Source organism: Triticum urartu, chromosome 3A, assembly GCF_056163025.1.
Source record: "Triticum urartu cultivar PI428250 chromosome 3A, HENAU_Tu73, whole genome shotgun sequence".
In the NCBI taxonomy this organism is placed as follows: Eukaryota; Viridiplantae; Streptophyta; class Magnoliopsida; order Poales; family Poaceae; genus Triticum; species Triticum urartu.
The window spans coordinates 542,749,720-542,821,808 of record NC_141875.1 but is presented as its reverse complement, the minus strand read 5'-3'; the positions used below and the strand labels follow the sequence as shown (position 1 = coordinate 542,821,808).

The window sequence follows — 72,089 nt, the reverse complement described above, 5'->3', positions numbered from 1 at the left end:
AAGACAGCTCAGAGCCGACAAAATAGTTATTACGATCGAAAATATCGTGAAGTCAGCTTTGAACCCAGTGAATATGTGTATCTACGAGTATCTCCTATGAGGGGCCTGCAACGGTTCAAAGTTAAAGGAAAGCTAGCACCAAGATTTATTGGACCCTTCTGTGCGGTCGCACGAAGAGGCACAGTAGCCTACCAGCTAGACCTCCCCAAAGAGCTGTCAGACGTCCATGACATGTTCCACGTCTGACAGTTGAGGAAATGCGTAAGCAACCCAGAAAAGCATGTATCACATGAGAGCATTGACGTGCAACCAGACCTCACCTACAGGGAACGTCCAATAAAAATATTAGAGCAGTCTGAAAGGAGGACACGTCAGAAGACAATCAAGTTTTTCAAGGTTCAGTGGAGTAATCACACCGAGGATGAAGCAACATGGGAAAGGGAGGACTTTCTTCAGGCAGAGTACCCACACCTATTTGAGGATCAGCTAAAATCTCGGGGACGAGATTGTTCCTAAGGGGGTAGGTGTTGTGACAATCCAAAAATTTTGATTTAGTTTTATCAAATATTTTGTTCTCTAAATTGGAAGGGGGTTATTTAATTTTTTCTTAAAACCTCTCCTTCTCAAAAATTTTATGGCAAATATTTTGGTGTTCTTCTCAACCTTGATTTTTGGTCTTGAAGGATTTTTCATCTTGTGTTGGCTCAACACCAATAACATTGGAAGGTTTTTGCAATACTTTTTATTAAAAATAATTCCATTAAAACTTTTGGATTTATTCTTCCTCTTTCAAAAAAATGTCCTCTTGCCATGGCCTTTGAAGAAAATTTTCTTACAAACTCATCTCCTTACTTTGAGTCAAGCCTAGCACCCTATTCCAGCAAGTCTCAACCTCTTTTAAATTTTGTTTCTATTTATTTTTCCCTCAAAATCATTTTCTGTCATTTATTTGGGCTAGGGTGGTTTACAAAGGAACTACCAATTTTCCTTTGAATCTTGATCCCAATTAAATTTCTCTGGATAGTCCTTAGCACCCTCAACAAAGATCCATCAAGGTCCACTGATCCATAGTTCAAATTTTTCAAAATTTTCCCACTGCAAGTTTGGACCAGATTTGCCATTTTTGGTGAAATTCATTTGTTTTCTCTTCCTAAAAATCTGAGATAATTCAGGCAGCCTTCAGATACATCAAGAGACCACCTCACCAAAGATCAGCCCCAGAAAAATTTTCCACATGCCAAAATCATTTCATCGAACAGTTGGCATGCACTGTTGCTGTTCAAATTCAGAAAAATTCAGAGTTTCAGTGTTGGGTTCAGTCGACAGCGTCGCTTTCTTCAGAGCACGGCGTCGATCTCGCCAGTAACTACAGTGGCGCCTTGCTCCCTGTTCCCCCTCCTTATCCAGAGTGCCGCACGGTCGTTTGGACGGGCACAAGCGTCGGTGGCGACGTGTCCCGCCAACGCCGGCGTCATCCGAAGTGGCAGAGCCACCCGTGGAGGCCAACAGGGGCCAGCCCTGCAGAACAGCGCCGTCCGGCACCGCCCACACCACCAGAGGCCTCCGCGTGGACGTCTCCTTCCCTGTGCACCCTGCAGCACCATCGCCGTGGTCAGAGAAGCGCAGAGCGCGCTCTCTGCCGCTGACGTGGCCGTGAGTCGTTCCGTCGAGGGCTTGGAGTGTTGCCCAAGTCTTGCCCAGTTTAGCCTCTGGATGGAACCAGTAGACCAAAACGTTGATGCCCAATCGCCTAAAACCCCCGTTCGGCCACTGCTTTGCCGTAATCGCCACTGAAGTTATCCCGTTCACAGCAACCGCCTCAGATCTTATATAAAAGGAGCCCTCGAGCTCACCTTCGACGCTGCACCACACCTCCAGCACACCAGAGCCCCGCCTAGCTACTAGGAGGACCTCAAGGAGGTCTTCTTCCCCGACTCTGGCCGCCCCGATCCGCTTCGGGCTCCGGCACGATTCCCTCTGGTGAGACCACCCCGCCTCTCAGACCGTGCCAGTCGCCTCCTAGTGCACCCACTCCTCTAACCTGAGCTTAAATTTGACAGCTGCAGCCCTCCCCAACGAGATCCACCACTGCCCGAACCACCGTCCGCCGAAGTAGAAGCCGCCGTCGACGTGGTGCTCGCCGTCGACCAACTCCACCACCCTCGGGTGCGGAAGAGCCCCCTGAACCCGTAGGTACCCTCCTTTCCCCCTACCTCGCCGTGGATCGACGCCGGCGACTACCGCGGCCTTCGGACGCCGGCGGGCTCTATTTCAAAATTTAAACCTGACAGGTGGGACCCCCTCGTCAGCCTCTCTTTTTTCTATTCGAACCGTTTTCCTGGAAAAATGCCTTCGGGCAAAGTACGCTTTCCCGTTGGGTTGGCGTATTGCTAACCGAAACGTTTTCTGTTTTTATAAACTAACCCCTGGAAACTTTCTGTTTCATTACAGATGAGTCCTGGAATAAAACCCTTTATAACTTTTTAACAAAAGATGATTTTTAATTGATTCTTTTTTTGTCATCTTTATCTTTCTGTCTAGTTTTTTATCATATTTATTTGAAAAAAATGGAACAATTTTTATGCACACACGGTATTTACGTTAGTATGCGATTTCTTTATACCGTAGATACCGGAGGAGGTGACGGAACCACGAACTTTGCCGAGCTAGACTCCGACTACTCCGAACCAGGCAAGCATGTTTGAACCTTTGATATGATGAGTGTTTTGCATGTTTGCTTGAGTAGTTTTCTCATGGCATGTTTATATAAGCATATTGTGAATGTTATATTGCATGCAAGGCAAGCTACAGGTGAGCTTCGAAGTTGATATGTTCATATAATGATAAGATAACCTGATCATGTGGTGGCATGATAGGTTGTAAGCTGGTATTGTTGAAGCTTTCCAGTCTTATGTCAACCGCCTAACTCCGGTGTTAACGTGGAACAAGTTCTGTTCCCGTCCGTGCTACCACATGCCTTCTGTAAAGAATGCGGTTTAGTAAGTTGCAAACCTCTCTCCTTGTACACACCAAATAGAGGGGCCGTGATGAGGGTTCCATGGCCCTGGATTAAAGTCCGTCATCCGATCAAGGGGCATGGGTGTTTCCGGTTGGGACCAAGAGGGGGGCACCCCTTAGACCGCACGAATATAATTTTGATCCCATGCTATTCGAGGTTGTAGCCTCCCTGTCTCAAAGTTTTTCTTGAACGTTGCCTAGGGTGACCCCTGGTAGCAGAATGTGGAATGGGTCTGTACTGGTCAGATGTGTTTCTTATAAAATACTGTAAATGGAACTAGTCCTTCGTGACTACTGAAATCCGTTGGCTGTGGAATAACAGTGCAAACTCTGCAGAGTCATAACCATCCGAGTAACCGTGTCCATGGTCAAGGACTTTGATCAACATATCAGTGTCAGTCTCCGTGTCTGTCTCAGTATCCATCTCAGTGACAGTCTCCGGAGAATAAGCATGAAACTGAGAGTGGTAAAATCGGCTGAATGTTGTTCCTGTGAACGGACTAACCAGTTTATTATTATGAGCTGAATATTTCCTTGTGATGGTTTAAATTCATGAACTACTTGAATTCGAATGATGAACTATAAGCCCTTTATGTGATGTCGCTCAGACGTCCGACTGTGGCATTCTTGTTATTTACTTTTGATATAAGCCCTTTATGTGATGTCGCTCAGACGTCCGACTGTGGCATTCTTGTTATTTACTTTTGATATAAGCCCTTTATGTGATGTCGCTCAGACGTCCGACTGGCATTATTGTTATTTACTTTCGATATAAGCCCTTTATGTGATGTCGCCTACACATCCGACTGTGGCATTCTTGTTGTTTACTTTCGATATAAGCCCTTTATGTGATGTCGCTCAGACGTCCAACTGTGGCACCCTTGTTATTTACTTTCATTATAAGCCCTTTTCGAGATGTCGCTTAGACGTCCGACTATGGCACGCACTGTTATTTACTATTCAATATAAGCCCTTTATGTGGTGTCGCCCCGACGCCCGACTGCGGCATGATAATTTATTTTTACCTTTCGAGGCGTCATTTCAGACACCCGATCGGTCTTCAGTTATTTTATTGGGATTTTGGGAGGACTACCGCCTGACTTCCTTTTATTTATTGTGTAGTGCAAATTTATTATCAGAACTTGCATTACTAATCTGCTCATGTGCATCATGTTTGCATTTGTTATATCTTATGTCCAAACTGTCTTGCAAGTACATTCAAAGTACTCACCTGGCTTGTTGATTTGGCCAGATGTTGACGAAGGCGATCTTATGGATGAAGAGTTTGATAGCGAGTCCGACGCCTAGAGGAGTCCTAGTCAGTCCCGTGCGATCCTGGAGTTGCTCACTTGTATTATATACGCTTCCGCTACCCAAATAAAATCATCGAGCCTCACTCCGACTCTTGATGAGCTGTAAGATTTTGGAGTCATGTCACCCACTTCACTGTGACATATCCACCACCACTTTTATTACGAGTCAGTAGCTATGCCACCATACCTTTGTGTCATATCTGCCTTTATATGTAATATCGGCGTACTTGTAATAAATTGTTGAGCAGCCTCAGCTCAACCTTGTATAATATTTAGTACTTCTGGATTTCTGTATCAAGGATTTGTCTACCGGTAAGAAGGATTCTTTTGTAGAGGTCAATACAAGGGTCGGCTTTTCAATAAATGTTTTATTGGAAAACCGGTCGTGACATTATATGTGACATAACTATGTCAGATCTAGATGTGTCCTAGACAAACCCTTAAAAAATTGTCCGCCAGTTTTCATTTCTTTTTTCCGGGAACGCGCGTATTCTATTTAAAACCACTGCTATGGAGAGATTTTTTACTCCATTATAGTCTCTTGTTTGATAGAGTTTCTCGCGTCTCGCTCTCTCACCCTCTCCATATCAAAACAAGATGATAGTGTCCACTCTATCTCTCTCCTCACCGGTGGTCACAGATCCTGCCGAATCCCGTCCGCTGCGGGAGGTGAGGAGGTGCAACGTTGACGTTCTCGCCGTCGTCGATGGAGGAAGCCGATGCGCACCGTCCTCTCGGAGCCGGTGCTGGCACGGACGAAGATCCTCCGCGCCCTTGTTCACTGCTGTCGTGTGGGCAGATCCCGCCCGCCCACCTAAACGACATCTCGCCCACCTGAGGTATAACTTCTTGTACTGGTCCAGCTCCCCAGGTCGCTGCATGCGGGTTTTCTTCTATGCGACTACTCCCCAGCTCCCCATGCATAGTAGCTAGGGTTCGTCGGCTGGTCCAACATCACCTGCTAGTCCTATTATAGAGGAAATGCCACTCAAAAAGTTGTCCTGGTTTATGCCTCGGTGGACGTATACATGTTGTTTCGACAAAAAGTACATGGTGGTTGTGCGGTCATTGTCCATATGGTGGTAGTACTATCATTGGTTAAATGAAGAAATGCTTTTTTTCTCGGGTATCCTGGTTTAGTTCCCATCAAGATAATTATGATGCTTCTGTTTGTTGGTGTACTTTTCATTAATTCTTATTGACAATTGAGATGTCGTTGCTAACCCTTTTTTATATTTTTGGAAACAGCGATGCGTGTCTCCATACTCGGGCATGTCTTCCTCAATTTTAGTGGAACTGCACAAAATTGGATGGCCATTGTTGTTCCGCCTCACTGTCCTCTGCCACGTGGTTCTTCCTTCCTCGAGCTTGATTACTGACAAGAAACAGACCACAGTGAGAATTTATCGAACTTCATAGGTGCCTCACCCAAACTTGATGCCAAATGGATGATGCATCACCACGATGACCTATCGATGCTCATGGTTGCGCCGGCTGGTGAAGCTGATCGATTTTTGACGAAAAACAGGCTTTCTTCCATCAGTGCTCTTTTCCTGTTACGCACAAAGATGATATCCTTCATCAGTTCACCTTGGTTGCGTTGGAGACGCAGTCGTCTTTCACGTTGGTGCAATTTTCGCTAGGGTTTTACGACAGGTGGGCCCAAAATGTGGCTGGCTCACCTGTCATACAGCCAAAAGCAGGTGCAGTGAAGGCACCGGAACTTAGTCCGTACTACAGTAGTATATATATAAGCGGGAGCCTCAGCGCTTGTTTGCTAGGGTTTGCACTCTCCGCACGCTCGCCGCACTACATATATGTTACACGCTGGAGGCTCAGCGTTCATTTGCTAGGGTTTGCTATATTCACAGTCTCACACCCTCTCTTCACCAGATCTAAACAAGACTGCGTTGGCCTCTTGTCTCTCTCTCCCCCTCACAGCTGGTGAAGGAGGTGTCCGTATCCCGTCGCACCGGGAAGGGGAGGAGGTGCAACGTTCACTCTATCGCCTTCGTGAGGGAGGCAATCCACTACCGGCTGCGCTGTTCTCTTTCACCCAGCACCTGTGCGGGAGGGCCACCGACCCCTTCTTCCTCACTGTCGTACGTAGTTTGGGCAGATCCGGCCTCCCGCCGCACGCCTTGCCACATCCCAACGACCCTAAGGTATAAGTTTCTTTGAAACCGTCGTTGCTCTAGCCGCATGTGGATCTTTTTCAATCTGTAGTCGAATCTAGGTCTTGGTTCAAAGAGGAAAGAAGGGTGCGGTGGGATGGAGCAAGAATCTAGGACGTGGTTCAATGAGGAAAGGAGGGGCGGAAAGTAGTATAGACTGGCTATCCAGCCGCTTTATAGATCGAAAAGGGAAAAAGGGGGTAACCCAGTACACACATCTGTAAGGAACCGATCTCTTTGTTGAAAAGGGAAAGAAACTGGGGGGTCAGGTAGTTTGTGCACGACTAGATTTGCTGCCCTCACATAGGAAGAGGGTTCAAAGAGAACAAATATGGGACCAGCGCATATATGCTGCTTGGCTACATACTCTGCATCACCCATTTATACGTGTGGACGCACATGGTGCTGGCATGTCCCATGCAGCTATTTTGTTGTTGTTAATCTCAGAATTAACTACTGATCTGTTTTAGAAGAATTTCTCTGTTAATATGAATCAATGCAACCGTTTTAGAAATGCTACTATCCTATACTTTGTTTTCCATCAAGATAAGGTAGATGCTTCTTTTTGTGGCCGCATGTTTCATCCTCCTTTATTGGCCAGTAATTGTTTTATTTTTTGCCTCTTAAAACAGGGATATCTATTCAACTTGTTGCTATAGAAAACTTAAATGTCACACCGGCAACTTTGCTTGATTTCAGTGCAACTACACAAAACTTGATTGGATTTCCTATTCGTGTTGGTAGATTCGTATTTTATGTTGGTCGTCTCATGAAAGGTCAGTACAGGCCTTCATCCACATGATTGTGTAGTGTGCTTTGAGATGCTGTGCTACTTGTATTGGTACTATTTTAAATAAATGATGAATTGAAGCTATTGTATTGCTGTCTTTTGCCATTAAGTGGTGAATTGATGCCAGTAATTGATGCCAGTATTGGTGCAACAAATTCAGCATCACCCCCTTTATAAGCCAGTAATTGATGCCACTCTTAGAATTAACTACTGAATCTTATTTCAAAACTGCAACACTTGTTAGGGATTGGCGGGATTACCATTTTTGTGGCCGCATGTTTCATCCTCCTTTATTAGCCAGTAATTGATTCCTTTTTTGCCTCTGTTTATATAGGAATGTCTATTCAACTTGTTTCTATCGTGACATTTTGCTTCGCTACACGAAACACTTTGCTTGATTTCAGTGCAACTGCACAAAACGAGATTGGATTTCCTATTCGTGTTGGCAGATTCGTATGTGATCTTGTGTGCGTCATGACAGGTTGGTACTTGCCTTCATCCACATGATCGTGCAGTGTGTTTTGAGATGTTGTGCTACTTGTATTGGTACTGCTTTAAATAAATGATGAATTGAAGCTATTGTATTGCTGTCTTTTGCCATTAAGTAGTGAACAAAAATGGGACCAACCCAGACATGATGCTTGTTGCTTTGTTACAACAAATTCAGCATCACCCCCTTTATAAGCTTTGTCGTTCTTTATACATGTTGAAACAAGGCATTGTTATGATAATGTCTCAGTCAATATGAATGAATCACACTGATGGATAATTGCTACTCTCCTGCTTTGTTTCCCATTAAGATAAAGTAGAAAAGTAGATGCTTTTCTTCTTGGAGTACAAGTCATCAACCGTTATTTCTTAGTAATTGTTTCCCTTATACCTATTGTTGCTTACAGGGATATCAAAATTAAAGCTCGGTTTTATTCCGACTTCGATTTTAGTTGAACTGCACAAAAGGAGACAATGTGTAAGGCAAACTGCTGCATTACTGGGTCTAGTTGGTCGTTCCACTTTGCAGAAAGAAGCAGTCACTGTTTGCGCTACATTACAGAAGGAATGACCGAGAAGCTTTACAGAGTATTATTAGACACCGGTGACATGACTAGTCTGCAGAGACCATTGGCAATTTAACAACACGTGGAGTGCCCTGGGCAAAAAGTGCCCAAACAAGTACAAAAGCTACGACAGGACTCCACGATCATAGGCATTACATATTTTGAATGGGAAAAGCTTGTCATAGTTTAATCATTGATGTTAGCAAGAAGACATTAGTTTAATATATTGGAATTGGAAAACCTTGTCAAAATTTGCTCATTGATGTTAGCCAAAAGACATGCATTTGATATTTTTGAGTGGGACGCCCTTGCTGTGAGTAGCGTCGAGTGTTTTTTCCTATTCCTGTGTTCAGTTTAGAAGTAAATAGTTACTCTGCTGAGATATTCCTGTGTTAAGAGTTTGTTCTGAATATTGTCTATGTAATGCCAGGCCTTGTGTTTGATTGCAAAGTTGAGCTTGGAATGTTGTGGCATGCGGCATCACGAGCTGTTCATCGTGCCTCCTGAGAATAATGCTTCGTATTGTTTTGCATGTCGATCTAATGCCAGTGATTTGCTTGTTAAGAAGATCATCCTCTTTTGTTGTTTCTGTGCTTAAGAAGTTCATCGTCTGATGTTTCATTCATAGCCTATGGGACAAGTCGGGTAGGTTAGATGTGAAACCATATGATCTTCCGACCAACTCATGATATTAGGCCGTGATTGGATCGTCGTTTTCCAACCAAAACCGCTTGTAAAACCGATGCTTGTAAATTAAATCAGATGGTCTCGGGCGAAGGCTATTAGTTGGTCGATTTCGACTAGTAAAATATCGAAAGTACTTGACACACGATAAAAATGTTGAATGACACTCAGACGATTGCTAATCCAGCCGTTAGCTGCTGTTTCAGCCTTGCCCATGGATGGCATGATACGCACGTCGTGCATGTATCGTCTGGTAATGTCGTCCATATAGTAGTGCTCGTAAAATATACACTGGTCTCTCAAATTACACGCGTAACCCGCCGGTTTTACTTACAGACCTCGGGCCCTCGGTTTCATTACGCCTGTATTTTACGCATTGTTTTCGATGATGAGTAAATTACACTTGTATGTTAATACAGGTTTGAAATAAACCAGAGCTCCAAAGCGCGGCCTTACCGTTTCATGCCGTCTCAGTTTCTCGAAGGTGCTCATAGGTGTCCGATGATCCTGGCTTCCTGAATGAGTAGCGGGCGCTATATCAGACCATCTGTAGGCCCGCGAGGCTCTCTCCGTTGTCCTTCGAGTTGTTGCGCTCGCCATGGCGCCGAGCATTGTTAACATCGTCAATGAACATGAGGATTCAGGGGATGACTTTATTTTGATTGGATGACACTAGGGACCTACTAGGGCCATAGCCGTACGTACGCAAGTGCCTCCTTATTATGTACAACTATATTTTTTTTGCTTTCTCCTGGTTTCCTGACATCACGGTCCCACACCATTGTCAACCTATGTAGTCAATATAAACGAGAGAATTGCACAAGGTGCGGCCGACAGCTGGGACCAAGCAGCTCGAGCAGTATTTGTGTTTTTGAGGCGTGAGCACTGCAGAGTTTTTCTTGGCGATGATTTTGTTGTTGTTTAGAGGAGAGCAGGGTATTAACTGGGCGGGCTGTGGCCCATCTAGCCCAGGCCAGATATCCAGCCCAGATACTAATTTTTTCAAGATGAAAATGGCTAGCCCAGCTATACGTCATTTTGAGGAATACCCAGGCAAGGTCAACTTGTTATTCTCCGCCCCACTGGGCTGCAAATCTTTCCTAGGAGGGATGCATTAGGCTTAACAGGAAAATGGGCTTTAAAAAATAATAAATGGGATGTAATTATTAAAACTGGGCAGTAACTATAAAAAATGCACCAAACACAAAATTAGTTTATAAAATATTATTTATGGATTTTGAAAATCTTAAATTTTCATTGTTGCGCGCGCAATGTTTCGTTGGATTTTTACGTAATACAAATTTATATTTAATCTGACTAGAAATTTTGGGATAAAAATATTTCGGAGCCCATCAAAATGTGGGAAATTTTATTGAATTCTGTCTTCAACGGTTGGTTGAAATTATTTATCATTGTCCTAGCTAGAAAATGGGTTGTACTTTTAACAAAGTGTAAATGGGCTGTTGTAAATTCCTTTAGAATTCCAAAATGGGTTGTACATTCTTACAAAACGCAAATGGGCTATAAGTTCTTTGCCACACACTTGTGGGCCTACTAAGTGACGCGTCCCCTAAAAAAATAAGTTGACGCGTATGCAAGGCTTTGCCAACTTATTATAGTCAACACACGGTTCTCGCAGCAGTGGCCGTTGGATGTCTATCCAACAGATGTCGTGCTTCTTCTTCAATCTCGGATATTCTTAGCTTCGACCGCCCAAAAAATGATTCCTCCCCCTGACATCTGGGGCGCACCGTTTCGGAGGCTGACCTGTGGGCCTACTAAGTTGGAGCATACCAAGGGCTTTGTCAACTTAGTCAATAATAAACGTTTCTAGCTTCAGTGACCGTATGATGTCCATCCAACGGCCGTAGTGCTTCTTCAACCTCTGGTCTTCTTGGTCCAGCCACCCAAAGCAGTGCTGGTCGTGCCGCCTGCTCCTGCCTCCCGTGGCCGGCTGTGCTACCGCGGAGGCCTCACCGCCCCCATACTACTCCCACCGCTGGCCAGGCCATCCCTCCACTCACCCACACCCCCTGTTATTCTGCAGCGACGGTAGCCTCATACCGCAGCCGAACCAGTGAACCCTCGTACTCCTCTCCGCGCGGGCTTCCACTGCTGCGTCTTCCCCGGCTCTGCGTCGTCCCCTTCCTAGGCCATGCCGTCGTCCAGACCACCGCCCTGGTGCCCTCGGCGCGGCGTGGTCAACGTGGTCAACGACCGACTTCCATCGGAAGAGTAATGTACGTGGAGAGGCTGACAGTTGGGTCCAGGCGGCCGCAAGGAAGTGCCTCCTTATTACGCGCAAAATAATTATTCCTCCACCTTATAGTAGGGACCCACCGGACGGGCCACCTTATTTTGCGAAAAAATGTTTCCCCCCTGACTGCTCGGACCCACCGGACGGGCCAGCGTATTTCGCAAAAAAAAACGTTCCCCCCGCTGTCAGCTCGGACCCACCGGAAGTGCCTCCTTATTACGCAGAAAAATGAATACTCCCCCTGCTAGCTGGGACCCACCATGGTGGGAGGCTGACTTGTGGGCCTACTAAGTTGACTGGGACGGGGGCCTTTGTCAACTTTAGTCAATATGAACGATTCTAGCTCCAGTGACTGTACGATGTCCATCCAACGGCCGTAGTGCTTCTTCAACCTCTGGTCTTCTTGCTCCAGCCGCCCAAAACAGCGCCGGTCGTGCCGCATGCTCCTGCCTCCCATGGCCGGCTGTGCTGCCGCGGAGGCCTCACCGCCCCCTACTATTCCCACTGCTGGCCAGGCCCTGCGGCGACGGCAGCCTCACACCGTAGCCAAATCACTAAACCCTCATACTCCTCTCCACGCAGGCTTCCACTGCCGCGTCTTCCCCGGCTCCCCGCCATCCCCTTCCTAGGCCTCGCCGTCGTCCACTGCCCTGGTGCTCTCAGCGTGGCATGGTCAACGTGGTCAAGGAACAACTTCCGTCGGACGTGGACTGTACGTGGAGAGGCTGGCAGCTGGGTCCACGGCCGCGGCAAGGAAGTGCCTCCTTATTACGTGCAAAATAATTATTCCTCCACCTGACAGTGGGGACCCACCGGACGGGCCACCGTATTTCGTGAAAAACATTTTCCCCCTGACTGCTGGGACCCACCAGCTACACCTTCGCATGCAAGGAAGTGCGTCTGGGCAAAAAAAAACGATTCGCCCCCCTGACTGCTGGGACCCACCAGCTACATCTTCGCACGCAAGGAAGTGCCTGACAGTCGGGACCCACCTTGTCGAAGCATACGTAGCGTTGTCATTCTGGTCGCGAACATGTACATACATATATACTGGTCGATGTAGAGGCGCGCATGTGTCGTAGTAGAGGCGCGCACGTAGCATGTACACATACGTACAACGGTCAGGGTGCAAGAAAGAAAATATGGCCACGTATGTGTACATACGGGCGGGGTCTCGAACGCCTACTCGCGCATACGTACGGCGAGGGCTCGTGTACATGGCTGGGTCGGAACGGAGAAACATCATCGTCTTCATGTTCATGGGGAGGCAACGGAATGCGTCATGTTCATGGGGAGGCAACGGAATGCGTTGTGTTCATCGGGAGGGATTGGACGGAACAGGCGATGGAAACAAGGCCTGGCGTATCGCAGAACGGAGGAAACGGCCTTGTGTTCGACCGGCCACGTTCGAAACAGGATCTTGTTCATCAGGAGGGGTGTGGCGTACCGCAAAACGGAGGAAACGGACCTCCTATGGTCGAAATGGGGGTCATGTTGATCGGGAGGGGTGTGGCGTACCGCAAAACGGACGAAACGGATCTCCTACAGTCGAAATGGGGGTCCTGTTGATCGGGAGGGGTGTGGCGTACCGCAAAATGGAGGAAACGGACTTGTGTTGGAGCGCTATGGTAGAAACGGGGGTCCTGTTCATCGGGAGGGGTGTGGCGTACCGCAAAACGGGACTCCACGGGATACTGTTCATCTCCACCGTCGACCTCCTCCAGCCTCCACGGGCTCCTGTTCATCCAGCCTCCACCGCGCGCTACTCCACCGGCTACTGTTCAACCACCCCTCCACCGTCTACTGTTCATCTAGCCCTCCACACCACGGGGTCCTGTTCAACCACCCCTCCACGGGCACCCCTCCACCATCTACTGTTCATCCAGCCCTCCACACCATGGGGGCCTGTTCAACCACCCCTCCACCGTCTACTGTTCATCCAGCCCTCCACACCACGGGCTCCTGTTCATCGACCCCTCCACGGGCACCCCTCCACCGTCTACTGTTCATCCAGCCCTCCACCACACCATGGGGTCATGTTCATCCAGAGGCAACGCTGAAGGAAATATGCCCTAGAGGCAATAATAAAGTTATTATTTATTTCCTTATATCATGATAAATGTTTATTATTCATGCTAGAATTGTATTAACCGGAAACATAATACATGTGTGAATACATAGACAAACAGAGTGTCACTAGTATGCCTCTACTTGACTAGCTCGTTGATCAAAGATGGTTATGTTTCCTAACCATAGACATGAGTTGTCATTTGATTAACGGGATCACATCATTAGGAGAATGATGTGATTGACTTGACCCATTCCATTAGCTTAGCACTTGATCGTTTAGTTTGTTGCTATTGCTTTCTTCATAACTTATACATGTTCCTATGACTATGAGATTATGCAACTCCCGTTTACCGGAGGAACACTTTGTGTGCTACCAAACGTCACAACATAACTGGGTGATTATTAAGGTGCTCTACAGGTGTCTCCGAAGGTACTTGTTGGGTTTGCGTATTTCGAGATTAGGATTTGTCACTCCGATTGTCGGAGAGGTATCTCTGGGCCCTCTCGGTAATGCACATCACTTAAGCCTTGCAAGCATTGCAACTAATAAGTTAGTTGCAGGATGATGTATTACGGAACGAGTAAAGAGACTTGCCGGTAACGAGATTGAACTACGTATTGAGAAACCAACGATCGAATCTCGGGCAAGTAACATACCGATGACAAAGGGAACAAATGTATGTTGTTATGCGGTCTAACCGATAAAGATCTTCATAGAATATGTGGGAGCCAATATGAGCATCCAGGTTCCGCTATTGGTTATTGACCGGAGACATGTCTCGGTCATGTCTACATAGTTCTCGAACCCGTAGGGTCCGCACGCTTAAAGTTCGATGACGGTTATATTATGAGTTTATGTGTTTTGATGTACCGAAGGAGTTCGAAGTCCCGGATGAGATCGGGGACATGAAGAGGAGTCTCGAAAAGGTCGAGACGTAAAGATCGATATATTGGACGACTATATTCGGACGTCGGAAAGGTTCTGAGTGATTCAGGTATTTTCGGGAGTGCCGGGGAGTTACGGGAATTCGTATTGGGCCATACAGGAAAGGAGAGAAAAGCCTCAAAGGGTGGCCGCACCCCTCCCCATGGGCTGGTCCAAATTGGACTAGGGAGGGGGGCGCCCCTTCCTTCTCCTTTTCCCTTCCCTTTCCTTCCCTCCTACTCCTACTACTTGGAAGGGCTCCTAGTTCTACTAGGAAAGGGGGAATCCTACTCCCGGTGGGAGTAGGACTCCCCTAGGGCGCGCCATAGAGAGGGCCGGCCCTCCCCTCCTCCACTCCTTTATATACGTGGCCAGGGGCACCCCATAGACACACAAGTTGATCAGTTGATCTCTCCCAGCCGTGTGCGGTGCCCCCCTCGACCATATTCCACCTCGGTTATATCATAGCGGCACCGTCACCACGCCGTCGTGCTGACGGAACTCTCCCGTGAAGCTCTGCTGGATCGGAGTTCGCAGGATGTCATCAAGCTGAAAGTGTGCTGAACTCGGAGGTGTCGTGCGTTCGGTACTTGGATCGGTCGGATCGTGAAGACGTACGACTACATCAACCGCGTTGTGCTAACGCTTCTGCTTTCGGTTTACGAGGGTAAGTGGACCACACTCTCCCCTCTCGTTGCTATGCATCACCATGATCTTGCGTGTGCGTAGGAATTTTTTTGAAATTACTACGTTCCCCAACAAACGCCACCGCTCACTGTTCTTCCAACCCCCCCCCCCCCCACAATGCTCACTGTTCATCCGATCGATCGGCTTCAGTTAGCAGCAGTAGCGAAGGAATCGCTCGATCGGGTTCAGTTAACAGCCATCGATCGATCGCTCGGGTTCAGTAATGCGTAGCCTGCAGTGCAATCGCTCGGGTTCAGTTAGAGCCCAACGCCTCGCTCGGGTTCAGTTAGAGCCAACGCCTCGCACACACGCGCGTACGTGTACGAGAGAAACGCGCATCGCTCGGCCCCCGACCTCCCACCGTAACCGGGAACTCCCCGAAATTTTCCTCCCCCTCGCTTCTACCACGGTTTTTCCCGTCACGGACGGCCCAATGAATGTCATGCAGCTGCGTCTCCGGCCCGCCCAGGACGAAAAGCCCATTTTCTGTCATGATTTTTTGTCATAGAAGTAGGAGCCCACCACATATATGATGATACCGGGTTTTGTCACAATTATCATCATAGAAGTGTCATATGTATGACAGAAAAAAAATTCGTTCGGCCCAAAATGTCACGGATGTGTCTTTTTTTGTAGTGTTATAATGATCCTATTGTTCCTAATTTTTATGTTGAGAAACCACCTTTCCCTGTTAGGATAAAGGATCATGCTAAATCTTCAACTGTGGTTCGTAAAGGCAATATTAAAACATATACACCTCCTGAGCAAGTTAAAGTTGAACCTAATATTGCTATTGTTAAAGATCTCTTGTCTGATAATATAGATGGGCATGTTATTTATTTCTGTGATGAAACTGCTAGAATTGCTAAACCTCGTGATAAAGATAAACCTAGACCTGTGGTAGGCATGCCTGTTATTTCTGTTAAAATAGGAGATCATTGTTATCATGGCTTATGTGATGTGGGTGCTAGTGCTAGTGCAATACCTATTAGCCTTTATAGAGAAATTATGCATGATATTGCACCTCTTGAGTTAGAAGAAATTGATGTTACAATTAAACTTGCCAATAGAGATACTATTTCACCGATGGCAATTGTTAGAGATGATGAAGTCTTGTGTGGGAAAACTAAATATCCTGCTGATTTTCTTGTTCTTGGTTCCCCACAAGATAGCTTTTGTCCCATTATATTTGGTAGACCCTTCTTGAACACTGTTAATGCTACCATAGATTGCAAAAGAGATGTTGTTACTATCAGTTTAGATGATATGTCTCATGAATTTAATTTTTCTAAATTTAGTAGACAACACCGTGAAGAAGAATTACCTAGTAAGGATGAAATTATTGGTCTTGCTTCTATTGTCGTACCTCCTAGTGATCCTTTAGAACAATACTTGCTAGACCATGAAAATGATATGTTTATGAATGAAAGAAGGGAATTAGATGAAGTATTCTTTAAACAGGAACCTATTCTGAAAAACAATTTACCTGTTGAAATCCTAGGGGATCCTCCTCCACCCAAGGGTGATCCCATGTTTGAGCTTAAACCGTTACATGATACTCTTAAATATGCTTATCTTGATGAGAAAAAGATATATCCTATTATTATTAGTACTAACCTTTCAGAGCATGAGGAAGAGAGATTATTGAAAACTCTGAAGAAGCACCGTGCTGCTATTGGGTATACTCTTGATGATCTTAAGGGCATTAGTCCCACTCTATGTTAACATAAAATTAATTTGGAAGAAGATGCTAAACCAGTTCGTGATCATCAACACCGGCTGAATCCTAAAATGAAAGAAGTGGTAAGAAAGGAGATACTAAAGCTCCTTGAGGCAGGTATAATTTATCCCATTGCTGATAGTCAATGGGTAAGCCCCGTCCATTGTGTCCCTAAGAAGGGAGGTATTACTGTTGTTCCTAATGATAAATATGAATTGATTCCTCAAAGAATTATTACAGGTTATAGGATGGTAATTGATTTCCGCAAATTAAATAAGGCTACTAAAAAATATCATTACCCCTTACCTTTTATCGATTAAATGCTAGAAAGATTATCTAAACATACACATTTTTGCTTTCTAGATGGTTATTATGGTTTCTCTCAAATACCTGTGTCGGCCAAAGATCAATCAAAGACTACTTTTACATGCCCTTTTTGGTACTTTTGCTTATAGACGTATGCCTTTTGGTTTATGTAATGCACCTGCTACCTTTCAAAGATGCATGATGGCTATATTCTCTGACTTTTGTGAAAAGATTTGTGAGGTTTCATGGACGACTTTTCCGTCTATGGATCTTCTTTTGATAATTGCTTGAGCAACCTTGATCGAGTTTTGTAGAAATGTGAAGAAACTAATCTTGTCTTGAATTGGGAAAAGTGCCACTTTATGGTTAATGAAGGTATTGTCTTGGGGCATAAAGTTTCTGAAAGAGGTATTGAAGTTGATAAAGCCAAGGTTGATGCTATTGAAAAGATGCCATGTCCCAAGGACATCAAAGGTATAAGAAGTTTCCTTGGTCATGCCAGTTTTTATAGGAGGTTCATTAAGGATTTCTCAAAAATCTCTCGGCCTCTGACTAATTTGTTACAGAAAGATATACCATTTGTTTTTTATGATGATTGTGTAGAAGCATTTGAAATACTTAAGAAAGCATTGATCTCTGCACCCATTGTTCAGCCACCTGATTGGAATTTACCCTTTGAAATTATGTGTGATGCTAGTGATTATGTTGTTGGTGCTGTTTTAGGACAAAGAGTTGATAAGAAACTAAATGTTATTCAATACGCTAGTAAAACTCTAGACAATGCTCAAAGAAATTATGCTACTACTGAAAAAGAATTCTTAGCAGTTGTATTTGCTTGTGATAAGTTTAGACCTTATATTGTTGATTCTAAAGTAACTATTCACACTAATCATGCTGCTATTAAATATCTTATGGAAAAGAAAGATGCTAAACCTAGACTTATTATATGGGTTCTCTTGCTACAAGAATTTGATTTGCATATTGTTGCTAGAAAAGGAGCTGAGAACCCCGTTGCAGACAACTTGTCTAGGTTAGAAAATGTGCTTGATGACCCACTACCTATTGATGATAGCTTTCCTGATGAGCAATTAAATGTCATAAATGCTTCTCATACTACTCCATGGTATGCTGATAATGCTAATTACATTGTTGCTAAGTTTATACCACCTAGTTTCACATACCAGCAAAAGAAAAAGTTCTTCTATATTTGAGGCATTACTTTTGGGATGACCCACATCTTTATAAAGAAGGAGTGGATGGTGTTATTATACGTTGTGTACCTGAGCATGAACAGGAACAGATCCTACGCAAGTATCACTCCGAAGCTTATGGAGGACACCATGCTGGAGATAGAACTGCACATAAGGTACTGCAATCTGGTTTTTATTGGCCTACTCTCTTCAAGGATGCCCGTAAGTTTGTCTTATCGTGTGATGAATGTCAAAGAATTGGTAATATTAGTAGACGTCAAGAAATGCCTATGAATTATTCACTTGTTATTGAACCATTTGATGTTTGGGGCTTTGACTATATGGGACCATTTCCTTCCTCTAATGGTTATACACATATTTTAGTTGCTGTTGATTACGTTACTAAGTGGGTAGAAGCTATTCCAACTAGTAGTGTTGATCATAACACTTCTATTAAAATGCTTAAAGAACTTATTTTTCCAAGATTTGGAGTCCCTAGATATTTAATGACTGATGGTGGTTCACATTTTATTCATGGTGCTTTCCGTAAAATGCTTGCTAAATATGATGTTAATAATAGAATTGCATCTCCTTATCACCCTCAGTCTAGTGGTCAAGTAGAATTGAGTAATAGAGAACTAAAAATTAATTTTGCAAAAGACTGTTAATAGGTCTAGAAAGAATTGGTCCAAGAAACTTGATGACGCATTATGGGCCTATAGAACTGCATATAAAAATCATATGGGTATGTCTCCGTATAAAATGGTCTATGGAAAAGCATGTCACTTACCTTTCGAACTAGAACACAAAGCTTATTGGGCTATTAAAGAACTTAATTATGATTTTAAACTTGCTGGTGAGAAGAGGTTATTTGATATTAGCTCACTTGATGAATGGAGAACCCAAGCCTACGAAAATGCCAAGTTGTTTAAAGAAAAAGTTAAAAAATGGCATGACAAAAGGATACAAAAGCATGAGTTTAATGTAGGTGATTATGTATTGCTATACAACTCTCGTTTAAGTTTTTTTGCAGGAAAACTTCTCTCTAAATGGGAAGGTCCTTACATTATCGAGGAGGTCTACCGTTCCGGTGCCATAAAAATCAACAACTTCGAAGGCACAAATCAGAAGGTGGTGAATGGTCAAAGAATCAAACACTATATCTCAGGTAATCCCATAAATATTGAAACCAATGTTATTGAAACTGTAACCCCGGAGGAATACATAAGGGACACTTTCCGGAACGTTTCAGACTCCGAAAAGGAATAGGTATGTGGTACGGTAAGTAAACCGACTCCAAAACAGTTCTTAAGGCAATATTTCTTCGTTTTGGAATATTTAGAAAAATAGAAAATAAGCAGCAGTCCGGGAAGGACACGAGGGCTCTACGAGGGTGGAGGGCGCGCCCTACCCTACTGGGCGTGCCCCCTACCTTGTCGGCACCTCGTGTGCTCTCCGGACTCCGTTTTCGTACACGACACGTATTTTGGTCGGTAAAAATTTCATTATATAATCTCCCAGAGGTTTTGACTCCCGTATCACACAATTATCTCATGTTTGTGTTTTGAGTTGTTGCTGCTGCAGATTAGAGCAGGATGTCTTCGCAAGAGTCGGTGGAGAGCCAGGGGTCTCATCTGGCACCGAGATCAACGTCAAACAATCATGTTGACCCCTTTGGGCCAGCAACGGAGGAAGAGATGGAGGCTGGTTTGAAGAGGATAGATGCTATGGAAGAGGATCAAGAAGTCACTTCCCGCCTCCAAGCTGGATTCACAATGGGAGAACTGCAGAGCTCAGCTATTCCAAACTCGATTATCCCTTCCAATGTTAAATTTCTTTCTTATGAGAATATAAAAAAGAGTGTCACTGGTTCCCCTGCAGCTATGCAGCACCCTTGGGTGCAGGGAGCTTTGGCTGTTACAGGAAAACTCCGAAAGGAAATAATGGACCTCAAGCAGCAAGTCAACAAGCTTGAGGAGGAGAACCGTATCTTGAGGGGCATCATCGCCAAGAATATCACATCACCATCCCCGAAAAGAGAGACATAATCACATGGGTATGGGCACTCCACTTGGCAACCGCCAAGCTTGGGGGAGTGCCCCGGTATCATATCACCATCACTTTATCTTTACCATTTTTCTTAGTTTGATCCTTTTGGTAATATCTTGATCTAGTAGAAAAAAAGTTCTTAGTATGATCTAGTCGTGAGTTTTGCTTTATTATCCTTCTATGTAATCGAGTCCGTGAGCTATATAATAAAGATTAGTGTTGAGTCAAGGGCTTGATTATTTTGCCATGATCCTAAGTGAATAAAAGAAAAGAGAAAGAAATAAAAGAAACAAAGAGATCATGTGAATATGATGGAGAGTAATGAGCTCACATAGAAAGAGTATGATGAATAAAAGTTGTTGAGGGTTGACAAACATAGTTTTGGTCATCGTTGCAATTAATAGGAAATAATAAAGAAAGAGAGGTCTTCACATATAAATATACTATCTTGGACATCTTTTATGATTGTGAGCACTCATTAAAATATGACATGCTAAAGAGTTGACATCGGACAAGAAAGATAACGTAATGAGATATGTTTTCTTACATCTGAGATGAATTATATTGTCTTGGATCTTCCAACATGATGAGCTTGCCTTTCCCCCTCATGCTAGCCAAATTCATTGCACCAAGTAGAGATACTACTAGTGCTTTCAAATACCCTCAAACCAGTCTTACCATAAGAGTCCACCATATCTACCTATGGATTGAATAAGATCCATCAAGTTGTCATCGGTGCAAGCAATAAAAATTGCTCTCTAAATATGTATGATTGATTGGTGTGGAGGAAATAAGCTTTATATGATCGTGTGATATTGAAGTAATAAAAGCGACAGACTTCATAATAAAGGTCCATATCACAAGTGGCAATATAAAGTGACGTTCTTTCGCATTAAGATTTTGTGCATCCAACCATAAAAGCGCATGTCAACCTCTTCTTCCCTCTGCGAAGGGCCTATCTTTTACTTTTATCTCCTACATTGCATAAGAGTCATGGTGATTTTCACCCTTCCTTTTTACACTTTATCCTTTGGCAAGCACAATATGTTGGAAAGATCCTGGTATATATGGCTAATTGGATGTGAGTTTTCATGAACTATTACTGTTGACATTACCCTTTAGGTAAAACGCTGGGAGGCAAAACTATAAGCCCCTATCTTTCTCTGTGTTCGATTAAAACTCCATACCCATAAGTATTGCGCGAGTGTCAGCAATTGTGAAAGATTATATGATAGTTGAGTATGTGGACTTGCTGAAAAGCTCTCATACATTAACTCTTTCCTATGTTATGATAAATTGCAATTGCTTCAATGACTGAGATTGTAGTTTGTTAGTTTTCAATGAAGTTTATGATTCATACTTGATATTGTGATTGAATTATTACTCTAGCATTAGAGATCATATGACAAGAATTATATAAGTTGTTGTTCTAAGAATGATCATGATGCCCTCATGTCCGTATTTTATTTTTGTCGACACCTCTATCTCTAAACATGTGGACATATTTTTCGATTTCGGCTTTTCGCTTGAGGACAAGCGAGGTCTAAGCTTGGGGGAGTTGATACATCCATTTTGCATCATGCTTTTATATCAATATTTATTGCATTATGGGCTGTTATTACACATTATGTCACAATACTTATGCCTATTCTCTCTTATTTTACAAGGTTTACATAAAGAGGGAGAATGCCGGCAGCTGGGATTCTGGGCTGGAAAAGGAGCAAATATTAGAGACCTATTCTGCACAACTCCAAAAGTCCTGAAACTTCACGGAAGATGTTTTCCAAATATAGAAAAAATATTGAGAGCAAGAACTTCACCAGGGGGGCACACCCTGCGCACGAGGGTGGGGGCGCGCCCTACCCCCCTAGGCGCGCCCCCCTACCTCGTGGGCCCCCTGGTGGCCCTCCGGTGGCCATCTTCTGCTATATGGAGTCTTTCGATGGGAAAAAATCATAAGCCATCTTCTCGGACGAAACTCCGCCGCCACGAGGCGGAACCTTGGCGGAACCAATCTAGGGCTCTGGCGGAGCTGTTCTGCCGGGGAAACTTCCCTCCCGGAGGGGGAAATCATCGCCATCGTCATCACCAATGCTCCTCTCATCGGGAGAGGGCAATCTCCATCAACATCTTCATCAGCACCACCTCATCTTAAAACCCTAGTTCATCTCTTGTATCCAATTCTTGTCTCCAAGTCCGGGATTGGTGCTAGTAGGTTTGTAGTAGTGTTAATTACTCCTTGTAGTTGATGCTAGTTGGTTTAATTGGTGGAAGATCATATGTTCAGATCCTATATGCATATTAATACCCCTCTGATTATGAACATGTTTATGCTTTGTGAATAGTTACTTTTGTTCCCGAGGACATGGGAGAAGTCTTGCTATTAGTAGTCATGTGAATTTGGTATTCGTTCATATTTTGATGAGATGTATGTTGTCTCTCCTCTAGTGGTGTTATGTGAACATCGACTACATGACACTTCACCATTACTTGGGCCTAGAGGAAGGCATTAGGAAGTAATAAGTAGATGATGGGTTGCTAGAGTGACAGAAGCTTAAACCCTAGTTTATGCCTTGCTTCATAAGGGGCTGATTTGGATCCATATGTTTCATGATATGGTTAGGTTTACCTTAATACTTTTGTTGTAGTTGCGGATGCTTGCAATAGAGGTTAATCATAAGTGGGATGCTTGTCCAAGTAAGGGCAGCACCCAAGCACCGGTCCACCCACATACCAAATTATCAAAGTACCGAACGTGAATCATATGAACGTGATGAAAACTAGCTTGACGATATTCCCATGTGTCCTTGGGAGCGCTTTATATCTTATAAGAGTTTGTCCAGGCTTGTCCTTTGCTACAAAAAGGATTGAGCCACCTTGCTGCACCTCATTTACTTTTGTTACTTGTTGCTCGTTACAAATTATCTTATCACAAAACTACCTATTACCACTTATTTCAGTACTTGCAGAGAATACCTTGCTGGAAACCGCTTATCATTTCCTTCTGGTCCTCGTTGGGTTCGACACTCGTACTTATTGAAAGGACTACGATAGATCCCCTATACGTGTGGGTCATCACATCACATAATCTCAGATTCATCTATTCAACCAACACAAAGAACTTCAAAGAGTGCCCCAAAGTTTCTACCGGAGAGTCAAGACGAAAACGTGTGCCAACTCCTATGCATAAGTTCACGAGGTCACGAAACACTCAAGTTGATCACCAAAACATACATCAAGTGGATCATGTGATATCCCATTGTCACCACAGATAAGCACACGCAAGACATACATCAAGTGTTCTCAAATCCTTAAAGACTCAATCCGATAAGATAACTTCAAAGGGAAAACTCAATCCATTACAAGAGAGTAGAGGGGGAGAAACATCATAAGATCCAACTATAATAGAAAAGCTCACGGTACATCAAGATTGTGCCGAATTAAGAACACAGGAGAGAGAGATCAAACACATAGCCCCGATGGTGAACTACTCCCTCCTCGTCATGGAGAGCGCCGGGATGATGAAGATAGCCACCGGAGAGGGATCCCCCCTCCGGCAGGGTGCCAGAATGGGTCTAGATTGGTTTTCGGTGGCTACAGAGGCTTCCGGCGGCGGATCTCCCGATCTAGGTTATGTTCTGGAGGTTTCAGTATATATAAGAGGGTTGGCGTCGAGAACAAGTCAGGGGGGTCTCCGGGCTGTCCACTAGGTAGGGAGGCGCGCCCAGGGGGTGGGCGCACCCCACCCCCGTGGGCATCTCGGGACTCTTCTGGCCCAACTCTTTTACTCCATGGCCTTCTTCTGGTCCAAAAATAAGTTCCGTGAAGTTTCAGGTCAATTGGACTCCGTTTGATTTTCCTTTTCTGTAAAACTCATAAACAAGGAAAAAATAGAAACTGGCACTGGGCTCTAGGTTAATAGGTTAGTCCAAAAATTATATAAAATAGCATATAAATGCATATAAAACATCCAAGGTTGATAATATAATAGCATGGAACAATCAAAAATTATAGATACGTTGGAGACGTATCAACGACGAAGCTTCCTATTGCCACACAAGACGGTGCGCCAAGATATTTTATATCGCATCCCACACGACTCTTTCTAGTAACTGTTTGTGGTATACCTGATTGTTTTTCATTATGTTTCGAAAGACAAAATGGTGTTACGGAGGGAAAGGATGGTGTTTGAATTGCTAGAACATTTACGTACAGTGAACATGCAACTAGTACATGAGTGTCATGTTTAGATTTGGAATTATTATGCATTAATTGAGTTTCTAGGCATCTAATGTGCATAATTCAAATTTGAACTACAAGCACATGCTCCAATGCACCAAAGTTTGCTGAAAAAACACATGTGTGTCTTTGGGTGAATTTATAGGTCCCATGCAAGAAATGGGAATAAAATTCAAACATCTGGGTGTCGTGGCTCAGCCAGAATGATTGAGAAACTTGTTTTTTAATTCCTGTAAATCCAAAACACGGCTGAAAATTATGAAACTTGGCATGGTGTCATGACATGGCACCAACATGCTCTAGTAATTTTTTAGGCCGAATTGGGACAAGCTTTGGTGTAATATTCTTCCAAACTGGAGCTTCCCTCAAGGAGGCTCCTGGTTCCGAGAGGGAATGTGTCACCTTCATGTGCGAAACGGCATACGTACACTACCTTCGCCTGCCTTATTTTTTTACACAGGCAGATTAGACAAATTAAAAGTATCGTGCTAAATTTTGGAATTATTCCATGTTCGTTTGGCCTTTTTATACATTAATTGAGTTTCTGGGCATTTAATGTGCATAATTCAAATTTGAACTACAAGCACAGGCTCCAGTGCATCAAAGTTGTTTGAAAAATCACATGTGTGTCCTTGGGTGAATTTCTAGGTCCAATGCAAGAGATGGGCGTGAAATTCAAACATCTGGGCGTCGTGGCTCGGCCGGAAAGATTGAGAAACTTGTTTTTTTGATTCCTGTAATTCCAAAACACGCCTGAAAATCATGAAACTTGGCATGGTATCATGACATGGCACCAACATGTTGCGGTAATCTTTTTGGCTGAATTGGGACAAGCTTTGGTGTAGGCTTCTTGCAAACCGGAGCTTCCCTCAAGAAGGCTCGTGGTTCCGAGAGGGAACGTGTCATCTCCGTGTGCGAAACGACATACGTACAATGCCTTCTTCCACCATAATTTTTTTACACAACCAGATTAGACCAAATAGAAGTACTATGCTAAAATTTGGAATTATTCCGGGCTCGCTTCACCTTTTTTATACATCAATTGAGTTTCTGGGCATTTAATGTGCGTAATTCAAATTTGAACTACAAGCACAGGCTCCAGTGCACCAAAATTGTTTGAAAAATCACATGTGTGTCCTTGGGTGAATTTCTAGGTCCCATGCAGGAGATGGGAGTGAAATTCAAACATCTGGCCGTCATGGCTCGGCCGGAAAGATTGAGAAACTTGGTTTTTTAATTCCAGTAATTCCAAAACACGCTTGAAAATCATGAAACTTGGCATGGTCTCATGACATGGCACCAACATGCTGCGGTAATTTTTTTGGCCGAATTGGGACAAGCTTTGGTGTAGGCTTCTTGCAAACCGGAGCTTCCCTCAAGAAGGCTTGTGGTTCCGAGAGGGAACGTGTCACCTCCATGTGCGAAACGACATACGTACACTGCCTTCTTCCACCTTAATTTTTTTAACACAGCCAGATTAGACCAAATAGAAGTATCATGCTAAATTTTAGAATTATTCCGGGCTCTTTTCGCCTTTTTATACATTAATTGAGCTTCTGGGCATTTAATGTGCATGTGCATAATTCAAATTTGAACTGCAAGCACAGGCTTCAATGCACCAAAGTTGTTTGAAAAATCACATGTGTGTCCTTGGGTGAATTTGTAGGTCCCATGCAAGAGATGGGAGTGAAATTCAAACATCTGGGCGTCGTGGCTCGGCCGGAAAGATTGAGAAACTTGGTTTATTAATTCCTGTAATTCCAAAACACGCCTGAAAAGCATGAAACTTGGCATGGTGTCATGACATGGCACCAACATGTTGCGGTAATCTTTTTGGCCGAATTGGGACAAGCTTTGGTGTAGGCTTCTTGCAAACCAGAGCTTCCCTCAAGAAGGCTCGTGGTTTCGAGAGGGAACGTGTCACCTCCGTGTGCAACACGACATACGTACATTGCCTTCTCCCGTCTTAATTTTTTTACACAGCCAGATTAGACCAAATAGAAGTGCCGTGCTAAATTTTGGAATTATTATGGGCTCGTTTTGCCTTTTTATACATTAATTGAGTTTATGGGCATTTAATGTGCATAATTCAAATTTGAACTACAAGCACATGCTCCAATGCACCAAAGTTTGCTGAAAAATCACATGTGTGTCTTTGGGTGAATTTATAGGTCCCATGCAAGAAATGAGAATAAAATTCAAACATCTGGGTGTCGTGGCTCGGCCAGAATGATTGAGAAATTAGTTTTTTAATTCATGTAAATCCAAAACACGGCTGAAAATCATGAAAATTGGCATGGTGTCGTGTTCGTGTTTAGATTTGGAATTATTCCGGGTTCATTTGGCATTTTTATGCATTAATTGAGTTTCTGGTCATTTAATGTGCATAATTCAAATTTGAACTACAAGCACATGCTCAAATGCACCAAAGATTGCTGAAAAATCACATGTGTATCTTTGGGTGAATTTATAGGTCCCATGCAAGAAATGGGAATAAAATTCAAACATCTGGGTGTTGTGGATCAGCGAGAATGATTGAGAAACTTGTTTTTTAATTCCTGTAAATCCAAAACACGGCTGAAAATCATGAAACTTGGCATGGTGTCATGACTTGGCACCAACATGTTGTGGTAATTTTTTTGGCCGAATTGGGACAAGCTTTGGTGTAAGCTTCTTGCAAACCGGAGCTTCCCTTAAGAAGGTTCCTGGTGCCGAGAGGGAACGTGTCACCCCCGCGTGCGAAACGACATATGTACACTGCCTTCTCCCGCCTTATTTTTTTTACACAAGCAGATTAGACAAAATAAAAGGATCATGCTAAATTTTGGAATTATTCTGTGTTCATTTGGCCTTTTTTATACATTAATTGAGTTTCTGGGCATTTAATGTGCATAATTCAAATTTGAACTACAAGCACAGGCTCTAGTGCATCAAAGTTGTTTGAAAAAATCACATGTGTGTCCTTGGGTGAATTTCTAGGTCCCATGCAAGAGATGGGAGTGAAATTCAAACATCTGGGCGTCGTGGCTCGGCCGAAAAGATTGAGAAACTTGGTTTTTTGATTCCTGTAATTCCAAAACACGCCTGAAAATCATGAAACTTGGCATGGTGTCATGACATGGCACCAACATGTTGCGGTAATCTTTTTGGCCGAATTGGGACAAGCTTTGGTGTAGGCTTCTTGCAAACCAGAGCTTCCCTCAAGAAGGCTCGTGGTTTCGAGAGGGAACGTGTCACCTCCGTGTGCAACACGACATACGTACATTGCCTTCTCCCGTCTTAATTTTTTTACACAGCCAGATTAGACCAAATAGAAGTGCCGTGCTAAATTTTGGAATTATTATGGGCTCGTTTTGCCTTTTTATACATTAATTGAGTTTATGGGCATTTAATGTGCATAATTCAAATTTGAACTACAAGCACATGCTCCAATGCACCAAAGTTTGCTGAAAAATCACATGTGTGTCCTTGGGTGAATTTCTAGGTCCCATGCAAGAGATGGGAGTGAAATTCAAACATCTGGCCATCATGGCTCGGTCGGAAAGATTGAGAAACTTGGTTTTTTAATTCCAGTAATTCAAAAACACGCCTGAAAATCATGAAACTTGGCATGGTCTTATGACATGGCACCAACATTCTATGGTAATTTTTCTGTCCGATTTGCGAAGGCACACACATTAACAATCGACAAAGTCATTTTGAAACAGGTGCTGTCACATTACAAATTGGAAACACAAGTATTATTGAAACCGTGGGCGTTCGACTTACCAATTACGTGCGGCCACGCATCCCCCTTTTTTATTGGCTAGGAGGTGCCGTGTGGGGTAGCTATTTGAGTACAGGAGGCGTGCAATCAGATCCCAGCGCGTACTCATTGGGAGGAGAGCCCTTTTGACCGCTACCCGCTGCGCACCTCCCTCCCAACGTCTCCATTAATGGCGCCCGAGCACCTGTTCTACGGCGTGGCTATATGTCTCACTGGACTGAGATTTAAGAGAGAAAAATGAAAATCTGAAAAGAAAGTTTTGCACGGATCTTGATGTAAGATCCAACAGACCTATATAGCATCAACTGCAACTTATAGCAAGCATGATGAATATAAGGACGATGACATTGGATAATAATTGTCTTACATATTTATAAACATAATTAAAAAAAGCCACATGCGGCAACGCCCGATATACACAAGGAAAAAAGAAGAAGGAAGACACTAGTCTCCGCGGCGGGCGGCGACGAGCTCTTTCTTGTCCTCAAGATGCTGGTTGAGAGCATCCACGGATTCCTCCACCAGCCTTCTGCGCTCGATGTGTAGCATGTCATTCTCGTCCATAAGTTTCTCGACGATGACGCCGGTCCTCTTCAACAAGGCAGTGGTCTGCTCCTGCTGCTCCGCACTTCCGATGATTTTCGCCCTCAGCAGGTCGCACTCGGCCCGGAGCTTCGCATTGCTCTCATTTAGTTGCCGGATGACGTCGGTATGTTGGGAAACGCGGTAATTTCAAAAACATTCCTACGCACACGCAAGGTCATGGTGATTGTAACACCCCAGATGTAAAACTTCCCATTTTGGCAATATATCCATCTTGTTCTTCATCTATTCCAAGTGGTTTTCCTCTTTGTGGGTTTCATTTGGGTTTGTTTTGTTTGTCTTTGCATTATCTTGTCTTTGCTTTGTCATATTTCTTTTGTAATCCATTGTTGCACTATGGCCTCATCATATGTTTGCATCATGTGCATATCTATGTTGTGTTGTGCTTATGTCAACTTGCTTTTCCATGATATTCATGCATGATATGTTGTTGCATGTTCTATGTGTGATCCATGCATCACCACCTCTCCTTCTATTCCTTTCTTTTGACAAGTGCCATTTTACCCTCCTCCTTAATGTTCAGCTTTTGCCTCAATGTTCTATTACCATGTCATTTACCTCCCTGGAATATTTAAGCTTTATTTAAGTCGTTTTGGTTAGGTTTTAAAATGGCTCAAGTTTGAATTCAATTCAAACTTGAATTATTTTACTTCCTCTAAAAATTCCTATGACAATTTTATAAAATAAAGCAATATCTCAGGATCATGAGAATATCTTTATAGATCTCATACACCTGTCCTATGTTCCTGTGCTTTTCTGTTTTTATTTTCTGTCTGAGGAAAATGAGTAAAGAGCAGCAGCAGCAGCCCCCGGGCCTCGGCCAACCAGGCCGGCCCAGCGAGCACCCGCGCCGTCTCAAGCCAGCCCGCGCGTCGCCCACCTTCTCCTTTCCTCACCCACACTGCGTGCACCCCCGCTAAACCCTCACCATGTGTCATCAGCGGCCCCACCTGTCGGCCTCTGGCTACAGGCGACCCGCCACCCGCCTTTTCGTCCACCTCCAGCCGCTCGCGCACATGGCCACGGCCGAGAGCGTCGCCGCTCCAAACCCTCGCCCTAGCCCCTACTTGACTCCTCTCCTTGCCCAACCACTCACTAGGGTTTCCCTCTACCTCCAGCCGCCACCGCCACGCTGCCATAACCACCAGATCCACCGCTAGAGCTCTGTCCTGAGCGCACCTGAGAGCGTGACCTCGTCACGGGGGTGCTCTCCGGCCACCTCCACCCCCGGAGATCGTGTTCTTATTCTTCCTCGTCATCGTCTTCATCCACGACGTCGACTATGGTGCCCAGGACGACAAGTTCCTCGACGCCCTCTGCTTCCATCTTCTTCCCGGTCAGGACCGCGCCGAGGTTCAGAGATCTACTTCGTCGCCACCGGCTCATCTCCGTCGACCCCGTCGTGTCTTTGGGTGAGCTGGGTAACACACCTCCCTCTCCCATCCATCTCTTTTGCGTTTAGGCACCCCTAGGGTTCGTTCGATTCGTGTCCTTGCCGTGCTCTCGGTGATCCAGCGAAACCTGTTGTTATCTGTTGCTCGCGTAGATGCAGTCGCGTCTCCGCGCTCCGGTTCTCGCCTAGCACGCCCCTCCCCTAGCCTCACGCCCCATCCTTCACGCGTGCGCTCGAACGCGAGGAGCAGTAGCCTCGCCCAGCCTTGTCGCCGCCATACCCGAGACGAGCATGAGCTCGTACTCGAGCTGCCGCACGCGCACTCGCACCTTCGCAACAGCTTCGCCTGCACACGCGCACTCACACCACCTATCCACGCGCCTGCTCCCCGCGCGCCCGGTTTTGCCTCACGCCGCCTTTCTTGCTTCCCTGCTCGCCGCGAACGTCGTGGCCCCGAGCAGAGCTACGCTCGTGCTCGAGCGCCCAGTCCTTTGTTGCACGCGCGCAACCACGCATGTGCTCCCCTCTCAATCCCGTGCGCCTGCCGAAGCTCCTCTGCTCCGCTAGACGCGCCGCCGCTCGCCGGTGCCATCACCGTCTTCCCTGTGCATGTATGGAGAAGATAGCCATGGCCCTGGGTTGAGTCAAGTAGAGCCGAGCCCCTTGCCAACAAGCAAACCGACCCTAGCCAGTGGTAGCGATCCGTCTCATCCACCCTGCAGAACAGAGTTCGAATCCCCCCAAGGGCAGTTTATTAGAGCCTCCTTTTTTCTATCTTCTGGGATCGTTGTTTCTATGACAGAACGGTCCTACCAGTCAGCCTCTCAGCGCCCTCCTCCTTCTATTTTCTTCCTTATCCCCGCATTTTCCATTTATGGCAAGTCCCCGTTTTCCATTTCGGGCAAGTCCATATCTGGACGTTTCCAAATAAGGAAAATGTCATTTCTGCCATATTCCATTTAGGGCAGTTTCTAACTTATTGCATTTGTGATGATTTTTCTACAGCAACCCCAACATATTATATATGTTTTTGGGGTAGAAAAATCTCACCAATCTCGTGGTGGCATCAGTTTATTAGAGCCTCCTTTTTTCTATCTTCTGGGATCGTTGTTTCTATGACAGAACGGTCCTACCAGTCAGCCTCTCAGCGCCCTCCTCCTTCTATTTTCTTCCTTATCCCCGCATTTTCCATTTATGGCAAGTCCCCGTTTTCCATTTCGGGCAAGTCCATATCTGGACGTTTCCAAATAAGGAAAATGCCATTTCTGCCATATTCCATTTAGGGCAGTTTCTAACTTATTGCATTTGTGATGATTTTTCTACAGCAACCCCAACATATTATATATGTTTTTGGGGTAGAAAAATCTCACCAATCTCGTGGTGGCATTAGTTTCTGCATTTGAGCAAGTTCATAAACATGTCATTTCACATCATGATGTTGTTTTACCATTTTCGTGTGTTTTAATTCAATCATGCCATGAGGTTGCTTTGCACATGGGTAGCTTCATTTTCATGTCTACTTCATGCTAGATTTTGTTCCATGCCATGAAATGCCTTATAGTGAGTTAATCAAGCTTGTAAATATGCCATGCTGAATGTGTTTTTGTCATGCCCTGGAATTTGACTAAGTTTGAATCTGTTTATGTTTTTGCTATGTTCACATGCTTGCAATTGTATTTTCTGGTCCCTTTTGGCTCAAGGTCACTAAGGGAATTTTGTTATATGCTTAGAGTAGCTTCATGCCATGCCTTTCTTTGCCATGATATGTTCCTGTAGCATGTAGTTTTCATGCTCTAAAGATTGCTTCCTGATGATAAATTTCAGACTTGTGTTAATTTCACGAAGTCTGAAACCTGTTATCATTTGCACTTTTGCCATGCTTGTTTGAACCTGTTAATGAGTGAATTAGCCGTAGTTCAGTGTTCATCTTTTGTCAAGCATCATTAGTGGATCCCTGGCATGTATTTTGTTGCCATGTTTTGAGTGTTGTAGCATATTTAACTTGATGCATTTAGATGGCTACTTGCTGATTATCGCAGACCGGTGTCATATTTGTTTTGCTTGCCATTTTCAAACCGTGCATCCGATTCCGGTGATCTTTATATCAATTTCAACCGAAATCACCTCACCTTTCCAGTGGCACTGTTGGATTTCCAAGTTGAGGCTAGGTTCAACCATTCCTTTCCAAATCATGCCTATGCATCAGATCTCGCATCCCGCATATCATACCACGTTTGCATCATGTTGTTTGAGCATTGCACGTGGTTGATTGTCTTCCTTTTTTGCTTGTTGTTCTTGTTTGGGTAGAGCCGGGAGACGAGTTCATCAATGAGGAGCCCGTTGAGTTTGCTTACGAGGATCAAGGCAACTCTGAGTACTTTGCAGGCAAGATGACCATACCCTCGAAATCACTTCTATCTTTGCTTGCTAGATGCTCGCTCTTTTGCTATGCCTATTCTACGATACCTACCACTTGCTTATCATGCCTCCCATATTGCCATGTCAAACCTCTAACCCACCATGTCCTAGCAAACCGTTGTTTGGCTATGTTACCGCTTTGCTCAGCCCCTCTTATAGCGTTGCTAGTTGCAGGTGAAGATTGGAGATCGTTCCTTGTTGGAACATTGTTTATTGTTGGGATATCACAATATTATCTTGTTTATCGTAATGCATCTATATACTTGGTAAAGGGTGGAAGGCTCGGCCTTTTGCCTAGTGTTTTGTTCCACTCTTGCCGCCCTAGTTTCCGTCATATCGGTGTTATGTTCCCGAATTTTGCGTTCCTTACACGGTTGGGTTATAATGGGAACCCCTTGACAGTTCACCTTGAATAAAACTCCTCCAGCAATGCCCAGCCTTGGTTTTACCATTTTCCACCTAGCCTCTTTTTCCCTTGGGTTTCCGAAGCCCGAGGGTCATCTTTATTAAACCCCCCTGGGCCAGTGCTCCTCTAAGTGTTGGTCCGACTGAGCTGCCTACGGGGCCACCTCAGGGAAACTTGAGAGTTGGTTTTACTCGTAGCTAGTCTCATCTGAGTGTGCCTTGAGAACGAGATATGTGCAGCTCCTATCAGGATTTGTCGGCACATCCGGGCGGTGTTGCTGGACTTGTTTTACCATTGTCGAGGATGTCTTGTAACCGGGATGATGAGTCTGATCGGATTGTCTTGGGAGAAGGAATATCCTTCGTTGACCGTGAGAGCTTGTGATGGGCTAAGTTGGGACTCCCCTGCAGGGATTTGAACTTTCGAAAGCCGTTCCCGCGGTTATGGGCAGATGGGAATTTGTTAATGTCCGGTTGTAGATAACATGAAACTTAACTTAATTAATTAAAATGCACCAACCGTGTGTGTTACCGTGATGGTCTCTTCTCGGCGGAGTCCGGGAAGTGAACACGGTGTTGGAGTAATGCTTGACGTAGGTTGTTCTAGGATCACTTCTTGATCATAGCTATTCGACCGTGCTTTTGCCTTCTCTTCTTGCTCTCTTTTGTGAATATGTTAGCCACCATATATGCTAGTCGCTTGCTGCAGCTCCACATCATACCTTACCTTACCTATAAGCTTAAATAGTGTTGATCGCGAGGGTGCGAGATTGCTGAGTCCCCATGACTCACAGTTTACTTCCAAAACCAGATGCAGGGACCGATGATACCGCTCCAGACGATGCGCTTGAGCTCAAGTGGCAGTTTGATGAAGACTCTCGTCGTTACTATGTGTCTTTCCCAGATTATCAGTAGTGGTGCCCAGTTGGGGCGATCGGGGTATTTGTCGCATTTGGGGGTTGATCTTTATTTTGGTACCGTAGTCGGACCCTGAGTGTATTGGATGATTGTAATCACTTATTTATGTATTTTTGTGACGTGGCGATTGTAAGCTAACTATGTATTCTTTCCCCTTTATTTATATACATGGGTTGTTTGCGAAGATTACCTCACTTGCGACATTGCTTTTAATGCGGTTATGCCTTTAAGTCGTGCTTCGACATGTAGGAGATATAGCCACATCGAGGGCGTTACAAGTTGGTAATCAGAGCCTTCCCCGACCTTAGGAGCCACCTGCTTGATCGAATCGTTGGCGTTGTTGAGTCTAGAAAAATGTTTTGAGTCATCTAGGATTATATATATCGGAGAGTTAGGAATTCTTTTTACTCCTCAGTCCCTTCGTCGCTCTGGTGAGGCATCCTGATGTAGAGTTTTGACTCTTCTCTTCTCAAATTTCACTAAAAAAAATTTTAGGATCACGCGGGTATCTTGGAATCGTTTCGATGGTTTTGTGACGAGAACATTGTTCTTGGTGCCTCCTGTCATTTAGGGGTTGTGGCAGTGTCCTGGGGAGTTGAGCTTCGAGGTGTTGTCGTCACAATTTTATCTTTGAGATTCTGGAATACCTGAGTTTCGCTGACATCTAAAATCTCTTTTATGCAGTTGTTGGTGAGATAACCTCGACGCCACCCAGTACTGGGGTGGGAGTTTGGGAGTATTGCCATAACTTGTATAACGGATGCTTTTCGAAGGTTGAGGTAAATGATTTCCGAAGGTTCCTTGGTTATGTGTTGAAGGATGGATACAGCTGGATGTAGGATTTGCTAGATTTGGGTGAGATATTATGCTTCCCCTGTACCCCAACACCTGATTCCATAACCGGGAAGGTTCGGGAGTTTCATAGGTGGGAATTCCTGTAGCTCTAGTAATTCTTCCGTGGATATTTGGTTTGAGATTGGGTAATCCTTACCGAGTATTCGTTCTTGCCCGTACCTTGTTGGTTTATTCTTCTACCTCTATCTAAGTGGCTTCTCAATTTATGGAAATGTGACCATTTCAATTGGAATGCATTTGTTCATTTTGTTCGGATGTGAAGACTATATGTTGCAATTTCAACCCATTTGATTCAGCTTCAATATTTGTCTGTCAATATGCTAACGGATGTCAACCTCTTTAGGATGGCTCCTGCTAAGGGCAACAATCAGAATCAGGATCCGCCACCACCACCTCCACCTCTGGAGGCATGGCAAGCTGTGATGGCCGCTACCAATGCAAACACGCAGCTGATCATGCAAATTCTGCAAGAGCGCAACCAAGGGAATCATGGCCATGGCAACAATCAGAATTAGTTTGCTACACTCAACCAGTTCCTTGCTAACCAGCCAAAGACCTTCAGCAACTGTGTTGAGGCCTCAGACGCTGATGATTGGCTTGTGGACATATGCAAGCATTTCAAGTGCAGTAACGTCAGGCCTGAGGACTTTGTCAAGTTTGCCTCCTTCCAACTCAAAGACCAAGCTGCAGAATGGTTTCAGTAGTACAAAGATTCCAGAGGAGGCCGTGTGATTACATGGTATGAATTCCGTCAAGACTTCAAAGCTCATCATATTCCTCAGAGTGTGGTTGAAAGCAAGCGTGAGGAATTCTGCAACCTGAAGCAAGGCACTATGTCTGTTTACCAGTACAACATCATGTTTCAGAAGCTCACCCGTTTCGCTAAGAAAGACGTCCCTGACGAGAAGAGCATGATGTACTAGTTCAGGGGTGGTCTCAGAGAAGAACTCCAACTTGCTCTCGTCCTCTTTGAGCCCAAGAAGTGCGATGAGTTTTACAATATGGCAATGAAGCAAGAGGCTGCCCAACTGAAGTGCGATGCTTCCAAGAAGCGAGTCAGAGATGCAACTCCTTCTACCTCAACTCAAGTGGCTAAGCAGCAAAAGTATTGGCTGCCTCTTCCTCCGTTCCGTCAGCCTTATCAGTAGAAGAGCAAAGGTGGCAATGGATCTTCCCACCCACCCAACCATGGCTTTCAGAACAAGACTTCGTCTCAAGCTCCAAGATCAAGTGCTACGTATCACCGTCCGCTTTTAGAGGTCACGTGCAACAAGTGCCAACAGAAGGTTCACTATGCCAACAAATGCTTCAATCAAAGGCGTCTTCCTCCTCCTCCTGTGAGATCTGCAAGTACAGCTGTGGTCAAGCATAACCCCAAGCACGCCTGTAACATCCCAAATTTTCAATTTGGAATGTTATACATAGATCATCATGCATATCATATTTTTCTTGCATTTTGGTTGATCCTAAAAATTTCACGCAACTCAAGGACCTCCGGAGAGAGTTGGAGATTTCGTTATTTTCATATTTGAGTTTTCTCAAATTTTGAAAAAGAGGATCATTTGATTTATTTTATTTTATCTTCAATTATTTTTCCAATATCAAAATATGAGAGAGGGAATAATATGACTTTCCAAAAACTTAGGAAAAATGAAGATTTAATAAATAGATCAATTTTGTTTGCCGGAGTTTTATTTGCATTTTATTTGGATAGGGAAAAATGCGCGTTTTCGAAAATTGCATTTTAGGTCCGGAGAAAAGTTCATTTTTTTCGGCTCATTTTTAGGAGTCGGGGAAAATTTACTTTAGATTTTTCGGAGCTTGTTTAGTTCTCTTTTTGTTTTTTTTTCTGCGCGCGGAAACTATTTAAAAAAAAAGATAGCCAAGGCTCAGCCGGGCCAAGGCCCAGGCCGGCCACAGCCCCAGCCGCCGCTGCGCCCCTGCGCCCAGGCGCGCCAGCGCAAGGCCAGGAGGCCGCCGCCGCCTCTTGCTCCTGTACCGAATCCTAAAAGGATTCTAGGGTGCCCCTTGCCCCTTTTTCCTTATTTCGTTATTCCTATTCCTAGTCTAATTCTTGTCCCCTACCCCAAGTAAACCCCCCCCCCCCAATATAAATACCCAAGCACCCCCCCCTCTAAATCATCAAACCCAAAGCCTAGAGCTCCACCACACCCCGCGCCGCGCCACCCCTCACCCGCGCGCCGCCCTAAGCCGCCGCCCGCGCCCTGCGTCACCGCCGCCGCCGCCGCACCTTGCCACCGCCGCCGGAGCCCCTCGCCGGAGGTTGCCCCGCGTCTCTTTTTCTCGGATCGTTTTCTTCTAATCGTTCCGATTCTTTTCTTCTCTAAACCGTTCCGGTTTTCTAGATCGGTTTTTCGTTCGGTTTTCTTGTCCGAAACCCTAGATCGGATTCGTTTTCTTCTCCGATTTAGTTGCCTTTGGACCGTTCGCCGGACCATTCGTCCTAACGAACGTGATCACCGGATTCTTCTAGGTTAACGACGTCCGTTCGTTTCACCGTTCTTCTTTTTCTTTTCGTCGGATTTATTCCGCGATCGCGATCTCAGATCCGATCTTCTTTCTAGTCTTTCTTCTCGCTCGTTTATCGGAATCAGGTGATTCAAGCGCCTGGAGTTTCGTTTCGAAACCGCCGTTCCATCTAATCAACTTAAAAAAGTTTTTGCCCCGGTAAAATTTGACCTAGTTTCAACTTGCTAGAACCGAGTTGTTTTCTTCCACCGTTTGTTTTCCGTTTCTTTGTTCGGTTCGTTCTTTCTTTGCAACCGGAGTTCTTAATTTAAACTTTCTGGTTCGTTCTCTTGTTCGAATTTTACATGTGCATTAGATGAGTACTTATTGTGTGCTTGTTGTTTGTCTGCGATAGATTACCCGGATTGCGCCGCTTGTTACTTCGAATCCCTAGGACTCGCGGATCATCAGCAAGGCAAGTAACACTTTGATCATACCTTTTCTACAACCCACGTTTTATTGCATTAGATCAATCCTCTCACATTGCATGATTAGGATCTAATTAAATTGTGGGATGGGAAGTAGATGAGGTAGTACCTATTACCTGTATTATTATGAAACCTTGGGAGTTACTTCTACGTTTGCTTATTATGCCATGCTATGCTAGTAGACGTGGATTGGGTGAGTGATATCCATGACAGATGTGAGTTGATAATTTTAATGGTTTATCTAAGGTGGCAACTTAAACACACATCTGGGTGGATTGAGGCACCTGATGTCTATCAGGACTTGCCTGTCTTTTTTTGGACCGCCACCCAGGCTCAAAGGGATCATAAGATAATTCATGCTAGAAACTTCCATGTGCAGCCACATGCTACTATGGGCTCTAGCATAGTTGACTAAGTTGTGCGAACTCTTACGGGGTGGACTAGCAGATGTAGGGTATGTAGGTGTACCGGTCTACCCCACATGTAAGGTGCTAGTGCTTCTGAAAGACTATGTCTCGGTCATCCGTTTCTCAAACACCATGTAGTGCGAGAAAACAAACGGAGGCGATCGAGTCGTGTGGGGAAAAGTGCGCAAACCTCTGCAGAGTGTACAAACTAATCATGATTAGCCGTGTCCCCGGTTATGGACAACTTGAGTATCTAGTACTTGAATATCATGTGAATCTCGACATGTTACTTCTAATTAATGTTGTTGGGTTTTAATTGTACTTTTAATTGGGATTGAGAATGCTGTCAACCATTCTCAATGTTTCACAACCACCATGATAGTTAAATAAACTTATTCCTTTGCAGTAGGGAAAAACTGGCTTTACGCAAAACTGTAACCATAGAGCTTTCCACCAGCCAAATATGCATATAGTATAGTTGTTGCATTCCATTACTCTCTATGTGTTACTTTGCCAGCATATTCCATGTGCTGACCCATTTTCGGGCTGCAACTTCTCATGTTGCAGACTTTTCAGACAATGAGTAAAGAGCTTTTAGGTCGTGGTTCTATACTCAGTGATGCCGCTGGAGTTGATGGACCCATTTATCTTCCGAGTCTTCCGCTATTGTCGATATTAGATGGCCTTCAGCCATATTTATTGTAATAAGTTCTTTTTGAGCCATTGATGTAATAAGTGTGTGATTGCAACTCTGCTATAAATCCTTGATGTACTGTGTGGTGTCAGCATTACTGATCCAGGGATGACACCGTAGCAAAGTAGACGTGATCCATTCGGGTCAGGTCGCTACAGAGATGGTATTAGAGCACACGCTGACTGTAGGACACGACCACTAAGTTAAAGCCATAGATCACCCTTCTCTTCTCATTTTCTAACTCCTCATCTTTTCTACTCTTTTAGGATGACGCACGCGAAGATTAAGTACGCTCAACCGGATGAAGGCACACCATTTGGATTTCACCTGAAGGAAGTCACCAAGTACCTGAACATTGGATTACCAAGCTTCACGGGAACCTTCAACGCCACTCTGCCTGAAGAGGAGCGCTAGAAGATTCAAGCTCACGTTCCGGGAAGGACATTCACGCCAATCACGAAACCCATAGATAGTGTTTTCAATGCACCAACCTGGAGTCTGGGAATGAGCATGGCAGCTCATATCACCATAGGACGCATTGGAGAAGTTTACCAAGAAGACCTCAAGGACACTATCTACCAGATTTGCGGACGCCGTGATGAACAATGGGAGTTAGTCAGCACCAAGAAGGATAGATCCATTGCATCTTTCATCCAGGAGTTAAACCCGCACATTCGACGCCACGAGAACCAGATGTGCAATGATATGATAGAGTTGAAGAATGCAAAGGTAAGGATCATCGAGCTAGAAGGAGAACTGAAGGCTACACGCAAGGACTACATGGACGAGATCGTAGCTCTAGCAAGACACAACGTCGATCTTAAGCAGGAGATTGAAGAACTCAAGAGGAAGTTAGCATCCATGGAGGAAGACGAGTACGTCGCATGTCCGGATAATTACATCATCATCGACGACACCGATTCGGATCCAAGTGAACCCGACTTTGAAGACGAAGCTGGAGCGGACATCATGGAGTCTACCGGTTCAAATTTTTAGACGACCACCAGATAGTGGTAGTATTTCCCCATGTAAACATTATAGTTCGAGCACTTTTGCGATAGTTTTAGACCGTTTGTAAGCCCTTGTTTGATTGATTGAAGTGATTTTGTGTGCATTTGCTCATGTGCATTGGGGTAGTGTTTTCCCTTTAGACCTCTCTCTATTCTTATATATCGTCTTTTCTAAACCCTCGGATGCCTCCGAGACGTGACAATGGATTTCCACCGGAGCTCACTCAGTTGATCCAGCAGCAGAATCAGTTGATGCAGATGTTAGTTCAGAATCAGCAGAACAACAACAACAACCCACCACCACCACCACCTGTTGACCACTTAGCCCGTTTTCTTAGGCTGAATCCGCCGGTGTTTTCCAGTAGCACCGAGCCGATAGTAGCAGACGATTGGCTCCGCAAGATAGGAAGGGAGTTGACCACTGCAGGATGCACGGATGGTGAGAAAGTGAAGTTTACCGCTCACCAGCTTGACGGACCCGCAGCAGCATGGTGGGAGAATTTCACAGCCACTTACCCAGTTGACACTGTCACATGGGATCAGTTCCAGCAAGCTTTCCGCACTACCCATGTTTCAGCAGGAGCTATGGCCATAAAGAAGCGTGATTTTCGCAACTTACGCCAAGGAGGAAGGACAGTTGGCCAGTACGTTGACGACTTTAGCAAGTTAGCACGTTATGCCCCAGATGACGTTGCTACGGATGCAGCTAAGCAGGAGAAGTTTCTGGAAGGACTGAATGATGAACTAAGCATGAAATTGATGGTAGCGAGTTTCAACAACTACCAGGAGTTGGTAGATCGTGCCATCATGATTGAAGGGAAGCAATAGCAGATGGAGAACCGTAAGAGGAAGTATGGACAGGGGAAGTATAACTCTGGAGCCCAGCAGAAGCCCCGTTTTACCCCTAAACCGGGATTTCAGTTTCAGCACACCCATGGAGGAGGTAGCTCGCACAACCATAATGGCCACAAGAATGGTAATGGGAATGGAGGAAGCAACGGCCATAACCGGACCACCCCATCGACCCCAACCAAGAGAGACCTGAGTCAAGTCACCTGTTTCAAGTGTTCGAAGACCGGACATTATGAATGAATGTCCCGAAGGCCAGAATGGAAATGGCAATGGAAGCTCTGGGAAGAAGTCGAACCCTTTCAATAGGGGACAGGTGAACCACGTTAATGTGGAGGAGATTGAAGATCAGCCCGATGCAGTAATAGGTAAGTTTTTGGTTAAGTCATTTACTGCACTCGTTCTTTTTGATACTGGTGCATCGCATTCATACATATCAAGGGGATTTGTGGAAAAGTATAGCCTGCCCACTAGGATTCTTAAAACACCTATGCTAGTAAGCTCGCCAGGAGCAGAATACATGGCCAGACAAGGATGTTTCCAAGTACCATTGAGTATAGGAAGGCATGTATTCCCAACGGATTTAATTATTCTGGAATCCCAAGGGTTGCATGTGATTCTTGGTATGGATTGGCTGTCGATGTATGGAGGAAACATCGATTGCGCCAGTAAGACAATTTTGCTTACCACACCAGAAGGAAGAAGGATCAAGTATGTATCCCGGCATGTGCCAAACAGGACACAAGTGAATTGCCTAACAGGAGTTATGTAGGAGGAAGTACCAGTGGTAAAGGATTTTCCTGATGTATTTCCTGAGGAATTACCAGGCATGCCACCGGATAGAGACATTGAGTTTTTGATTGAGTTATTGCCAGGTACAGGCCCAATATCGAAGCGACCATATAGGATGCCAGCAAAGGATTTGGTGGAAATTAAGAATCAGATTAAGGAGTTATTGGATAAAGGTTACATTCGCCCAAGTTCTTCGCCTTGGGGATCACCCGTACTTCTAGTGGAAAAGAAGGATGGATCATTAAGGATGGTTGTAGATTATCGGGGGTTGAATGAAGTAACCATCAAGAATAAGTACCCACTGCCAACGATTAATGATCTGTTTGATCGGTTGCAAGGAGCTAAAGTGTTTTCCAAGATCGATTTGCGATCAGGGTACCACCAGTTGAAGATTCGAGAGCAGGATATTCCGAAGACAGCTTTTACCACGAGATATGGACTGTATGAGTATACCATTATGTCATTTGGATTGACTAACGCACCTGCCTATTTTATGAACCTGATGAACAAAGTGTTTATGGAGTTTTTGGATAAGTTCGTCGTAGTGTTCATTGATGACATCCTGGTTTATTCAAAGAATGAAGAGGAGCATAAGGAGCATTTGCGTTTGGTTTTGGAGAAACTAAGGGAACATCAGTTATATGCCAAGTTCAGCAAATGCGAGTTTTGGTTAAAGGAAGTTGGATTCCTCGGACACGTTATATCCGGAGAAGGTATAGCAGTTGACCCCACAAAGGTTGAGACCGTAACCGAATGGGAAGCACCAACAACAGTTGGAGAGATCCGGAGTTTTCTTGGACTCGCAGGATACTACCGAAGATTTATTGAGAACTTTTCAAAGATTGCAAAGCCTATGACGGAATTGTTGAAGAAGGATACTAAGTTCAAATGGACTAAGGAGTGTGAGGCTAGTTTCCAGGAGTTGAAGAAACGCTTGGTTACCTCACCAGTATTGATTTTGCCAGATCAGACCAAGGATTATGAGGTGTATTGCGACGCTTCACGTCAAGGACTTGGAGCAGTGCTTATGCAGGAAGGAAAAGTTGTTTCGTATGCTTCACAACAACTGAAGCCTCATGAGTTGAATTATGCCACGCATGATTTGGAGTTAGCAGCCGTAGTGCATGCATTGAAGACGTGGAGACATTTCCTCATTGGAAATCATTGTGAGGTGTACACGGATCACAAGAGTTTGAAGTACATTTTCACGCAGAAGGAGTTGAACCTCCGACAAAGGAGATGGTTGGAGCTCATCAAGGATTATGACATGAGATTGCATTACCATCCCGGAAAAGCTAATGTAGTAGCTGACGCATTGAGCCGTAAGAGCCATGTCAATACCCTAGTGACGGGGAAAATACCAAAGGAATTAGCAGAAAACCTTCGTGAGCTATGTTTGGAAATAGTTCCGAGAGGCTATGTAGCAGCATTGGAGATTCACTCAACATTGATGGATAAGATCAGAGAAGCTTAGAAATCTGACAAAGAGATTGCTGCTATAAAGGAGAAACTAGCAAAGGAAAAGCTAAGGGATTTCGTGAGGATGAGCACGATACCTTATGGTTTGAGGACCGTGTTTATGTGCCCAATGACCCGGAGATCAGGAAGTTGATTTTGCAAGAGGCACATGATTCACCATATTCGATTCACCCAGGGAATACCAAGATGTATTTGGATTTGAAGGAAACATTTTGGTGGACCGGAATGAAGAAGGATATTGCAGCATATGTAGCAGTTTGTGACGTATGTCAGAGAGTAAAGGCAGAGCATCAAAAGCCAGCAGGATTGTTACAACCATTGTCGATACCCGAATGGAAGTGGGATAAGATAGGCATGGATTTTATCACAGGGCTACCCAGGAAAAAGGCCGGATATGACTCGATATGGGTAGTAGTTGATCATTTGACGAAGGTAGCACATTTCATCCTAGTCATGTATATCCTGATCATTTGTTTGCATGGAGTTCCGAGGAGTATCGTATCAGATAGAGGAACCCAATTTACCTCAAAGTTTTGGAATCAGTTGCACGAAACTTTAGGAACCAGACTAGAGTTCAGCACAGCTTTTCATCCGCAGACAGATGGACAGACCGAGAGAGTCAATCAGATTTTGGAAGATATGCTGAGAGCTTGTGCACTAGATTATGGATCTAGCTGGGATGATAACCTGCTGTATGCGGAGTTTTCTTATAACAACAGTTACCAAACCAGTTTGAAGATGGCACCTTTCGAAGCTTTATACGGAAGGAGGTGCAGGACACCGTTCTCATGGGACGAAGTTGGAGACCGTCAATTCTTTGGACCAGATTTGATTAAGGAGTCTGAACGGAAAGTTAAGTTGATTCGCGATAGGCTCAAGGTAGCCCAGTCCAGGCAGAAGAGCTACGCAGATTCAAAACGCAAGGAGACAGTTTACGGAACCGGAGACAGAGTTTATCTCCGAGTATCCCCACTTCGAGGAGTTAAGCGCTTTGGAGTTAAGGGAAAGTTAGCACCGCGTTTCGTTGGACCGTTTAAGATCTTGAAACGTATGGGGGTCGCTTATAAGTTGGAATTACCAGAGGGACTGTCAGGAGTTCACGATGTATTCCATGTTTCTCAGCTGAAGAAATGTCACGCCGAGATGGCGGATATACCGCTAAGAGATACCGTGTCACTCGAAGCGATTCAGTTAAAGGATGACCTAACGTATGAAGAGAAGCCAGTCAAAATTCTCGATTATGCCAGCAGAATTACCCGCAGCAAGGTTATCAAGTTTTGCAAAGTTTAGTGGAACCACCACTTAGAGGATGAAGCCACCTGGGAAAGAGAAGAAGATTTGCTCAAGGACCACCCTCACCTATTTTCTAGCCAACCCGAATCTCGAGGGCGAGATTCATCTTAAGGGGGGTAGGTTTGTAACATCCCAAATTTTCAATTTGGAATGTTATACATAGATCATCATGCATATCATATTTTTCTTGCATTTTGGTTGATCCTAGAAATTTCACGCAACTCAAGGACCTCCGGAGAGAGTTGGAGATTTCGTTATTTTCATATTTGAGTTTTCTCAAATTTTGAAAAAGAGGATCATTTGATTTATTTTATTTTATCTTCAATTATTTTTCCAATATCAAAATATGAGAGAGGGAATAATAAGACTTTCCCAAAACTTAGGAAAAACGAAGATTTAATAAATAGATCAATTTTTTTTGCCGGAGTTTTATTTGCATTTTATTTGGATAGGGAAAAATGCGCGTTTTCGAAAATTGCATTTTAGGTCCGGAGAAAAGTTCATTTTGTTCGGCTCATTTTTAGGAGTCGGGGAAAATTTACTTTAGATTTTTCGGAGCTCGTTTAGTTCTCTTTTTGTTTTTTTTCTGCGCGCGGTAACTATTTAAAAAAAAAGAGCCAAGGCTCAGCCGGGCCAAGGCCCAGGCCAGCCACAGCCCCAGCCGCCGCTGCGCCCCTGCGCCCAGGCGCGCCAGCGCAAGGCCAGGAGGCCGCCGCCGCCTCTTGCTCCTGTACCGAATCCTAAAAGGATTCTAGGGCGCCCCTTGCCCCTTTTTCCTTATTTCGTTATTCCTATTCCTAGTCTAATTCTTGTCCCCTACCCCAAGTAAACCCCCCCTCCCCAATATAAATACCCAAGCACCCCCCCCTCTAAATCATCAAACCCAAAGCCTAGAGCTCCACCACACCCCGCGCCGCGCCACCCCTCACCCGCGCGCCGCCCTAAGCCGCCGCCCGCGCCCTGCGTCACCGCCGCCGCCGCCGCACCTTGCCACCGCCGCTGGAGCCCCTCGCCGGAGGTTGCCCCGCGTCTCTTTTTCTCGGATCGTTTTCTTCTAATCGTTCCGATTCTTTTCTTCTCTAAACCGTTCCGGTTTTCTAGATCGGTTTTTCGTTTGGTTTTCTTCTCCGAAACCCTAGATCGGATTCATTTTCTTCTCCGATTTAGTTGCCTTTGGACCGTTCGCCGGACCGTTCGTCCTAACGAACATGATCACCGGATTCTTCTAGTTTAACGACATCCGTTCGTTTAACCGTTCTTCTTTTTCTTTTCGTCGGATTTATTCCGCGATCGCGATCTCAGATCCGATCTTCTTTCTAGTCTTTCTTCTCGCTCGTTTATCGGAATCAGGTGATTCAAGCGCCTGGAGTTTTGTTTCGAAACCGCTGTTCCGTCTAATCAACTTAAACAAGTTTTTTCCCCGGTAAAATTTGACCTAGTTTCAACTTGCTAGAACCGAGTTGTTTTCTTCCGCCGTTTGTTTTTTGTTTCTTTGTTCGGTTCGTTCTTTCTTTGCAACCGGAGTTCTTAAATTGAACTTTCAGGTTCGTTCTCTTGTTCGAATTTTACCTGTGCATTAGATGAGTACTTATTGTGTGCTTGTCGTTTGTCTGCGATAGATTACCCGGATTGCGCCGCTTGTTACTTCGAATCCCTAGGACTCGCGGATCATCAGCAAGGCAAGTAACACTTTGATCATACCTTTTCTACAACCCACGTTTTATTGCATTAGATCAGTCCTCTCACATTGCATGATTAGGATCTAATTAAATTTTGGGATGGGAAGTAGATGAGGTAGTACCTATTACCTGTATTATTATGGAACCTTGGGAGTTACTTCTACGTTTGCTTATTATGCCATGCTATGCTAGTAGACGTGGATTGGGTGAGTGATATCCATGACAGATGTGAGTTGATAATTTTAATGGTTTATCTAAGGTGGCAACTTAAACACACATCTGGGTGGATTGAGGCACCTGATGTCTATCAGGACTTGCCTGTCTTTTTTTGGACCGCCACCCAGGCTCAAAGGGATCATAAGATAATTCATGCTAGAAACTTCCGTGTGCAGCCACATGCTACTATGGGCTCTAGCATAGTTGACTAAGTTGTGCGAACTCTTACGGGGTGGACTACCAGATGTAGGGGATGTAGGTGTACCGGTCTACCCCACATGTAAGGTGCTAGTGCTTCTGAAAGACTATGTCTCGGTCATCCGTTTCTCAAACACCATGTAGTGCGAGAAAACAAACGGAGGCGATCGAGTCGTGTGGGGAAAAGTGCGCAAACCTCTGCAGAGTGTACAAACTAATCATGATTAGCCGTGTCCCCGGTTATGGACAACTTGAGTATCTAGTACTTGAATATCATGTGAATCTCGACATGTTACTTCTAATTAATGCTGTTGGGTTTTAATTGTACTTTTAATTGGGATTGAGAATGCTGTCAACCATTCTCAATGTTTCACAACCACCATGATAGTTAAATAAACTTATTCCTTTGCAGTAGGGAAAAACTGGCTTTACGCAAAACTGTAACCATAGAGCTTTCCACCAGCCAAATATGCATATAGTATAGTTGTTGCATTCCATTACTCTCTATGTGTTACTTTGCCAGCATATTCCATGTGCTGACCCGTTTTCGGGCTGCAACTTCTCATGTTGCAGACTTTTCAGACAACGAGTAAAGAGCTTTTAGGTCGTGGTTCTATACTCAGTGATGCCGCTGGAGTTGATGGACCCATTTATCTTCCGAGTCTTCCGCTGTTATCGATATTAGATGTCCTTCAGCCATATTTATGGTAATAAGTTCTTTTTGAGCCATCGATGTAATAAGTGTGTGATTGCAACTCTGCTATAAATCCTCGATGTACTGTGTGGTGTCAGCATTACTGATCCAGGGATGACACCGTAGCACAGTAGACGTGATCCATTCGGGTCAGGTCGCTACAACGCCAAGGTCAACTTGATGAATGCAGCTCGGGCAGAGGACTCGTCAGATGTCATCATGGGTAACCTTCCTGTTAACGATATTCCAGCAAAAGTTGTTTTTTGACTTTGGTGCATCGCATTCTTTCATGCCATTCCCATTTGCATCGGAGAACAATTTTGGCACTAAGGCATTACATAAAGCATTGCAAGTTTTTTCTCCGGCTAAGCGTCTGAGTTCTAGCATGATGGTTCCGGATATTTCTATCATGATGGGTGATTTCAAGTTTCTGGCTTCTCCAATGGTCCTTGGAAACTCAGATATTGATCTTATTCTTGGAATGGATTGGCTTTCTAAGCACAAGGCTTGTGCCGCCAGGAAGATTCAATTGACACATTCGTCTGAGGATGTAATCGTCTTTGCCGCTCGGGATAATACCATCCGTCTGTTTTCTCTCAATGAGAAGGATGAGCTAGATGCCATCTCTCAAATTCCGGTTGTTTGCGAATATCAAGACGTCTTTCCAGAAGAGCTTCCAGGAATGCCTCCGCACCGGCCAGTTTAATTCGTCATCGATCTTGAGCCTGGCACGAAACTTGTTTGCAAAAGTCCTTACAAACTTGGACCTAAAGAGTTGAAGGAGTTGAAGAAGCAACTCGATGAACAAGAGCGTATGGGTCTCATCCGACCTAGTTCTTCTCCGTGGGGTTGTGGAGTTCTTTTCTTGAAGAAGAAGGATGGAACGGGCCGTCTTTGTGTCGACTACCATCCATTGAACAAGAAGACTATAAAGAACAAGTACCCACTTCCCAACATCAATGAGCTGTTTGAACAACTCAAAGGTGCTCAAGTATTCTCCAAGCTTGATCTCCGTATGGGCTATCATCAGATTCGCATTCGCGAGCAAGATATCCCCAAGACAGCATTCAGAACAAGCTATGGTTCATATGAATACACTGTCATGTCTTTTGGCCTTGTCAACGCTCTGCCAACATTCTCTCGCATGATGAACTTCATCTTCAACGCCTACACAAATGACTTCGTCTTGGTCTACCTCAATGAAATTTTGGTCTTTTCCAAGAACAAGGAAGATCATGCCAAGCACTTGCGTTTGGCTTTGGATAAGCTCAGAGAACATCAGTTCTATGCCAAGTTTTCAAAGTGCGAGTTTTGGCTCGATGAGGTTCTCTACCTTGGGCATATCATCTCTGCCAAGGGCATAGCGGTGAATCCTGAGAAGGTGTCTGCAATTGTGAATTGGAAACCACCTCAGAACGTGAAGCAACTCCGCAGCTTCATTGGGCTCGCAAGCTATTGTCGAAGGTTCATTGAGAACTTTTCAAAGATCGCGAAGCCTCTCTCCAACCTTCTCCAGAAGCACGTCAAGTACGTTTGGTCTCCTGAATGTGACATTGCTTTCAACACCCTGAAAGAGAAGTTGGTCACTGCTCCAGTTCTGACTCCTCCTGATGAATCCAACCCGTTCGAGGTCTTCTGTGATGCTTCCCTTCAAGGTCTTAGTGCAGTGTTGATGCAAGAGAAGAAAGTTGTGGCTTATACCTCTCGCCAGTTGAAGCCCAATGAAAAGAACTACCCCACTCACGACCTCGAGCTGGCGGCAGTTGTTCATGCTCTTTTGACTTGGAGACATCTCTTATTGGGAAGAAAAGTGGACATCTTCACAGACCACAAGAGTCTCAAGTACATCTTCACTCAGCCTAATCTCAACCTCAGGCAGACTCGTTGGGTTGATATGATTCAAGAGTATAATCAGAGCATCGAATATACTCCAGGCAAGGCCAATGTAATTGCTAACGCATTGAGCAGGAAGGCTTACTGCAATAGTTTGATTCTCAAGCCTTACCAACCCGAGCTTTGTGAAGCTTTCCGCAAACTCCATCTGCAAGTTGTTCCTCAAGGTTTTCTGGCCAACCTTCAAGTCTCTCCTACTTTGGAAGATCAGATTCGTGAGGCTCAATTTCTTGATGCTATGGTGAAAAGGTGAAGATTGGGATTGCCAAGAGTCAACCCAAGTACAAGTGCTATCGCCTTGATGAGAAGGATACTCTATTCTTCGAGGATTGCATTGTTCTGCCTAAAGGTGAACTTCGTAAAGTCATTATGAACGAGGCTCACAATTCACTCCTCTCTATCCACCCTGGAAGTACAAAGATGTACCATGACCTCAAGAAGTCGTATTGGTGGACTCAAATGAAGCGTGAGATTGCTCAGTTCTTGAATGAATGTGATGTCTGCAGAAGAGTGAAGGCAGAACACCAACGACCAGCTGGTCTCCTCCAACCTCTTGCCATTCCAGAATGGAAGTTTGACCATATTGAGATGGACTTCGTGACTGGATTTCCAAAGTCCAAGCGTGGCAATGATGCTATCTTCGTTGTCATCGACAAACTCACTAAAGTGGCTCATTTCCTTCCTATCAAAGAATCCATAACAGCAGCTCAATTGGCAGAGCTATATACCTCCCGGATTTTCTCTCTGCACGTCATTCCACAGTTGATATCTTCAGATCGTGGCAGCATCTTCACCTCCAAGTTTTGGGATTCTTTTCAGAAGGCCATGGGCACCAACATCCGTTTCAGCACAGCTTTTCATCCCCAAACTAGTGGCCAAGTCGAGTGTGTCAATCAGATTCTTGAAGATATGCTCAGGGCTTGCGTTATCTCTTTTGGTATGAAGTGGAAAGACTGTCTTCCATATGCCGAGTTTTCCTACAACAATAGCTTTCAAGCGAGTTCGGGCAAGGCCCCATTTGAAATTCTCTATGGCAGGAAGTGTCGTACTCCTCTTAACTGCTCAGATACTGGTGAACGTCAACTTATTGGAAATGACTTGATCACAGAGGCAGAAGAGATGTGCAAAGTCATTCGTGATAATCTCAAAGCTGCGCAATCGCGCCAGAAGAGCTACTATGATAGTAAGCATCGTGATTTGGCTTTCGAGATCGGAGACCATGTCTACCTCCACGTCTCTCCAATGAAAGGTACTCGTCGCTTCGGTATCAAAGGAAAGCTTGCCCCTAGATACGTGGGTCCTTTCAAGATCGTCAGCAAGAGAGGCGATCTCGCCTATCAACTTGAGCTTCCCTCCAACTTTGCAAACGTGCACGACGTGTTTCATGTCTCTCAGCTCCGCAAGTGCTTCAAGACCCCTGACCGCACCGTCAACTTCGAAGACATTGATCTCCAAGAAGACCTTTCTTATCGTGAGCACCCAGTTGCTATTCTTGAAGAAACTGAGTGCAAGACTCGCAACAAGTCAATCAAATTACTCAAAGTCAAGTGGTCACATCATTCCGACCGTGAAGCCACCTGGGAACGCGAGGATCACCTCCGTTCTGAGTACCGGAGTTTTTCCAGTCCTAGATCTCGGGATGAGATCCTTTCGTAGTGGTGGAGTGTTGTAACACCCCAGATGTAAAACTTCCCATTTTGGCAATATATCCATCTTGTTCTTGATCTATTCCAAGTGGTTTTCCTCTTTGTGGGTTTCATTTGGGTTTGTTTTGTTTGTCTTTGCATTATCTTGTCTTTGCTTTGTCATATTTCTTTTGTCATCCATTATTGCACTATGGCCTCATCATATGTTTGCATCATGTGCATATCTATGTTGTGTTGTGCTTATGTGAACTTGCTTTTCCATGATATTCATGCATGATATGTTGTTGCATGTTCTATGTGTGATCCATGCATCACCACCTCCATGCATCACCACCTCTCCTTCTATTCCTTTCTTTTGACAAGTGCCATTTTACCCTCCTCCTTAATGTTCAGTTTTTGCCTCAATGTTCTATCACCATGTCATTTACCTCCCTGGAATATTTCAGCTTTATTTAAGTCGTTTTGGTTAGGTTTTAAAATGGCTCAAGTTTGAATTCAATTCAAACTTGAATTATTTTACTTCCTCTAAAAATTCCTATGACAATTTTATAAAATAAAGCAATATCTCAGGATCATGAGAATATCTTTATAGATCTCATACACCTGTCCTATGTTCCTGTGCTTTTTTGTTTTTATTTTCTGTCTGAGGAAAATGAGTAAAGAGCAGCAGCAGCCCCCCTGGGCCTCGGCCAACCAGGCCGGCCCAGTGAGCACCCGCGCCGTCTCAAGCCAGCCTGCGCGTCGCCTGCCTTCTCCTTTCCTCACCCACACCGCGTGCACCCCTGCTAAACTCTCACCATGTGTCATCCGCGGCCCCACCTGTCGGCCTCTGGCTACAGGCGACCCACCACCCGGCTTTTCGTCCACCTCCAGCTGCTCGCGCACATGGCCACGGCCGAGAGCATCGCCGCTCCAAACCCTCGCCCTAGCCCCTACTTGACTCCTCTCCTTGCCCAACCACTTGCTAGGGTTTCCCTCTACCTTCAGCCGCCGCCAGGCTGCCATAACCACCAGATCCACCGCTAGAACTCTGTCCTGAGCGCACTTGAGAGCGTGACCTCGTCACGAGGGTGCTCTCCGGCCACCTCCACCCCCAGATATCGTGTTCTTGTTCTTCCTCGTCATCGTCTTCATCCACGACGTCGACTACGGTGCCCAGGACGACAAGTTCCTCGACGCCCTCTGCTTCCATCTTCTTCACGGTCAGGACCGAGCCGAGGTTCAGAGATCTACTTCGTCGCCGCCGGCTCGTCGCCGTCGACCCCGTCGTGTCTTTGGGTGACCTGGGTAACACACCTCCCTCTCCCATCCATATCTTTTGTGTTTAGGCACTGCTAGGGTTCGTTCGATTCGTGTCCTTGCCGTGCTCTCGGTGATCCGGCGAAACCTATTGTTATCTTTTGCTCGCGTAGATGCAGTCGCGTCTCCGCGCTCCGGTTCTCGCCTAGCGCGCCCCTCCGCTGGCCTCACGCCCCATCCTTCACGTGTGCGCTCGAACGCGAGGAGCGGCAGCCTCGCCCAGCCTTGCCGCCGCCATACCCCAGACAAGCATGAGCTGCCGCACGCGCACTCGCACCTTCACAGCAACTTCGCCTGCACACGCGCACTCACACCACTTATCCACGCGCCCGCTCCCCGCGCGCCCGGTTTTGCCTCACGCCGCCTCGCTTGCTTCCCTGCTCGCCGCGAACACCGTGGCCCCGAGCAGAGCTACGCTCGTGCTCGAGCGCCTAGTCCTCTGTTGCACGCGCGCAACCACGCATGTGCTCCCCTCTCAATCCCGTGCGCCCGCCGAAGCTCCACTGCTCCGCTAGACGCGTCGCCACTCGCCGGTGCCGTCACCGTCTTCCCTGTGCATGTATGGAGAAGATAGCCATGGCCCTGGGTTGAGTCAAGTAGAGCCGAGCCCCTTGCCAACAAGCAAACCGACCCTAGCCTAGTGTTAGCGACCCGTCTCATCCACCCTGCAGAACAGGGTTTGAATCCCCCCAAGGGCAGTTTATTAGAGCCTCCTTTTTTCTCTCTTCTGGGATCGCTGTTTCTATGACAGAAGGGTCCTACCAGTCAGCCTCTCAGCGCCCTCCTCCTTCTATTTTTTCCTTATCCCCGCGTTTTCCATTTATGGCAAGTCCCCATTTTCCATTTCGGACAAGTCCATATCTGGACGTTTCCAAATAAGGAAAATGCCATTTCTGTCATATTCCATTTAGGGCAGTTTCTAACTTATTGCACTTGTGATGATTTTTCTACAGCAACCCCAACATATTATATATGTTTTGGGGGTAGAAAAATCTCACCAATCTCGTGGTGGCATTAGTTTCTGCATTTGAGCAAGTTCATAAACATGTCATTTCACATCATGATGTTGTTTTGCCATTTTCGTGTGTTTTAATTCAATCATGCCATGAGGTTGCTTTGCATATGGATAGCTTCATTTTCATGTCTACTTCATGCTAGATTTTGTTCCATGCCATGACATGCCTTGTAGTGAGTTAATCAAGCTTGTAAATATGCCATGTTGAATCTGTTTTTGTCATGCCCTGGAATTTCACTAAGTCTGAATCTGTTTATGTTTTTGCTATGTTCACATGCTTGCAATTGTATTTTCTGATCCCTTTTGGCTCAAGGTCACTAAGGGACTTTTGTTATATGCTTAGAGTAGCTTCATGCCATGCCTTTCTTTGCCATGATATGTTCCTGTAGCATGTAGTTTTCATGCTCTAAAGATTGCTTCCTGATGATAAAGTCCAGACTTGTGTTAATTTCACAAAGTCTGAAACCTGTTATCATTTGCACTTTTGCCATGCTTGTTTGAACCTGTTAATGAGTGAATTAGCCGTAGTTCAGTGTTCATCTTTTGTCAAGAATCATTAGTGGATCCCGGGCATGTATTTTTTTGCCATCTTTGAGTGTTGTAGCATATTTAACTTGATGCATTTAGATGGCTACTTGCTGATTATCGCAGACCGGTGTCATATTTGTTTTGCTTGCCATTTCCAAACCGTGCATCCGATTCCGGTGATCTTTATATCGATTTCAACCGAAATCACCTCACCTTTCCAGTGGCACTCTTGGATTTCCGGTTGTAGATAACATGAAACTTAACTTAATTAATTAAAATGCACCAACCGCGTGTGTTACCGTGATGGTCTCTTCTCAGCGGAGTCCGGGAAGTGAACACGGTGTTGGAGTAATGCTTGACGTAGGTTGTTCTAGGATCACTTCTTGATCATAGTTGTTCGACCGTGCTTTTGCCTTCTCTTCTCGCTCTCTTTTGCGAATATGTTAGCCACCATATATGCTAGTCGCTTGCTGCAGCTCCACATCATACCTTACCTTACCTATAAGCTTAAATAGTCTTGATAGCCAGGGTGCGAGATTGCTGAGTCCCTGTGACTCACAGTTTACTTCCAAAACCAGATGTAGGGACCGATGATACCGCTCCAGACGATGCGCTTGAGCTCAAGTGGGAGTTTGATGAAGACTCTCGTCGTTACTATGTGTCTTTCCCAGATGATCAGTAGTGGTGCCCAGTTAGGGCGATTGTGGTTTTTGTCGCATTTGGTGGTTGATCTTTATTTTGGTACCGTAGTCGGACCCTAAGTGTATTGGATGATTGTAATGACTTATTTATGTTTTTGTGTGATGTGGCGATTGTAAGCCAACTATGTATCATTTCCCCTTTATTTATATACATGGGTTGTTTGCGAAGATTACCTCACTTGCGACATTGCTTTCAATGCGGTTATGCCTCTAAGTCGTGCTTCGACACGTAGGAGATATAGCCGCATTGAGGGGGTTACAGTGATGCATAGCAACGAGAGGGGAGAGTATCGTCTACGCACCCTCGTAGACCGTTAGCGGAAGCATTATGACAACGCAGTTGATGTAGTCGTACGTCTTCACGATTGACTGATCTAGCACCGAAGTACGACACCTCCGCGATCTGCACGCGTTCGGCTCGGTGACGTCCCACGAACTCACGATCCAGTAGAGCTTCGAGGGAGAGTTTCGTCAGCACGACAGTGTGATGACGGTGATGATGTTGCTACCGGAGCAGGGCTTCGCCTAAGCACCACTACGATATAACCGAGGTGGGTTATGGTGGAGGGGGGCACCGCACACGGCTAAAAGATCAATGATCAACTTGTGTGTCTATGGGGTGCCCCCTTCCCCCGTATATAAAGGAGTGGAGGAGGGGGACGGCCGGCCCTCTCTATGGCGCGCCCTAGGGGAGTCCTACTCCCTCCGGGAGTAGGATTCCCCCCTTCCATGTAGGAGTAGGAGAGGAAGGAAGGAGGAGAGAGGGATGAAGGAAAGGGGGGCCGACCCCCTCCCAATTTGGATTGGGCTTGGGAGCGTGCCTCCCTCTTTTCCCTTCCCTCTCCTCTATTCCACTAAGGCCCAATAAGGCCCATATACTCCCCGAGGGGTTCCGGTAACCTCCTGGTACTCCGGAAAAATGCTTGAACCACTCGGAACCATTCCGATGTCCAAATATAGGCTTCCAATATATCGACATTTACATCTCGACCATTCCGAGACTCCCCGTCATGTCCGTGATCAAATTCGGGACTCCGAACTACCTTCGGTATATCAAAATACATAAACTCATAATACCGACCGTCACCGAACGTTAAGCGTGCGGACCCTACGGGTTCGAGAACTATGTAGACATGACCGAGACATGTCTCCAGTCAATAACCAATAGCAGAACCTGGATGCTCATGTTGGCTCCTACATATTCTACAAAGATCTTTATCGGTCAAACCGCATAATGGTATACGTTGTTCCCTTTGTCATCGGTATGTTACTTGCCCGAGATTCGATCGTCGGTATCTCAATACCTAGTTCAATCTCATTACCGGCAAGTCTCTTTATGATACGTCTCCAATGTATCTATAATTTTTTATTGTTCCATGCTATATTATATTCTGTTTTGGACATTATTGGGCTTTATTTTACACTTTTATATTATTTTTGGGACTAACCTACTAATCGGAGGCCCAGCCCAGAATTGCTGTTTTTTTTGCCTATTTTAGGGTTTCGCAGAAAAAGAATATCAAACGGAGTCCAAGCGGAATGAAACCTTCGGCAACATGATTTTCGGAACGAACATGATCCAGAGGACTTGGACCATACGTCAAGACATCAACCAGGAGGCCACAAGGTAGGGGCCGCGCCTACCCCCCTCCCCCCCCCAAGCGCGCCCTCCACCCTCGTCGGCCCCCCATTGCTCCACCAACGTACTCCTTCCTCCTATATATATATATATATCTACATACCCCCAAACTACCAGATACGGAGCCAAAAGCCTAATTCCACCACCGTAACTTTCTGTATCAACGAGATCCCATCTTGGGGCCTATTCCGGAGCTCCGCCGGAGGGGGCATCGATCACGGAGGGCTTCTACATCAACACCATAGCCCCTCTGATGAAGTGTGAGTAGTATACCTCAGACCCTACGGGTCCATAGTTATTATCTAGATGGCTTCTTCTCTCTTTTTTGGATCTCAATACAAAGTTCTCCCCCTCTCTTGTGGAGATCTATTCGATGTAATCTTCTTTTGCGGTGTGTTTGTTGAGACCGATAAATTGTGGGTTTATGATCAAGTTTATCTATTAACAATATTTGAATCTTCTCTGAATTCTTTTATGTATGATTGGTTATCTTTGCAAGTCTCTTCGAATTATCAGTTTGGTTTGGCCTACTAGATTGATCTTTCTTGCAATGGGAGAAGTGCTTAGCTTTGGGTTCAATCTTGCGGTGTCCTTTCCCAGTGACGGTAGGGGCAGCAAGGCACGTATTGTATTGTTGCCATCGAGGATAACAAGATGGGGTTTTCATCATATTGCATGAGTTTATCCCTCTACATCATGTCATCTTGCTTAAAGCGTTACTCTATTCTCTTGAACTTAATACTGTTGGGGATCGTAGCACAAATTCAAAATTTTCCTACGTGTCACCAAGATCAATCTATGGAGAGACTAGCAACGAGAGAGAGGAGTGCATCTTCATACCCTTGAAGATCGCAATGCGGAAGCGTTACAAGAACGCAGATGAAGGAGTCGTACTCGTAGCGATTCAGATCGCGGTCAATTCCGATCTAAGCGCCGAACAATGGTGCCTCCGCGTTCAACACACGTACAGCCCGGTGACGTCTCCCATGCCTTGATCCGGCAAGGAGAGAGGGAGAGGTTGGGGAAGACTCCGTCCAGCAGCAGCACGACGGCGTGGTGGTGGTGGAGGAGTGCGGGACTCCAGCAGGGCTTTGCCAAGCACTACGAGAGACGAGGAGGGAGAGAGGTAGGTCTGCGCCAAGAGAGAGATCAAATCATCTGTTAGGCAACCCCCAATACATCAAGTATATATAGGGGAAGGGGAGGGGCTGCGCCCCCATCTAGGGTTCCCTCCCTAGGGGTGGCGGCAGCCCCAAAACCCATCTAGGGTTGCAGCCAAGGGGGGGAAGAGAGGGGGCGCCCTAGGGTGGGCCTTAAGGCCCATCTGGACCTAGGGTTTGCCCCCTCCCACTCTCCACGCGCCTTGGGCCTTGGTGGGGGCGCACCAGCCTACCTGGGGCTGGTCCCCTCCCACACTTGGCCCACGCAACCTTCTGGGGCTGGTGGCCCCACCTGGTGGACCCCCGGGACCCTCTCGGTGGTCCCGGTACGTTACCGATAGCACCCGAAACTTTTCCGGTGAACAAAACGGGACTTCCATATATAAATCTTTACCTCTGGACCATTCTGAACTCCTCGTGACGTCCGGGGTCTCATCCGGGACTCCGAACAACATTCGGTAACCGCATACATACTTTCCCTATAACCCTAGCATCATCGAACCTTAAGTGTGTAGACCCTACGGGCTCGGGAGTCATGCAGACATGGCCGAGACAACTCTCCGGTCAATAACCAACAGCGGGATCTGGATACCCATGTTGGCTCCCACATGCTCCACGATGATCTCATCGGATGAACCATGATGTCAAGGATTCAGTCAATCCCATATACAATTCCCTGTGTCTACCAGTATAGCACTTACCCGAGATTCGATCGTCGGTATCCCGATACCTTGTTCAATCTCGTTACTGGCAAGTCTCTTTACTCGTTCCATAACACATCATCCTGTGATCAACTCCTTGATCACATATTGTGCACATTATGATGATGTCCTACCAAGTGGGCCCAGAGATACCTCTCCGTTTACACTGAGTGACAAATCCCAGTCTCGATTCGTGCCAACCCAACAGACACTTTCAGAGATACCCGTAGTGCACCTTTATAGCCACCCAGTTACGTTGTGACGTTTGGTACACCCAAAGCATTCCTACGGTATCCGGGAGTTGGACAATCTCGTGGTCTAAGGAAATGATACTTGACATTAGAAAAGCTTTAGCATACGAACTACACGATCTTGTGCTAGGATTAGGATTGTGTCTTGTCCATCACATCATTCTCCTAATGATGTGATCCCGTTATCAACGACATCCAATGTCCATGGTCAGGAAACCATAACCATCTATTGATCAATGAGCTAGTCAACTAGAGGCTTACTAGGGACATGGTGTTGTCTATGTATCCACACATGTATATGAGTTTCCTATCAATACAATTCTAGCATGGATAATAAACTATTATCATGAACAAGGAAATATAATAATAACTAATTTATTATTACCTCTAGGGCATATTTCCAACAGTCTCCCACTTGCACTAGAGTCAATAATCTAGTTCACATCCCTATGTGATTGTAATGAATCCAACACCCATGGGGCGTGTTCATATCTTGCTTGTGAGAGAGGTTTATCAGTCAATGGGTCTGAACCTTTCAGATCCATGTGTGCTTTACAAATCTCTATGTCATCTTGTAGATGCAGCTACCACGCGCTACTTGGAGCTATTCCAAATAACTGCTCTACTATACGAATCCGGTTTACTCCTTAGAGTCATCCGGATTAGTGTCAAAGTTTGCATCAACGTAACCCTTTACGACGAATGCTTTTACCACCTCCATAATCGAGAAAATTCCTTAGTCCACTAGTTACTAAGGATAAGTTCGACCGCTGTCGTGTGATCCATTCCTGGATCACACTTGTACCCCTTGACTGACTCATGGAAAGGCACACTTCAGGTGCGGTACACAGCATAGCATACTGTAGAGCCTACGTCTAAAGCATAGGGGACGACCTTCGTCCTTTCTCTCTCTTCTGCCGTGGTCAGGTCTTGAGTCTTACTCAATACTCACACCTTGTAACACAGCCAAGAACTCCTATTTTGAACTCCTTCAAAATCTTGTCACGGTATGTATTCATTTGAAAGTACTATTAAGCAGTTTTGATCTATCCTTATAGATCTTGATGCTCAATGTTCAAGTAGCTTAATCCAGGTTTTCCATCGAAAAACACTTTTCAAATAACCCTTCATGCTTTCCAAAAATTCTACATCATTTTTGATCAACAATATTTTAACAAAATATGCTCATCAAAAATTCTATAGTGCTCCCACTCACTTCTTTGGAAATACAAGTTTCTCATAAACTTTGTATGAACCCAAAATCTTTGATCATCTCATCAAAGCGTACATTCCAACTCCGAGATGCTTACTCCAGTCCTTAGAAGGATTGCTGGAGCTTTGCATACTTGTCAGCATCTTTCAGGATTGACAAAACCTTCTGGTCGTATCACATACAACCTTTCCTCAAGAAAAACGTTGAGGTAACAATGTTTTGACATCCTATCTGCAAGATTTCATAAATAATGCAGTAACTGCTAACATAATTCCAACAGACTCTTAGCATCGCTACGAGTGAGAAAGTCTCATCGTAGTCAACTCCTTGAACTTGTCAGGAAACATCTTAATGACAAGTCGAGCTTTCTTAATGGTGACACTTACCATCATTGTCTGTCTTCCTTTTAAAATCCATCTGCACCTAACAGCCTTACGACCATCAAGTAGTTCTTTCAAATTCTATACTTTGTTTTATACATGGATCCTCTCTCGGATTTTATGGCCTCGAGCCATTCATCGGAATCCGGGCCTACCATCGCTTCTCCATAGCTCGTAGGTTCATTGTTGTCTAGAAACATGACTTCCAAGACAGGCTTATGTACCTCTCTGAAGTAGTACGCATCTTTGTCGACCTATGAGGTTTGGTAGTGACTTGAACCGAAGTTTCATGATCACTATCATAAGCTTCCACTTCAATTGGTGTAGGTGCCATAGGAACAACTTCCTGTGCCCTGCTACACACTAGTTGAAGTGACGGTTCAATAACATCATCAAGTCTCCACCATCCTCCCACTCAATTCTTTTGAGAGAAACTTTTCCTCGAGAAAGGACCCGTTTCTAGAAACAATCACTTTTGCTTCCGGATCTGAAATAGGAGGTATACCCAACTATTTTTGGGTATTCTATGAAGATGCATTTATCCGCTTTGGGTTCGAGCTTATCAGCCTGAAACTTTTTCACATAAGCATCGCAGCCCCAAACTTTTAAGAAACGACAGCTTGGGTTTCTCTAAACCATAGTTCATACGGTGTCATCTCAACGGAATTGTGTGGTGCCCTATTTAAAGTGAGTGCGGTTGTCTCTAATGCCTAACCCATAAACAATAGTGGTAATTCGACAAGAGACATCATGGTATGCACCATATCCAATAGGGTGCAGTTATGATGTTCAGACACACCATCACACTATGGTGGTCCAGGCGGTATTAGTTTGAAACAATTTCCACAATGTCTTAATTATGTGCCAAACTCGTAACTCAGATATTCATCTCTATGATCATATCATAGACATTTTATCATCTTGTCACGACGATCTTCAACTTCACTCTGAAATTACTTAAACCTTTCAATAATTCAGACTTGTGTTTCATCAAGTAAATATCTCAGCATCTACTCAAATCATCTATGAAGTAAGAACATAACGATATCCACTGCGTGCCTCGGCACTTATTGGACTGCACACATCAAAATGTATTACTTCCAACAAGTTGCTTTCTTGTTCCATCTTACTGAAAACGAGGCCTTTCAATCATCTTGCCCATGCGGTATGATTTGCATGTCTCAAGTGATTCAAAATCAAGTGAGCCCAAACAATCCATCTGTATGGAGTTTCTTCATGCATATATACCAATAGGCATGGTTCGCATGTCTCAAGTGATTCAAAATCAACTGAGTCCAAAAATCCATCAACATGGAGCTTCTTCATGCGTATTATACCATTATGACTCAAATTTCAGTGCCACCAAGTATGTGGTACTATCATTACTATCTTATATCTTTTGGCATGAACATGTGTATCACTACGATCGGGATTCAATAAACCATTCATTTTAGGTGCAAGACCATTGAAGGTATTATTCAAATAAACAGAGTAACCATTATTCTCCTTAAATGAATAACCGTATTGTGTAAACATAATCCAATCATGTCTATGCTCAACGCAAACACCAATCTCGATGGTAGAGGGAGCATGCGATGCTTGATCATATCAACCTTGGAAACACTTCCAACACATATCGTCATCTCACCTTCAGCTAGTCTCCGTTTATTCCGTAGCCTTTTATTTCGAGTTACTAACACTTAGCAACTGAACCGGTATTTTAATACCCTGGTGCTACTAGGAGTACTAGTAAAGTATAGATTAATATAACATATATCCAAAATACTTCTGTCGACCTTGCCAGCCTTCTCATCTACCAAGTATCTAGGGTAGTTCTGCTTCAGTGACCGTTCCCCTCATTACAGAAGCACTTAGTCTCGGGTTTGGTTCAACCTTGGGTTTCTTCACTAGAGCAGCAACTGATTTGTCGTCTCATGAAGTATCCCTTCTTTCCCTTACCCTTTTTGAAACTAGTGGTTTAACAATCAACAATTGATGCTCCTACTTGATTTCTACTTTCACGGTGTCAAACATCACGAGTTGCTCAAGGATCATCATGTTTATCCCTGATATGTTATAGTTCATCACGAAGCTCCAATAGCTTGGTGGCAGTGACTATGGAGAATCATCACTATCTCATCTGGAAGATTAACTCCCACTCGATTCAAGCGATTGTAGTACTCAGACAATCTGAGCACATGCTCAACGATTGAGCTTTTCTCCCTTAGTTTGCAGGATTAAGAAACTTGTCAGAGGTCTCATACCTCTTGACGTGGGCACTAGTCTGAAATCCCAATTTCAGTCTTTGGAACATCTCATATGTTCTGCAACGTTTCGAAAAACGTCTTTGGTGCCATAATTCTAAACTGTTAGCATTACGCACTGAACTATCACGTAGTCATCAAAACGTGTATGTCAGATGTTTCCCAACATCTATAGACGACGCTCGAGGTTCAACACACTGAGTGGTGCATTAAGGACATCATCCTTCTGTGCAACAATGAGGACAATCCTCAGTTTACGGACCCAGTCCGCATAATTGCTACTATCAACTTTCAACTAAATTTTCTCTAGGAACATATCTAAAACAGTAGAACTAAAGTGTAAGCTACGACATAATTTGCAAAGTCCTTTTGACTATGTTCATGATAATTAAGTTCATCTGACAATTTAATGAACTCCCACTCAGATAGACATCCCTCTAGTCATCTAAGTGATACATGATCCGAGTCAACTAGACCGTGTCCGATCATCACGTGAGACGGACTAGTCATCATCGGTGAACATCTTCATGTTGATCGTATCTTCTATACGACTCATGTTCGACCTTTCGGTATTCCGTGTTCCGAGGCCATGTCTGTACATGCTAGGCTCGTCAAGTCAACCTAAGTGTATTGCGTGTGTAAATCTCGCTTACACCCGTTGCATTCGAACGTTAGAATCTATCACACCTGATCATCACGTGGTGCTTCGAAACAACGAACCTTCGCAATGGTGCACAGTTAGGGGGAACACTTTCTTGAAATTATTGCGAGGGATCATCTTATTTAAGCTACCGTCGTTCTAAGAAAATAAGATGTAAAACATGATAAACATCACATGCAATCAAATAGTGACATGATATGGCCAATATCATTTTGCTCCTTTTGATCTCCATCTTCGGGGCGCCATGATCATCATCGTCACCGGCATGACACCATGATCTCCATCATCATGATCTCCATCATCGTGTCTTCATGAAGTTGTCTCGTCATCTATTACTTCTACTACTATGGCTAACGGTTTAGCAATAAAGTAAAGTAACTACATGACGTTTATGTTGACATGCAGGTCATAAATAAATTAAGACAACTCCTATGGCTCCTGCCGGTTGTCATACTCATCGACATGTAAGTCGTGATTCCTATTACAAGAACATGATTAATCTCATACATCACATATATCATTCATCACATCCTTTTGGCCATATCACATCACGTAGCATACCTTGCAAAAACAAGTTAGACGTCCTCTAATTGTTGTTGCATGTTTTACGTGGCTGCTATGGGTTTCTAGCAAGAACGTTTCTTACCTACGCAAAACCACAACGTGATATGCCAATTTCTTTTACCCTTCATAAGGACCCTTTTCATCGAATCCGATCCGACTAAAGTGGGAGAGACAGACACCCGCTAGCCACCTTATGCAACTAGTGCATGTCAGTCGGTGGAACCTGTCTCATGTAAGTGTACGTGTAAGGTCGGTCCGGGCCGCTTCATCCCACGATGCCGCCGAATCAAGATAAGACTAGTAACGGCAAGTAAATTGACAAAACCGACGCCCACAACAACTTGTGTTCTACTCGTGCATAGAAACTACGCATAGACCTAGCTCATGATGCCACTGTTGGGGATCGTAGCACAAATTCAAAATTTTCCTACGTGTCACCAAGATCAATCTATGGAGAGACTAGCAACGAGAGAGAGGAGTGCATCTTCATACCCTTGAAGATCGCAATGCGGAAGCGTTACAAGAACGCAGATGAAGGAGTCGTACTCGTAGCGATTCAGATCGCGGTCGATTCTGATCCAAGCGCCGAACAATGGCGCCTCCGCGTTCAACACACGTACAGCCCGGTGACATGTCCCACGCCTTGATCCGGCAAGGAGAGAGGGAAAGGTTGGGGAAGACTCCATCCAGCAGCAGCACGACGGCGTGGTGGTGGTGGAGGAGCGCGGGACTCTAGCAGGGCTTCGCCAAGCACTACGAGAGACGAGGAGGGAGAGAGGTAGGGTTGCGCCAAGAGAGAGATCAAATCATCTATTGGGCAGCCCCCAATACCTCAAGTATATATAGGGGAAGGGGAGGGGCTGCACCCCCATCTAGGGTTCCCTCCCTAGGGGTGGTGGCAGCCCCAAAACCCATCTAGGGTTGCGGCCAAGGGGGAAGGGAAGAGAGGGGGCGCCCTAGGGTGGGCCTTAAGGCCCATCTGGACCTAGGGTTTGCCCCCTCCCACTCTCCACGTGCCTTGGGCCTTGGTGGGGGTGCACCAGCCTACCTGGGGCTGGTCCCCTCCCACACTTGGCCCACGCAACCTTCTGGGGCTGGTGGCCCCACCTGGGGGACCCCGGGACCCTCCCGGTGGTCCCGGTACATTACCGATAGCACCCGAAACTTTTCCGGTGACCAAAACGGGACTTCCCATATATAAATCTTTACCTCCGGACCATTCCGGAACTCCTCATGACGTACGGGATCTCATCCGAGACTTTGAACAACATTCGGTAACCGCGTACATACTTTCCCTATAACCCTAGCGTCATTGAACCTTAAGTGTGTAGACCCTACGGGCTCGGGAGTCATGCAGACATGGCCGAGACAACTCTCCGGTCAATAGCCAATAGCGAGATCTGGATACCCATGTTGGCTCCCACATGCTCCACGATGATCTCATCGGATGAACCACGATGTCAAGGATTCAGTGAATCCCGTATACAATTCCCTTTGTCTACTGATATAGCACTTGCCCGAGATTCGATCGTCGGTATCCCGATACCTTGTTCAATCTCGTTACCGGCAAGTTTCTTTACTCGTTCTGTAACACGTCATCCCGTGATCAACTCCTTGATCACATATTGTGCACATTATGATGATGTCCTACCGAGTGGGCCCAGAGATACCTCTTCGTTTACACGGAGTGACAAATCCCAGTCTGGATTCGTGCCAACCCAACAGACACTTTCGGAGATACCCGCAGTGCACCTTTATAGCCACCCAGTTACGTTGTGACGTTTGGTACACCCAAAGCATTCCTACGGTATCCGGGAGTTGCACAATCTCATGGTCTAAGGAAATGATACTTGACATTAGAAAAGCTTTAGCATACGAACTACACGATCTTGTGCTAGGCTTAGGATTGGGTCTTGTCCATCACATCATTCTCCTAATGATGTGATCTCGTTATCAACGACATCCAATGTCCATGGTCAGGAAACCGTAACCATCTATTGATCAACGAGCTAGTCAACTAGAGGCTTACTAGGGACATGGTGTTGTCTATGTATCCACACATTAATCTGAGTTTCCTATCAATACAATTCTAGCATGGATAATAAACGATTATCATGAACAAGGAAATATAATAATAACTAATTTATTATTGCCTCTAGGGCATATTTCCAACAAATACTCTAGATGCATGCTGGATAGCGGTCGATGTGTGGAGTAATAGTAGTAGATGCAGGCAGGAGTCGGTCTACTTGCCTCGGACGTGATGCCTATATACATGATCATACCTAGATATTCTCATAACTATGCTCAATTCTGTCAATTGCTCAATAGTAATCTGTTTACCCACCGTGAATACTTATGCTCTCGAGAGAAGCCACTAGTGAAACCTATGGCCCCCGGGTCTATCTTCTATCATATTAATCTTCCAATACTTATTTATTTCCTTTGCCTTTTATTTTACTTTGCATCTTTATCATAAAAATACCAAAAATATTATCTTATCATATCTATCAGATCTCACTCTCGTAAGTGACCATGTAGGGATTGACAACCCCTTATCGCGTTGGTTGCGAGGATTTATTTGTTTGTGTAGGTGCGAGGGACTTGTGTGTGGCCTCCTACTGGATTGATATCTTGGTTCTCAAAAACTTAGGGAAATACTTACGCTACTTTGTTGCATCACCCTTTCCTCTTCAAGGGAAAACCAATGCAAGTGCTCAAGAGGTAGGAAGAAGGATTTCTGGCGTCGTTGCCAGGGAGGTCTACGCAAAAGTCAACATACCAAGTACCCATCACAAAACCCTTATCTCCCGCATTACATTATTTGCCATTTGCCTCTCGTTTTCCTATCCCCCACTTCACCCATGCCGTTTTATTCGCCCTCTCTCTCTATCCTCCCTCTCTTTCTCCATTTGCCTCTTTTTGCCTGTTTCTTGTTTGGTTGTGTGTTGGATTGCTTGCTTGTCACGATTGCTCAAGATAATACCAAATTGTTTGACTTTACCAATACCAACAACAATGATTTTATTAGCACTCTGATTGCTCCTCTTACCGATGCTGAATCTTGTGAAATTAATGTTGCTTTGCTGAATCTTGTCATGAGAGATCCGTTTTCCGGCCTTCCTAGTGAAGATGCCGCTACCCATCTAAATAGCTTCGTTGATTTGTGTGATATGCAAAAGAAGAAATATGTGGACAATGATATTGTTAAATTGAAGCTATTTCCTTTTTCGCATAGAGATCGTGCTAAAGCTTGGTTTTTGTCTTTGCCTAAAAATAGTATTGATTCATGGAATAAGTGCAAATATGCTTTTATCTCTAAGTATTTCCCTCCCGCTAAGATCATCTCTCTTAGGAACGATATTATGAATTTTAAGCAACTTGATCATGAACATGTTGCACAAGCTTGGGAGAGGATGAAATTAATGATACGTAATTGCCCTACGCATGGTTTGAATTTGTGGATGATTATACATTTTTTATGCTAGATTGAATTTTGCTTCTAGAAATCTTTTAGATTCGGCCGCGGGAGGAACTTTTATGGAAATCACTTTAGGAGAAGCTACTAAACTCCTAGATAATATTATGGTTAATTATTCTCAATGGCACACCGAAAGATCTACTAATAAGAAAGTGCATGCGATAGAAGAAATTAATGTTTTGAGTGGAAAGATGGATGAACTTATGAAATTATTTGCTAATAAAAGTGTTTCTTCTGATCCTAATGATATGCCTTTGTCTACTTTGATTGAGAATAATAATGAATCTATGGATGTGAATTTTGTTGGTAGGAATAATTTTGGTAACAACACGTATAGAGGAAACTTTAATCCTAGGCCGTATCCTAGTAATTCCTCTAATAATTATGGTAATTCCTGCAACAATTCTTATGGAAATTATAATAAGATGCCCTCTGATTTTGAATCTAATATTAAAGAATTTATTACTTCGCAAAAGAATTCCAATGATTTGATTGAAGAAAAATTGCTTAAGATTAATGAGTTGGCTAGGAACGTTGATAGAATTTCTCTTGATGTTGATTCTTTGAAACTTAGATCTATTCCTCCTAAGCATGATATCAATGAGTCTCTCAAATCCATGAGAATTTCCATTGATGAGTGCAAAGAAAGAACCGCTAGGATGTGTGCTACGAAAGATTGCTTTATAAAAGCGTGTTCTTCTAGTTTCCATGATAATAAAGATGAAGATCTAAAATCTATTGATGTGTCCCCTATTAAATCTTTTTTTTTGCAATATGAATCTTGATAATGATGGGACCAAATATGATCCACCTTTACCTAGGCATCGTTCCAAGAATTCGGAATCTTTAGATCTTGATGCTTAAATTGTTAAAAGTGGGATTCAAGAAGTCAAAACTTTAAATATTAATGAACCCACTATTTTGGATTTCAAGGAATTTAATTATGATAATTGCTCTTTGATAGATTGTATTTCCATGTTGCAATCCATGCTAAATTCTCCTCATGCTTATAGTCAAAATAAAGCTTTTACTAAACATATCGTTGATGCTTTGATGCAATCTTATGAAGAAAAACTTGAGTTGGAAGTTTCTATCCCTAGAAAACTTTATGATGAGTGGGAACCTACTATTAAAATTAAAGTTAAAGATCATGAATTCTATGCTTTTTTTGATTCAGGTGCTAGTGTTTTTCACGATTCCAAAGACTTTGTGTGATTTGCTAGGTTTCCGTAATTTTGATGATTGCTCTTTAAACTTGCACCTTGTGGATTCCACTATTAAGAAACCTATGGGAAGAATTAATGATGTTCTTATTGTTGCAAATAGGAATTATGTGCCCGTAGATTTTATTGTTCTTGACATAGATTGCAATCCTTCATGTCCTATTATTCTTGGTAGACCTTTCCTTAGAACGATTGGTGCAATTATTGATATGAAGGAAGGAAAAAATAGATTCCAATTTCCATTAAGCAAAGGCATGGAACAATTATCTAGAAAGAAAACTAAATTACCATATGAATCTATCATGAGAGCCACTTATGGATTGCCTACCAAAGATGGCAATACCTAGATCTATCCTTGCCTTTTATGCCTAGCTAGGGGCGTTAAACGATAGCGCTTGTTGGGAGGCAACCCAATTTTATTTTTATTCCTTGCTTTTTGCTCCTGTTTCGTAATAAATAATTTATCTAGCCTCTGTTTTGGTTGTGTTTTTCATGTTTAATTAGAGTTTGTGCCAAGTAAAACCGTTGGGAAGACTTGGGGAAAGTATTTTTAATCTTGCTGTAAAAAACAGAAACTTTAGCGTCACGAGAACTGCTACCATTTTTATTTGGAAATTTATATTTAGTTAAATATTTTTGCAGATGAGTAATAGATAAATTACTCACGTCCAGCAATTTATTTTAGAATTTTTGGGGCTCCAGATCTTGCGTTAGCTACAGATTACTACAGACTGTTCTGTTTTTGACAGATTCTGTTTTTCGTGTGTTGTTTGCTTATTTTGATGAATCTATGGCTAGTAAAATAGTTTATAAACCTAGAGAAGTTGGAATACAGTAGGTTTAACGCTAATATAAATAAATAACGAGTTAATTAAAGTACCTTGAAGTGGTGTTTTGTTTTCTTTCGCTAACGGAGCTCACGAGATTTTCAACTTTAAGTTTTGTGTTGTGAAGTTTTCAAGTTTTTGGGTGAAAGATTTGATGGATTATGGAACAAGGAGTGTCAAGAGCCTAAGCTTGGGGATGCCCATGGAACCCCAATATAATCTAAGGACACCTAAAAGCCAAAGCTTGGGGATGCCCCGGAAGGCATCCCCTCTTTCGTCTACTTCCATCGGTAACTTTACTTGGAGCTATATTTTTATTCGCCACATGATATGTGTTTTGCTTGGAGCGTCTTGTATGATTTGAGTCTTTGCTTTTTAGTTTACCACAATCATCCTTGATGTACACACCTTTTGAGATAAACACACATGATTCGGAAATTATTAGAATACTCTATGTGCTTCACTTATATCTTTTGAGTTATATAGTTTTGCTCTAGTACTTCACTTATATCTTTTAGAGCACGGTGGTGGTTTTGTTTTATAGAAACTATTATTCTCTCATGCTTCACCTATATTATTTTGAGAGTCTTAAATATCATGGTAATTTACTTAAATAATTCTAATATGCTAGGTATTCAAGACTAGTAAAAACTTTCTTATGAGGGTATTGAATACTAAGAGAAGTTTGATGCTTGATGATTGTTTTGAGACATGGAGGTAGTGATATCAAAGTTGTGCTAGTTGAGTAGTTGTGAATTTGAAAAATACTTGTGTTGAAGTTTGCAAGTCCTGTAGCATGCACGTATGGTAAAAGTTATGTAACAAATTTGAAACATGAGGTGTTCTTTGAGTGTCCTCCTTATGAGTGGCAGTCGGGGACGAGCGATGGTCTTTTCCTACCAATCTATCCCTCTAGGATCATGCGCGTAGTGCTTAGTTTTAGATGACTTGTAGATTTTTGCAATAAGTATGTGAGTTCTTTATGACTAATGTTGAGTCCATGGATTGTACGCACTTTCACCCTTCCATCCTTGCTAGCCTCTTCGGTACCGTGCATTGCCCTTTCTCACATTGAGAGTTGGCGCAAACTTCGCCGGTGCATCCAAACCCCGTGATATGATACGCTCTTTCACACATAAACCTCCTTATATCTTCCTCAAAACAGCCACCATACCTACCTATTATGGCATTTCCATAGCCATTCCGAGATATATTGCCATGCAACTTTCCATCATTCCGTTCATCATGACACATTCATCATTGTCATATTGCTTAGCATGATCATGTAGTTGACATAGTATTTGTGGCAAAGCCACCGTTCATAATTCTTTCATACATGTCACTCTTGGTTCATTGCATATCTTGTTACACTGCCGGAGGCATTCAAATAGAGTCATACTTTGTTCTAGTATCGAGTTGTAATCATTGAATTGTAAATTAATAGAAGTGTGATGATCATCATTTTATAGAGCATTGTCCCAAGTGAGGAAAAAAATAAGAAGAAAAAGGCCATAAAAAAGAGAAGGCCCAAAAAAAGAGAGAGAAAGAGAGAAGGGACAATGTTACTATCCTTTTTACCACACTTGTGCTTCAAAGTAGCATCATAATCTTCATGATAGAGAGTCTTTTGTTTTATCACTTTCATATACTAGTGGGAACTTTTCATTATAGAACTTGGCTTGTATATTCCAACAATGGGATTCCTCAAATGCCCTAGGTCTTCATGAGCAAGCAAGTTGGATGCACACCCACTTAGTTTCTTTTGTTGAGCTTTCATATATTTATAGCTCTAGTGCATCCGTTGCATGGCAATCCCTACTCCTTGCATTAATATCAATTGATGGGCATCTCCATAGCTCATTGATTAGCCTCGTTGATGTGAGACTTTCTCCCTTTTTGTCTTCTCCACATAACCCCCATCATTATTCTATTCCAGCCATAGTGCTATATCCATGGCTCACGCTCATATATTGCGTGAAGGTTGAAAAAGTTTGAGATTACTAAAGTATGAAACAATTGCTCGGCTTGTTATCGGGGTTGTGCATGATGAGAGCATTCTTGTGTGACGGAAATGAAGCATGACTAAACTATATGATTTTGTAGGGATGAACTTTCTTTGGCCATGTTATTTTGAGAGGACATAATTGCTTAGTTAGTATGCTTGAAGTATTATTATTTTTATGTCAATATTGAACTTTTATCTTGAATCTGTCGGATCTAAATATTCATACCACAAATAAGAAGAATTACATTGAAAATATGCCAAGTAGCATTCCACATCAAAAATTCTGTTTTTATCATTTACCTACTCGAGGACGAGCAGGAATTAAGCTTGGGGATGCTTGATACGTCTCCAACGTATCTATAATTTTTAATTGTTCCATGCTATATTATATTCTGTTTTGGACATTATTGGGCTTTATTACACACTTTTATATTATTTTTGGGACTAACCTACTAATCAGAGGCCCAGCCCAGAATTGCTGTTTTTTTGCCTATTTTAGGGTTTCGCGGAAAAAGAATATGAAACAGACTCCAAACGGAATGAAACTTTGGGAACGTGATTTTCGGAACGAACATGATCCAGAGGACTTGGACCCTACGTCAAGACCTCAACCAGGAGGCCACGAGGTAGGGGCGCGCCTACCCCCCAGGCGCGCCCTCCACCCTCGTGGGCCCCCTGTTGCTCCACCGACATACTCCTTCCTCCTATATATATCTACGTACCCCCAAACTACTAGATACGGAGCCAAAACCCTAATTCCACCGACGTAACTTTCTGTATCCATGAGATCCCATCTTGGGGCCTGTTCCGGAGCTCCGCTGGAGGGGGCATCGATCACGGAGGGCTTCTACTTCAACACCATAGCCCCTCCGATGAGGTGTGAGTAGTTTACCTCAGACCTACGGGTCCATAGTTATTAGCTAGATGGCTTCTTCTCTCTTTTTTGGATCTCAATACAAAGTTCTCCCCCTCTCTTGTGGAGATATATTCGATGTAATCTACTTTTGCGGTGTGTTTGTTGATACTGATGAATTGTGGGTTTATGATCAAGTATATCTATGAACAGTATTTGAATCTTCTCTGAATTCTTTTATGTATGATTGGTTATCTTTGTAAGTCTCTTCGAATTATCAGTTTGGTTTGGCCTACTAGATTGATCTTTCTTGCAATGGGAGAAGTGCTTTGTTGGGGAACGTAGTAATTTCAAAAAAATTCCTACGCACACACAAGATCATGGTGATGCATAGCAACGAGAGGGGGGAGTGTGTCCACGTACCCTCGTAGACTGAAATCGGAAGCATTAGCACAACGCGGTTGATGTAGTCGTACGTCTTCACGATCCGACCGATGAAGTGCCGAACGCACGGCACCTCCGAGTTCTGCACACGTTCAACTCGATGACGTCCCTCGAACTCTGATCCAGCCGAGTGTTGAGGGAGAGTTTCGTCAGCATGATGGCGTGGTGACGATGATGATGTTCTACCGATGCAGGGCTTTGCCTGAGCACCGCTACGATATGATCGAGGTGGATTATG

General features: G+C 44.3%; 1 protein-coding gene across 2 annotated transcripts; it reads left to right on the top strand.

Moving 5' to 3' along the window:
- Positions 1-29,888: 29,888 nt before the first annotated feature.
- Positions 29,889-34,166, top strand: LOC147980442 (uncharacterized). Of its 2 annotated transcripts, none has more exons than XM_087516881.1 (3): positions 29,889-30,267; positions 32,547-32,624; positions 33,874-34,166. In XM_087516881.1, the coding sequence occupies exons 1-3, from the start codon at positions 30,129-30,131 to the stop codon at positions 33,975-33,977; spliced, it is 321 nt and encodes a 106-aa protein (XP_087373007.1). In that variant the 5' UTR covers positions 29,889-30,128; the 3' UTR covers positions 33,978-34,166. The 2 variants fall into 2 exon arrangements, with proteins under 2 accessions (XP_087373007.1, XP_087373008.1); XM_087516882.1 differs by having other exon boundaries at positions 29,891-30,258.
- Positions 34,167-72,089: the final 37,923 nt, after the last annotated feature.

Excerpts from the sequence above, each read along its gene's own strand:
- LOC147980442 (XM_087516881.1), top strand. The coding sequence starts at position 30,129 with ATGGTGCCCAGGACGACAAGTTCCTCGACGCCCTCTGCTTCCATCTTC. Across the intron at positions 30,268-32,546 it reads CGTGTCTTTGGGTGAGCTGG|AGCCGGGAGACGAGTTCATC; the intron begins GTAACACACCTC and ends TTGTTTGGGTAG. Across the intron at positions 32,625-33,873 it reads CAACTCTGAGTACTTTGCAG|ATGCAGGGACCGATGATACC; the intron begins GCAAGATGACCA and ends TTCCAAAACCAG.